Genomic DNA, 72,089 nt, shown 5'->3' on the forward strand with positions numbered 1-72,089 from the left:
TCCGCAAGGAATGGTAATTAAAGATTTAATATTCTCTTAATAGTGATTGAGGTGATAAGGGGAAAGAAAAATAAAATGAGAGGTCGATTTACAAAGAAAATATAATGCCGGAAGGTGCACAATCCAAATGGTATACCTCTAAATGCAAAAGTGCCTACAAACAAGTGAAGGTAGTCTTCTCTTGATCATGTTTACGGATGCTAATATGGTTGTAACTGGAATATCCATCTAGAAAGTAATAAAAACTTTGTCCTGGAAATTTCTCTAAAATCTGGTCTATAAAGGGAAGTGTGTAATGGCCTCTCCTGGTAGCTTCATTTAACTTCCTAAAAATTGACACATACCCTCCAACTAGAAGCAATTCTCACTTAAATTTATTTTTCCTCCCCATTTTTAAATGTTACCCCAGGTTTCTTCGGAACTGCAAGACTATGAATAACCCATGTACTATCTGGTATGGGGAATATAGAGTCTGCCTTAAGCCATTTTTGGATATCTTGCGATAAAACCCCATAAAGGTGGTGGTTTGACCTTCTCTGATGTATCACACAGGAGTAAAATTTTCATTGATGTCATCTATTGTCCATGCTATTGCTTTCTTATATTCTGTAAAGACCTTTAGTAATTTTTACTCTTCTTCTGAATTCAATGATGATTTAATGATAACAGTCAAACACGAGTTTCACCCTAAGAACACATTTGAAAGAGGATGAGAAGGGTTTAAGGTCAATTTCCCTTAATACAACATTTTTTATACAAGGCTTGAATGTAGGATCCTTGAATTTTCTATCATCATCTTGATTTGGCATACTCTCTTGAATATTAAATAAGTCAGAAATTCTAAGTCTAGAATTCATACTATCATCTTCATCCACTGAACATGAATTCACATCTCTATGGGTGCCCAATGGAGATTTCATTACATGCGAGATAGGTAATTCCACTTCTTCATTTCCCAATCCCAACCTGATTTTCTCTTCCCACCAATCGGCAATCGCCCTAGCTGTGGCTAGAAATGAGTACCCTAGCAAAAGGATTACATGATTGGGGCATGACTTATATAAAATTTTTACATCTGCTACAATAAAATTGACAGCAAAAGGATAATTCTTTACCTTCATAATCACATCCACTAACTCTCCATGAGGTTTCTTTATAGATCTATCTGCTGATTGGAGCTCCATATTCACTGGTTTTAATTCCCCAACATAAATGCACCATACAAAAATTTTGGAATAATATTTACATTAGCCCCTGAATCTAATAAGGCTCTACTTAAAATCCTCCCTATGATTTCACATTTAATTAAGGGGCCCCATGGATCTCTTTTACTCTTTGGAATTTCATTCCTAAGCATTGAACTGATAATCTCTAGATGCTGGACCCTTTTAACTTTCCTAGAGGGGGAGTACACACACTCTTCACATATTTTGAACAATCAGGGATGTGTTGTATAGTCTGTAAAACTGAAAATTTGATGGTTGCTTCCTTAAGATATTCTATTAGTGGGGTCTCCTTTTTTATGCACCTTTTTACTTGAGAGGTCACTAGGAAATGGTACAGGCAGTTTGCATGTATTTGGACCTGTTTCATCATCATTCTCGTTGTTGTTGTCCCGGTGAAAACAAATGATCTTGAACACTGAGTTAAATGAATTTGATAGATGTGAGACATTACAATGTCTCTGCATAGTGAACATTGATGTTGACATGGATTGCATAGTAGACATTGATGGGTTGTCTTGAATAAGGTGTAGAACTTGATGGTATTTAGTGTACAACTTAAATATGTAATTTTTTTGGCATTGGCTATATGTAGTGTGGATGGTTATCTAATTATTCATAAATTCTTCATGATTTTAGTAAACTACTGTTAGTATAACTTGTAGGTAGTTTCTAAATGGGGTTATATTATGAATTATAATGTCAAACTTTATAAATTCATTGAGTAGAATTTTTCACTTATCTTATAATACCCGATTCGTTCCAATTTTTCCCATAAGCATTAGACATAATTAGAAAAGTTTCAAAAAGGAAATTAAGGAAAGGAAAAAAAGATACGTCAGTCTAATTGTGAGAACAGTGCAACACAAACATGGTGTTCTAGTTGTGTCTTTAAAGTTAGGGAAATTAAACAAGGGTGGGGGGGGTTCCAGTTTAATTTCAACATTTTATTTCTTTGACTTTACTGGAATACTCTGAGAAGTGTAAAAAACTTGAGATAGAAATTTCCAATAACTTCCATATATCATGCATGATATCAATATCGTTTGACATGTAGTTTCATGATATAAACGGTGGAGATAGGCCATAGTTATTTGTAAAATCTTGGGCTCTTCCGTATATTTGTAGTAACATAAATAACCATCTTGTGCTCCAAAACCGAAAGTTTTTTTTTGATGGGGGACATAATCACTCAAATAAGCATGGTTTGCTTGTTGGTCCAAGACAACCACTAAATTAACAATTTATCAGACATCAATTAACAATTTATCAGACAGCAAGGTTCAGTCCTTGTGATGTCTGCAACTTAGGGTGTCGGGCCTCAGTAAAACTAGACAAAACTATTCATAGTACTTTGGCAAAACTTAATAATATTGGTCATGGTTAGTATTCCTATATGGGGGTGTAAGAGTCAATATTGCACCGGCCCAATTACTGTTGTCTAATGTTTTTTCCTACCCTTTAATTGCAATAATGGCTAAATTCTTGAATATTATGTACTGGTGGCATATTCATCTAATTTACCATACCATGGTGTCCTACACCGCATTAACATTTTATTCAGGGTAACAAAATAGAGGATGTACTTCCTTGGTTTACAAAAGTAAATATACTGTATTTACTTAATTCATAATTTTAAAATTGTAAAAACTCATACAGTCCTTATTGTTAAACAAAGTTTTAAAGTCATGATTTTTTATCAAGACGAAGTTTGTAAAGTAGAAACATGTTCAAAAGTTGACTAGTCAGAGGTCAATGACAAATGAATAAATTAAAATGAAATTTTTGTGATAATATAATTTGAAAGAATTTTCCTGAAATGGAAATCATCAGTTTATGTTCTGAAAGCATCTTACAACTTTTAAGACTTCTTTATGTGTATATATATATATATATACATAAACTCCACATGAACTACCAATCACGGCCACAACCCTTTTCATTGATATAGGAATCCCTCAACAATGGCCAAGACCATCTGTAATTTGCATACATGCCACAATTTATACATCCATGCACAATATAGGGACCTTCACCAAAGCTTCCATACTTACCTCCATGAGAGAAATCCAGAATTATCACTCTGGAGATCACCATAGGTTTTTTCATTGACATAATATTAAGTTCAATCTTATCTTCTTACACTCAGGACACCTGAAGTTATGTTCACGAGATACCGCAATAATACTATATTACCTTAACATAAGTTATTGTGGGTAATAAATCATAATTTTTTACATTTATTCTATTTTCAGAAATAAAATTTATCCCTCCTTAAAATTTTAAGTCTTAGAAAATTGAATCTTTTGAGGAAAGATACACCAGTAAAATCAATAAACAAAATTTGCAATATTTCTAGAGGATAGTTTTATATCATAATACCTTATAAATTTGTAGTATTTCTTTTTAAATTTTCTGAAAAATGATACTATGATTAAGTCAAATGACTCATATAGGTAGTTATAATCTAAACTTACCCTTTGTAGTTTCACATCAAGGGAAAACCGTAGGGGAGGAGGGGTAAATTAAATGGTTTAAAATTTGGATGAATACTAGTTAATCATTGTTGTGTATTCATTCAAATGGAAAAGTATTCTTTGATATGTGTATTTAGTTAAATAATTAAAAATTTATTGACCAAATGAATATTGGAGATATGAATGAAAAAGATGATTTAAAAAGGTTGTAGGTAATCTTTAACATTTTCTTGAGTATATAGTTTACTCATGGAATTATATGTGGCCAATATGCATAGTACACATTTCACGTCTCATAGAGTGTTCACTAATACATACATATTGTTATGCAAGTGTGATGCTTACAATAAAGTGAAGGATATGTGTAATCATAATTGACTTTAGATGAGATCACAGAATGATATTGCTTATCATTTAACATGTACCTTGGAGATCACACTAATCATATGATGTCAAAGAATGACATCAAAATATTCACAAGGAAAAACACTATCTACTCGAGCATTATCCATATGTTGATCTCGTAACTATTTGTGTGGAGACACCAAGGATAAATGGTGGTTGTATTTTAGTTAAAGAAATCATGGAATAGATTCATATGAATCCCTTTTTGGTATTATACCTAGCTTTCAACTAGGTAGATGTTGGGTTCTAGAGGCCTAGATCTGGATGAACAGAACAAAACGATGCGCAGTGGAAGACTTTTGCGCATCGAACGGCGTCGACAAAAAACATTGAAACAATGTACCTTTGCACGAATCTTATTTGTGATTTCTTCAATCTTGGAGCGAGACGAGTCGAGCTGCTCAAGTGAGCAGCCTCTAGACGTATCCACGCTGTCCTTGGCGCGTCGAATCTCCTCCTTCTCGTTGATGAGCCCCGTTCTTTCTCCGTCAATGTCGTTACGTCGTCCCGATCACATCAGGGATGGAGAGGGGGTGTGGGAAGAGTGGAGAAGAAGGAGAAAGGCCCCTGAACAATTCTGGCCTGTGTGAATTTCGTTCAGGGCCTTCCCCTATTTATACTAAGTGGGTATTTTTCATAAAACCCCCCAAAACTTAAGTATATCTTCCAACGTCCAAAAGACCATTTGCGGGTGACCCTCTAGGCCCCTGTATCAGTCTAGTTAATGAATCCAACGGCCCAATAACCTTTATTGGCCTTCCAAATTAATTAACTATATAATACTATCGATTAATAAACGTCAGATTGATTTAACCCAATCGATAGGTTGAGACTCCCACACATGGGGTGCCAAGCTACACCTCGTGTCCTAGAAGATACAAAGGAGTGTATATCGACTCACTCATGAAACCTGTTCATCATCGGTTATCGTGTATGTATAATCCCTCATCCACTTGACGCTCCTTGGACGACTTAGGGTATGGTCAACTTTCAAACCCTAATCAATCATCCCAGTTAGTACTGATGCATTTAGAAATCATTGGAGAACTCTTCTCCGATATTTCACTGCCTTGGCCAAGGACTTCATCGCATCATCTTCCTTGAGCTGTCACCTCTTATACTAAGGGTGGACAATCCCATCTTGACCACTCAATTGCCTTCGTGTACTTCTTGATGCACTCAAACTAAGACCGCTTAGAATCCCATGATTAGAAACTCGTTGGCCATAGCCAAAGTACAACCGTCGGTCCACAAGACGTCTTTGGTGTCTCAGGTCTAAGGACCACTTACACAACCCTGATGTGAATCAACCTGATTGACAGTTCGGTATAATACCATTCAGGGATTTGTACGGATCAATTCAGTGAACTCTTTCCACTAAAGAGCACCCACTATCTATCCTTAGTGTCGCCACACTAATGGCTACGGACTGGCCATACTCATCATATGAGTGAGGCTAGATAGTGCTATTCTATCCAGATACTTCGATGTCCTTCTTGTGTATCATTTGAATAGGAATATTTAGAACACATGCTTAAAGACTAGTGATCTCCGTATTATGATCTCATCATAATTCACTAAGTCTGATCATGTATTCATGGACTTCATTATACATCACATGTGCACTATAATGAATATGTTCTTATAATGAACATGGAACGAGATGTGGAATGTGTGATTGGCTTGCCGGCCACATTTATTTTCATCAGTAGATTCATGCTACAGTTGTGTAAGTAGCTCTTAGACCTGAGACACCAAGGATATGTTGTGGACAGAGTTTTGTGTTTTGACTATGATATATGAGTCCTTAATCATGGGGCTCTAAATGATCAAGATGGAATAATGCACCCTACATGTAAGAGAAGTCAACTCAAGGAAGAGAAAGAGTTCTCCAATGATTTTTCAATGCGTCAACCCTAGCTAGGATGATTTGTTAGGGTTTGGTAATTGATGATACCCATAGTTGTTTTTAAAGTGCCACACAAACGAGAGAGTATTCCATCGTAAATGCTAATATAAAGATTCCCTAAAAAGGTTGATGAATGCGTTGTACCTTTTAGAGCACGTGGTGTAGATTTGCATCTCATGTATTGGTGATTCAACTATCTATTATTTTAAACACATAAAATTAATCAATCTATATAGCAGTAATGTTTCATTAATTTGGCTAAAAGATAAAGTGCTATGGGTTTATGGAGTTTTAAGTAGACTAGTACAGAGGCCTAGAGGGTCACACAAGGTTTATTCAGTGTCAAAAAATTACAGTAAGTATAGGGGATTTAATAAAAATATCCCATAAAATATAACTAGAAGGAGTGTTCAAACAAAATATGCCACTGCTAGTCTTTCTAAGGGCTCTTATCATTCTCCAACTCTCCCTGAGTGCCCTCCCCTGTTCTTTAGCTAGAATGGGGAGACGCTCATCAGAGAAGAGTAGGTTACCCCTATCGAGTGGAGGAAGAGGATATTTTACAATCTGAGGACTTTGTGAATATTTTACAATCTGAAAAATTGTGGATTATGATGACCTATTGGAGGAGCTAAAATAACAATAAAGTTGATTCTGTGCAAGGTGATTCTACAATTATGTTTTGGAGTGAGTTGTAAAGGTCTAGTAAGATTTGTTTTAATTTCCATTGCAAAAATTGTTTTTCGATTATAGATCATGGCCATGACTCAATAAATATGGGCTACAGATCCCCAATCATGACATTTCAAACAAGCTCACTCAGATGATGTAGAAAGTAGACGAATGTGGTTGTGTAATCAAAATTGGATTTTCTTGCCTTGGTATATGAGGACAGCTCAAGGAAGACAATTCAATAAATGAAGGAAGAAAATGTGATGAAGTCATTGAACAAATGAGGGATGATATGTGCATGATAACTGCTGAAATATATGCTTCATGAAAGGGTGATAAAATTATTTTATCTTGTAGACCACACACTTCAGGTTGGCACCACACATCTTGGCCTCTTGACCTATTGATTTGGTTATTTAAATCCGTGATTAATTAATACAAATGTTGAATATAACTGATTAAATAGGTAACTAAGTTAAGAGTTATTGGGATGACTAACTCAATAAGAAGATTAGTATATGGGTCTAGAGTGTCACACACGTAAGATTAATAGAAAGTTGGAGAATACTTGAAGCCATGGATTAATGGGAAAAAATGTATAAAAGACAGTCCCAAGTGATAATCTTCAATGCAACTTTTGTCCTTAGGAGCCCTTTCTTCTCCCTTATCCTTGTGCAGTATCCCTACCAATGTGATTTAAGATTATGGAAATATCCTGCCATATCTCTGGGAGCATTGATGGAGTACAATACAAGGAGATGTGATGTGCTGATGACCACATGTATACATCAAAGGCCAACTACATGAGCATCATTGAAGGATACACTCAAACACACATGTATACATATTTATTCATGAAATTAAAATAATGAATACACATGATGTATCATTTATTTTTTGATATTATGAGAAATTACCAAGTCCTAATATGCATGGTTCTCATTATTTTGGATACTATGAGACTAGACCCACAAATTCCATGAAGTGAAGAGGTAAATCTCTCACATTTTATTGAAGTTTAATTGAATATCTGGATCTAGGTAGATTTAATAAGAAATGTCAAATCAATGGGAGGAAGGAAACTGATTAACTCAAAATGAGGGTTTTATTTTAGATTTTAAGTAAACATGTACTCACTTAAGTAAACTGAGCTAGTGATGCATAAGGATTGTCTCCGCAAGGAATGGTAATTAAAGATTTAATATTCTCTTAATAGTGATTGAGGTGATAAGGGGAAAGAAAAATAAAATGAGAGGTCGATTTACAAAGAAAATATAATGCCGGAAGGTGCACAATCCAAATGGTATACCTCTAAATGCAAAAGTGCCTACAAACAAGTGAAGGTAGTCTTCTCTTGATCATGTTTACGGATGCTAATATGGTTGTAACTGGAATATCCATCTAGAAAGTAATAAAAACTTTGTCCTGGAAATTTCTCTAAAATCTGGTCTATAAAGGGAAGTGTGTAATGGCCTCTCCTGGTAGCTTCATTTAACTTCCTAAAAATTGACACATACCCTCCAACTAGAAGCAATTCTCACTTAAATTTATTTTTCCTCCCCATTTTTAAATGTTACCCCAGGTTTCTTCGGAACTGCAAGACTATGAATAACCCATGTACTATCTGGTATGGGGAATATAGAGTCTGCCTTAAGCCATTTTTGGATATCTTGCGATAAAACCCCATAAAGGTGGTGGTTTGACCTTCTCTGATGTATCACACAGGAGTAAAATTTTCATTGATGTCATCTATTGTCCATGCTATTGCTTTCTTATATTCTGTAAAGACCTTTAGTAATTTTTACTCTTCTTCTGAATTCAATGATGATTTAATGATAACAGTCAAACACGAGTTTCACCCTAAGAACACATTTGAAAGAGGATGAGAAGGGTTTAAGGTCAATTTCCCTTAATACAGCATTTTTTATACAAGGCTTGAATGTAGGATCCTTGAATTTTCTATCATCATCTTGATTTGGCATACTCTCTTGAATATTAAATAAGTCAGAAATTCTAAGTCTAGAATTCATACTATCATCTTCATCCACTGAACATGAATTCACATCTCTATGGGTGCCCAATGGAGATTTCATTACATGCGAGATAGGTAATTCCACTTCTTCATTTCCCAATCCCAACCTGATTTTCTCTTCCCACCAATCGGCAATCGCCCTAGCTGTGGCTAGAAATGAGTACCCTAGCAAAAGGATTACATGATTGGGGCATGACTTATATAAAATTTTTACATCTGCTACAATAAAATTGACAGCAAAAGGATAATTCTTTACCTTCATAATCACATCCACTAACTCTCCATGAGGTTTCTTTATAGATCTATCTGCTGATTGGAGCTCCATATTCACTGGTTTTAATTCCCCAACATAAATGCACCATACAAAAATTTTGGAATAATATTTACATTAGCCCCTGAATCTAATAAGGCTCTACTTAAAATCCTCCCTATGATTTCACATTTAATTAAGGGGCCCCATGGATCTCTTTTACTCTTTGGAATTTCATTCCTAAGCATTGAACTGATAATCTCTAGATGCTGGACCCTTTTAACTTTCCTAGAGGGGGAGTACACACACTCTTCACATATTTTGAACAATCAGGGATGTGTTGTATAGTCTGTAAAACTGAAAATTTGATGGTTGCTTCCTTAAGATATTCTATTAGTGGGGTCTCCTTTTTTATGCACCTTTTTACTTGAGAGGTCACTAGGAAATGGTACAGGCAGTTTGCATGTATTTGGACCTGGTTGCCCCCTAATAGGTTATTTTTCAACTGATTTCCTTTCTCCCTCATTTGAATCATCTCCTAAATTTTCTCCTTCTTCATGTGTGTTTCCTTGAGGATCATGTAAAACCCAACTATTACTAAGATGGGAAATTGCATGCATGCTTTCATTATTACTATAAGAAGTAGGTAAAGAATTACTTTGATTAGAAGACAACATAGCTTTCATGTTTTTCACCATGCTTTATCATGTGGTTCCTTATCATTGTCATCAAAAAAATTAATTTCCACATTAAACATATTTCTTGGATTTATTTGTGCTTTAGTTGGAAATGGGCCTTGCTTTTGGTACAATGGATTTGCAGCTGGAGTTGTACCTCTTTGTCAATTTGATGGGTATTGGTAGTTTAGTCCTTCCATTATTATTTCAATCTCCTTTTTATGCATTTCTGCTTGATCCTCCATCAACTCCTTTGTCCTCTTTTTATCTTCATTCATGCTCTGGATCACCAGCATTAGCATGGAATTAGATTGATCAGTAGTATCCTTATAATACTGAAAATTTAGTTGAGGAGGTTGAGCTTCATTTATCTACTGAGATTGTTGGTAGAGTGGTAGTCCTACTTGATTTCGGTTTTGGTTCATTGAGCTGCTCCCTTGATTCCAATATTGTTTCCCAAAGTTCGTCATCTGATTCCACATCCCATGGCCTCCTCCTAGCTTCTCTACAACATTTTCCTTCATATCAAAAGGGAAGGCCTCTTCTATTTTGTTCACATTAGCATCCCTAGTCCCATGATCATGACATCACATGATTTCATGTTGATAGGGATTAGATGGAGGTTTCAAATTGGAACAAAGCAGTGAATTTATGGTTCATTTGCTCCATTGCCTTCCTCATTTCCCCCATCTATATCTCCAATCTATCAAATTTAAATTCTGGTTCTACTGCCTTTATGTCTCTTAGTCCACCTTTTCTTGGTGCTACCCTTTGAGAATCTTCTACCTCTTTTAGGTATGCAAACTTCTCAGCTTGTTTCTGCAGCAAATATAATGCCTCTTCCTCATATATATCTACAAAGGACTATCCACTAAGTAAATATATTCCCTTTTTGTTTACTTCATTTAGACCATCATTAAAAAATTGAGCCAAGTCCCATTAAGATATGTGATAACATCAAATTCTTTTTTACCACATATTTTTAAACTTCCCCTAGCATTATTCACCATATATTTATAAAATGAGAAATTTATAATTTATTTTCCTAAGCTCTATTTTTATATAATGTATTGATTTTTAAGACCAACCCACGTGTGTCCTTGGAGTCAACTAGATTTCTCACATCTTCTTGGAGTTTTATTTGAAAAGCAGGAATTACGTAAATACAGTTGTGAATTTGAGATACATGTGGGAGGAAAGTAAAAACCTAAGCCATCTAATAGATAATAAGAAAAGGCCCGATACAAAAGAAGCCCAGTCTAGAAGCCCATTCAAACCTCCTTAAGGACCCCGGTCAACTAAAGGCAATAATTTTGGATCTAAACCACAATTTGAATTTGAAAGGCCGGTTCACAAATCTGGGGATGGAACGTGGGTCCAGGCTGGAAATCAAGTAATCTTAGCCCTCCAAACCCTTGGAATTAGGGCACTTCTCTTTATTCACTTCTCCTCTCTCTTTGAATCTCATCTTGTATTACTGGCCCAACTTGTTGTTGGTACCGTAGTGCATCAATTTTTTTTCATCCATTATTGCTCTTCAAGAATGTAGGAGAGAAATTTCAAGTGTGATAAAGATTCTTGGAGAAAGAGTACCACTTGGCCCTTGGGGGATGTGATAACAACGTTCGTATGATCTCTAGAGTGCTTGATTTGAATTTTCTCCACTTTTTATACAGGTAAACATTATACTCGACAGCCAAGACTTCAAGCTTTCCAATGTATCAAAAAATATTGAAAAGTCCCTTTGGTAGCAAAAATTTTCAACAAAAACTTGACTCGAAAGACTTGACTCCTTGGAGTCAACTGGATTTCTCAGTCCACTACCCGTTGGTGCCCCATTCTCACATGCGACGAAGCGCCGCTGCCCACAAATTGCAGCTTAAGGTTCTCTTTACCCTTAAATTTTATTTCTTTCCCTAAAAATTTGCAAAAAAAAAATTCATCAAAATCATATTAAAATATAAAAACTTAAATAAAATAAATAAAATGAATATTTATTTTATTTATTAAAAATAGTTTTGACTAGTTTTCATTTATTTCATTTATTTTCATCTTTAGAAAATACTTAAAAATTTAGTAAAGTATAAAATCACCTAAAAAAGTTATTTTAAAATATATTTGAATTGAAGTTTACTCACTCATTACCTGCTCCTTGTGGATTCGACCCGTATTTTATGCTAAGTAAGAAAATTTATAAGAATTGTAGCATAAATCAGAGCCTTAAACGACTTATTTAACCCAAATTATGGTTTATCAATATTCTATGGTGGGGTATTTTCTAAGCATTCCCATGAATCGCTCCTATGGCTTGGTGTATGTATCATTCCCTTGGGCAAAAGATCTAATTTTTCTCCTAAAGAATTTGTTCAAGACACATAATAATATTTTCGTTAAAATATTTTCTTCATTCCAAAAGCTGAAATTCATTCATAAGGTTCTAATCTTTTGCCATATCTTTGATGTCAAGGGGAAGAATTTCACTCTCATGCTTCTATTGTTACTCTAGGGAAATTGCTACCATCACATGCCTCATGAAATCTCTCCAAAAAATATATGTCTATTCATTAACCTTTCTCATAAAATGAGGTAAGATCAAGAATTATTGTGAATCCATCTTAAACCAAACATCATATGGAATTGGTGCAGAAATAGTTGTGGGAGAGGTTGGTTATGTGGGAATGGAATAATCCGTCAACCTTCTTCTCCCTTCCCTCGGAGGAATTTTAGGACGTCCAGTGTTGTTTCCTTGAGGATCCATAGGATTACCTGCTTTAGGTATTTCTTCAGAACTATCTAAATTGAGGATTTCAACTATAGGTTGTTTTTGTTTTTGGGATGTCAAACTCATCAATCAATTCAACACAATTAAGAAATCAATAAACTGTTAGGCAGATATATGTAAGAATTTCCAATTTGAGAGTAAAAATTGGTTTTAAGTTTGACTATTTAATTCTCTTCTTTAAAAGAATATGAAGTTTTTAAAACTAAATTTTCACTAAGTAGATAAAATTAAACTCCTTAGTTTTGCCTCCCAGAAATGGTTCCAATTGATAAGGTGAATTGATCTGTAATTAACCATATTAATTACTCAATTTGTTTGTAATCAACTTATACAATAATCTTTTTAATGAAATCTCTATCTTAAGATATACATGATGAGTAGAGGGGTCGTCCACAGGGAATCAGAGTTCAAGGATATAATTCAAGAAATTTTGAATGGATTTTTCATAACTTTAATGTTGATTAGATATGATCTTTAGGGAATATCAGATGTCGAATATTAAATAAGGATGATCGCTATTGATTTCCTTTTAAATGAAATGGTATATACTTAGAGATCATAAGGGAAACAATTTTAGTAGAGGAAGGTAAGAGAGATGAGAGAATATGAAGAGAATATAGGTCCTCACTTCATTCAAATGATCCTCAAAAGAAGATCCAGAATCAGAAGTGTCATGACATAAGGAGAATACTTAATATAGGACTTTTCAACATTAATATTGGTGAGGAATATAGAGATTAAAAGGAAGGTAAGGAATAGGTTATCCATCTAATCATAGGGAATTTTTATATCTGATAATAGAATATGATCATTAGCTAAAATTCTTCTGGATTACAAGAGCTAACACATTTTTCCTTAGCCAAGGCAATTTAGGATAACAAAATGAAAGATCAATGAACAAAGAAACTGAAAATAAAATAAACTAACAAGATCAAATTTGATCGAAGGCCAGCTCCCCTCTGAGTGTAGCCTGTGGTAGACCACCCTATAATGAAAAAGAGAGAGCAAACAAGGAATTCATACCTAGGGTAGAGGGCTGAGAAAATTTCATTTTTTCCATAGGTTTTTCTTAATTTTATTTACTTCTAGGATGCTATTGGTTGATCCATTCATACAAACAGAAAGAGGAAACAATGAAGACCTCAAAATTTGAGCTCAATCTGATGGTTGGATCTTCAGATAACAAGGTCTGAGTCTTGGTAAATCTAAGGCATTTGATCCTTTGGCCTCTATTTCTCCACGAAATTTGCAAAAAGTCCCCTTCACTTTTGTGCAATTTTATTTTGATGTCAGTATTAGAAATATTTGGATATATGCCCTCCGCTTATTAATCACCTTCATTATGTCTCCTATTTTCATCTGAATTTTTTTTGAAAAGCCCTCTATTCTTCCACAACAAGTTAAAATACCAAAAACTTTAAAGAAGTTTAAGAATTATGATTGAAAAAACTGCAAAGAGCAGTTTACAAAATGCTTTATTTCATGTTCTCCACTCAATTATTTCAAAACAATTCCAAAAAATCTGTAACAATGAGTGAAATTGAGGAGAACATACTGAAGACACGTTGATTTCATTTTTACATTGGTGGGGGCTTCAAAAACTCCTTGCATATACATTAAAACACCAGCATATGTGCATAATCCTTGTAAATTGGCCCTCTCGATGAAAATATATGTGACTGACAAGCACTGACTTATTCCATACTTCATTCCATGATCATTAATACAATGTATACATTACATTGCAGGTGTGATGGTTATAAGTAAGTCCACGGATACATGAAGAGACTTAGTAAATTCTGAAATTATTGTAATAAAAAAATGAATAGTATTTAAGCATGTGTTCAAAATATTCCCATTCAATTGATGCTTGATAAGGACATCGAAGTATCTAATAGAATAGCACTATCTAGCCTTAGTCATATGCTAAATATGGCTGGTCCCGTGGCCATTATTGTGGAGACACTAAGATTGATAATGGGTGCTCTTTAGCAAAAAGAGTTCACTTAATTGATCCTTACACATCCCTGAATGGTATTATACAAAATTGTGAATTAGGTTGATTCATGTCATGATTGTGTAAGTGGTCCTTAGACTTGAGATATCAAAGATGTTTTATGGATGTAGGATTGTACTTTTACTATGAGGAATGAGTGGTCAAGATGGGGTCATCAACCCTGGGGATAAGAGGAGACATCTTTAGGAAGACAATGCAATGTTGTCTTTTCCCAAGGTAGTAGAATATCACAAAGCAAATTAATACTAATTTGGATGACCAATTAGGGCTCGATAGTTGAGACATTATACATACATGGTAACCAATGACATACATGTTCCATGAATGAATTGAGACACACTCCTTTGTATCTTCTAGAGCACGAGGTGTAGCTTGGCACATATGGGGTGGAGACTTGACTTGTTAACTGAGTTACATTGATCCAACATGAATTAATATGTATGATGATATAGTTAATTAATTTGCAAGATCAATAAAGGTTTTTAAGCCATTTGAATCGTAAGTAGACTGGTAAATTTTCCTAGAGGGTCAACCATCAATGATATTTTGGACATTAAAAGATAAACTTAACATTTGTGGGTTTTGATGGCGCAGCTCCAGCCGCAGCCCCGGACACGTCTTCGGAGACGTCACCGTGGTCATCGACAACACCAGTCGCACGTGTTCAGCCTGCTCGGCAAGCCAAGGTGACGGTACGCACGCCCGGATTCAAATATCCCGGGTAATGGACGCCTTATCGTCATCTTTATGCTTTCGTTTTGTTTGCCATTTTAGTTTTGGTTTACGTCAATCGTCATTTTCCTACCCGTCATGATTGTGTGTAAGGGGGGAGGTTCGACCTTGTAAGGATCTCCCCTCCCCCCTCCATGTTTTCGTCTTGGTTTTCCACTCCGTTCTGATGTCCTTAGGTCAAAGGTTTATTTGAGTCATTTTCAGGGTTGTTTTGGTCTAAGGGCCCCCATACCCCCCCTATATAAGGGAAGGATGGGTGCCCTAAACTTGGTACCCTTCGTTGAATTTTAGAAGAAAACAGATTCCCGTTGAGTTAGGGTTACGACCCAGGAAGAAGAGAGGAGGAAGGAGGAAGAGGAAGGGGAGAAGGGAAGGACGGAAAAGGGAGAGTCCCGGGTAACTCCCGCCGTCTCTGCTCGCGTCTGGTACACCAGAGTCGTCGCTGCCGCCCACTCCGGCCAGCGGTCAGGCCTCCACCGACCGTTGCACCGACAGTTATTCGCATGGGGGAAGTCGTTGCACCACCGAGACACCGTCGTCGGCTGCACCGCGACCGCGTCGGGAACAACCCTCGCCGTCCGCGCGTTCTGCTGTAACGCCGCCGCCGACCTCTCAGACCCCACCGCCGGAATCCCGAGTCGCGCCCCTCCTGCAACCGACGCCAAGCGTCTTCCGCCGCACGTGGCCATCCCGCCGAGCTTCCCGCTCTGGGTGGATCCCACACCACGGAAGACCGTCTCGGTCGTCGCCTCCAAGCGCCCGAGCCACGAGCTGAGTGCCCTCCCGCGACGACCCTCGTCGTCGCGCCACCACCCATACGGTGCAAGCGCTCCCGACTACCGCTGCGACTACGCCCTGCGTAGTTGCCCCCGTCGTCCCTGTGCTACACCTTGCCGCCGGGACATGCTCCGCGCCGTTCAGGAGCTTTTTGCGCCGCGCCCCGTGCCGCGTTTCCGTGTTTTCCTGCCGTGCCGCGATCACCCGCCGCCAGCTGTTGCATCTGCCGCGCTGAACGGCCGGCCTCTTCCACTCCGGCATCTACGAGCATCGGTCTGTTGTTGCCTCCATGGTTTCCCCCGACGCCATTGTCGCGCAGCCGCACCACCTGCACGAGACAGACGATTCCTGCCGGGACGACGACAAGGGACGCTGTCCTGCCCCATCCATTATTTCTTGTAGTGCATTCTCGGTTGCTTCCACCGTGCTCGGGATAGACATAGGTGAGCGTGTAAGTTTGAGCGAAGAACAATCAAATTTGAGCGTCTTACCTGTTTGGTACGAGTCGAGTTCGCCCGCCTCGTGCGAGCACCACCCGGCGGGAGTTATCCCGTTCGGCGTCGTAGCAACCTCGTCCGTCCGGACGAGGGTCAGGAGGTCTATTCCCCCATCTCTGGGCAACCCCGTCGACACCTGGAGGTCGACATTCGTTTGCTTGTCGGCGACTGCACGTACGACATCCCTACCCGGTGCATTTCATCGTAGGTCTTCCCCGTAGGGAACCTGTACCAGACGACTACCCCGAGTAGACGTCGGGTACCGACGACCACGACACCGAGTCTCATTCCTCGACGTTGGCAGGCACTCGTCCACGGCGCTGTCCTGCATCAGGTTTTAATGAAAAAGATCAACTTATAATAAATTTGGGTATACCTTGAATGAAATTCACCCAAGTCAGAATTATTCACACCTCGTCTCCTTCTTCCTTTGCATTCTTGATCCTCTACATTCTTGATGCGATAGTTTTGAGAGCAACAGGTCTCACACGAGCATCCGAGAAATCACATATGTGATCCGTGCCCATGTGATTTGATTCATTGTGATAGTAATGTTGTTTCAATTTCTTTTTAAGTCTTCCACTTTAGGAACTAATCTTATTTCATCCAGATCAAGGCCGTAGAACCAAACAACACAATGGTGCAGGTATGGTCGCATGGAGAATGTGATGCATTATTGTGCTCGTTGAGAGACCACACTAAATTTCACTACACAATATACAATTTATTGGTGTGTCCTTACCCTTAATAGGGGATGCACCTGCTATCTCAGGAACTCCAGCAATGAAGAATAAAATGAAGCTAAATCTTAATTAATAAATATATTCCCCCATATCTTGATAAATCTAAAGATACTTGATGCTTAAATGCATGACCAATGATTCAGTCATTTAATTTTTCATCTGAAGGTTATTATGCATTTATTTCCAGTTAAAATCTACAGATTATCCAAAGTATATTTAAGTATTTAAATATAAGGTTAGTGATTGTATAAGTTATATGGATGATATTAATTTAATGAGCCAAATATTGTGGAGATGGAAAATGTTAGATTTACCTTTATTATTCTACGGAAAGAGGAAAATATAGTTATGCTTTTGAAAACTATGAAAAACCAAATGTGAAAGTGATGCTATTAATCATTTCTTACTTTTTCTATAGTAAATATGGACTAGACACTATTTTTGATAAAGTAGATATATCGAGGATGTTTATTCATATGATCTATAAATTAATTTTATGATTTAGTGCTTTTATAATCTCACTGAAAAGGGGGTTGTATGATAGTACTTATTTTCTTATTTGATTTTAAAATTAATCAATTAAGTTTGTTTATTTTGAGTTAGGTTATGTCCATCCATTCAATATTGAAAATGGAAACAATATGCTAAGTGATTTTCATAAGTTCGTATATTCTATAAATATTATTATGAATTTGGAATATGTATATTTCAGATTTATACAGAAAGAAATTTTAATAAAAAGTAAACTACTTAAACTAATACAAAAACACTTCATATAATGCTGCTTTTTAAATTGAGTCTACCTATGAAAACACATAAATGGTGTATGTTTTCATTATCTGATATGGGTAACCATCATTATTATTCATATCTAATTATCAACCATTAATGGTTCCATGATGGATATTCACAATGGATGGAGATGACATAGTACACAAATCCATAAGTTGATATCCATATACTGATATGGCTCTTTGGGATGACAGATTACGTTTCAATTTTATATTCTAACCTTGAGCAATAATACTTATATATCAGGTTGATGTTGTCAAACTAGGATAAATATTTCTGGACAAAAATAATTTGTAATTTTGATGACAAATTATACGTGAGTTTTTAGGAATCATACATAAAATATATGCTCACATAAAATCCATACGGATGATTAAATATTACTTTAATTTCTTCTTAAAGAAGGTCAGATGTTGAGGTCTATGTCATCTTATTTAATTGATCTTTATTCAATTTTCCAGGGCTCTGATTGGCCTTGACAAATGACATGGATAGCGGACCCCCGGCAGGAAAATCAGAAGAGAGGAAGGCACTTACGGGGCTGACAGGGCACTGACCAATGCGCTGACTTTGTGGGTGCACCGATTAAATCAGGGTCCGCGTCAGCGATTAAATCGCGGCTGTCAGATCCAGATAAAGAGGATCAGACGGCTAGGGGCAGCTCGGTCCAACCCCCTCCCTAGCCATCGACGCTGCTGCTGAAGGCTGTTTTTGGCCGGTGAGGGGGGCTCCCCAGGCCATCCAACGGTCTGGAGGACCTCCAGGGCCATCCCCCTCCATGGGATGGCCTGGGAGATCCCTCCCAAGCTGTTAAAGGGGTCTCGAGGCCCCCAATCCAAGCATCTTTCAACTGAGAGTCCAGCAACGGTAGGCGACGAGGGGGGTCATGACAACCTCCTGTCTGCTCACGAAGTTCCGGAAGGCGCCAATAGAAGTCAGAGCATCCTAGGTTTGCACCCGGATGGAGGAGAAGAGCCACGGAATGCAAAAACCGAAGCTAGGCGGTGGCAACCGGCGCCATCACTCTAGCTCTTTGAACAAGGGCGATTGAGGTATGTTTATGACCCTCTTAGGTTGACTTTGATGTTTTCATTTCATCTGAATGCTTTATTTTTAGTTAAACGTAGATAACTGCGGATTCTTGTGGAATTTCATTGAACATCACATGGGTTTGATGAATATTTTCAATTTGTATAAGTTACCACTTGACGGGCATTCTATCGAACACCCAAGGGGCTTTCGGCAACGGCGACAGCCCTATAGGGGCGACACCAGGCCTGCCAGCCTATCTGGTATTCCATTGCTATTGCTCCACTGCCCCCCCTCCGCCACCTCTGTTGCCGTTCCCGCAGCCTCCGCCGCTGCCACCACCACTCTGCTGCCCGCCGTTGCCACCGTCGCTCCGCCGCTGCCACCGTCGCTCCGCCGCTGCCACCGTCGCTCTGCCGCTGCCACCGTCGCTCTGCTGTTGCAACCCTCGCTCCGCCGTTGCCACCTCCGCTCCGCCGCCACCATCGACGATCGCTGGAGTAGGCAAATTTTCTAGTTTTTAGCATTTAACCATTATAAAAAATCAGAAAAAATTATTAAAAATAAATTAAAAAACATTATTTTATGCATTTAAAATTCCAAAAAGATCAGGAAAAATCCCTAAAATTAATATAATCAATTTCTAGTGATTTTAACATCTAAAATGAACCTAAAAAATCTCTAACTCTCATTTTTAATATTTCTAGTTTTTTTGGTGTAAATTAATTTTCAAAAAATTATAATTTTTTTATTTTTTATTTCTGGTGTTAATTAAAATTAGGAAAACGAGTGCAGAATAGTTTTGTGTTTTCCTATGTATTTTTGCTTATATTTAAATCATAGGAAAATATATAAATTAATTTGAAAACCTTAAATATCTCAGAAATAACACTTCTCACTTTTAAACTCATATCCCTCATTCCAAGCTTGAGAAATTTTTTTAAATAAACTTTCTGTCTCTCTGTGGATAGACCCTTGACTTCCCTCTATTAATTATAGTATTTAAGTGGAAATTTTCATAAATATTGTTGGTTAAGTCTGAATGAAAACAACATCATTTAAACCCTAATTTGGACTTATCAATAACAAAGACATGAGTCCACATGGCATCTTGATGGAATTCACTGCTTCTGGTAAACACACAAGCGCAATGTTCTATAAGAGTTCATATGGTTTGATATACATTAATAATATCAACCGCGTCAAGCAAGAATTGTCTACTAAGATTCAAGGTATTCTAATATTTTGGGAAGACAACACATCAACCAATGGGCCCATCAACTGCTTACAGCAATGATGTTGTTTCAATCCATGGTGTCTTTGATGGGAGACCATCTCGGCATCGACATGGAAAGACGTCAGCAACCTCATTGAGTAGCACGAGCCAATGCCCGTGACCCGTCGCTTAAGTATTTTTCTTAATGACATATCAACGAGCATCTTTTATTTTCTCATTTATTTTGAATAATTTATTTTTAAATTAAATAAATAAAGGCCGACATAAAGGCCGACATGCCCAAGGGGACACTTTGGAGTTGAATTTGAATTTGAAAGGTTTCTTTATTTTTGGCTCCCACCTTTCCTCCCTTTGGGAGATTTTATCGCTTTCCTAGAGTAGATCATGGAGTATGTCCGCTGCATGTCCAAGCCACATCTAATCTCAGTGGAGGAACCGTCGCCGATGCCTCTTAGACGTTCTTGAAGCCGTTCTCCAAGAAACCCATTCTTGGGTTGTTTTGGGTTCAATAAAAATCCAAGAATCCTCTTCTTGGAGTCATTCCTGTGACTCAAGCATCACCGCGGTCGCGGCCGCCACTACCGCTGCTGCCATTGCCACCGTTGCCGCTGCCACCACTTTCTTGAAGCCGATCTTCAAGAAACCCTCTTCTTGGGTTGTTTGAGTTCAAGAACGTGCCAAGAAAGCAACTTCTTGGCAGATCTTGTGAGTTCCCTTGTTGCTGCCACCACTACCGCCGCCGCAATTGCCGCCAAACTCTCCGAACGATGGGCTTCACCCTCAGGTTCTACCTCTTCCCCTACATTCGCAGTTTGTTTACTTTCTACAGTATTGTTGAATTGTTTTACCGTTGCCTCTAAGAGTATTTTTGTTGATTAGAAGATAGCCATCATTTGTGAGAGATAGTTGCTTCTTGGTAAGTCACTAGTCAATTACTGCGAAGGATTGGACGCTGTTGGGTAATTAATTTTACCCCTCATTTTTCAGGCGAATAATTGGTCCAAAGGGACGTTGAGAAGTTTGATTGTGATCTAATCAAACTTCGTCAACTTAATTGATTGTACAAATTGAACAGTCTTTTCTCGTACTTGTAATTGAATTTAAAATATTGCACCACATTATTCTCACTTCATTGTGCACTCCCATTCACTCCTGTGTTGTAGCATGAGCCATCTGATCCCGGCGCTCATCGTGTTACATCAGTCATACATCGCTTACATCAATGTTGTAGTCTTGGTGGAGGATGTCCTCGTACTTGATGCTAATGATTTTAGAGACTGGTAGAAAACCATACTAAACATAATTTCACTGGCATATTTCATTACTAAAGAGAAAACTAATGACTCTGATCCATCCATTGATATATATATAATCCATTCATTAATTGATTTGTTGCATTATGCTTGATCCATCAATCCATCCATTAATCCATCTAATATCCATCCACCATCCATCCCTTAGTCCATGAGTCATTTTATGCTCAATCTATACATCTATCCATCTATCCATCTATCCATCTATGATCAATTTAGACATGAATCCACACATGATCCATCTAACATGGATCAATTACTTTATGGTTGATCCATTCATCTATACATTTTTTTGTCTTTGATACACCTATCTTCCATCCATCATCTGTTCATTCATTATTTGAGCGATGATCCATCCATACATTCATCGACCATTTGCCCACCATCCATACAATCAAGGCCATTGATATCATCCATCAAGATGAATCAGTCAGTACAACAGCCACAAACTGTGAGATTATCAATCAATGGCCAAAATATGGTACATACTAATAAAGTTTGTCAATGACAGATGGGCCAAATAATCATAATGACGCTTGTTAGTGATGTTTAATTATTGATGCGCCTCATAATCAGATGCACCATTGTGGGCCTCTATCTAGGGTGTAATATTCACAAGGGAGATAGGATGAGGAAGACTCTTTATGGTGCTATAAGTCATACGACTACATCCTAGTGAGATTTCTTTTCAAGAAGAGGATGATTTTGAGGTGCTACTAATGAAGCAAATTGATTGATTACCTTTAAAGTATGCATACAAATGAAAATATTAGAAAGATTTACATGCAAAAATGTTAGAAAATATTAGAAAAAAACTAATGATCTTTCTATGAATTGAACAGACCATTTATCAGAGATGGACAAAACTTTTAGGTAAATCAAGATTTTCAGTAGTCACCTGGCATGACTATTGAACAAGACTAATGATATAAATCACCCGTGCCAAATGTTTAGAAGCTATAGAGTTTAAGCCTGAGTTCTGGATTACATATTTCATAGAAAATTAGTCAGAAGGAAAACAAAATCTGATTCTAGGAGTGATAAAAAGCTCATTGAATTATAAACATAGAGAAGAATAACTAGCAGGATCCCCTGGAGCTAAAGCTTGTGAAGTCATTTGAAGGATTGAAAGATAAGTTGTATGGATCATCCCAAAAACTGAATATATTTTTCCTCAGAAAACAAATAATCAAAGGTCTTGAAATGCTCAAAACACATCAGAGAGGAAAATAAGGATTGTAGATCATGGAAATGAAAAATTACAATAAAGAGTTGAAAACAGTGTTGCCATATTATTTCCGCATCTCAGCTAATCATTCATAAAAGCCAAGATTTTTTCAGACATGGAAGAATCTCAACATCTAAAAGAAGAAACATATGTGAAAAACTACTAATATCTTACAACAACTTGCCAAAAAAAAAGTAAAGTCATATTCGAAGTGTACACATTGTTGAATTCAGTTACCAAACCAAGTCTCATGAGTTGGTGGAAATATATCCTGCTTCGAGTCCTCTTTCCATTAATATATAATAGCAATTCATTTGAGAATTGACCCCCCAAATATTTGCTTGCCCTCCACATCCTTATGCGAGTCCTGATTTTTGGGCATTGAATTGCAAGATCCATATCTCATACACGCGGGATTGGAATATTTTTATATTGTTGGAATTATCTATTCATCAGATTTATTAACATAACTTGTTCAGCCAATTCTGACATCAATTGCTTGGTCAACTGCTTCATTTTGATTGGAGGTCACTAATTGGTTATTTTCAAATCATTGACTATGAAAAATTGATATTAATATTATACCACCTAGATAAATTCCCCAAATATATGATTAATATCCTCTATCTCTCTGGTTTATGAAAAAAACCTATTACACATTTTATCCTCAATTTACCTGAACTCCATAGGTTAATCAATGTCAATGCTTTGAACTGCCCACTGATTTTATTCTTATTTTCTATTTATAGAAATTAGAAAATAATAGTTTTGATAATCATTAAAGTATGCTGAAAATATAAAATGCAAAAATGCCTTCCTTAAAAATGAATGAGTTGACTAAGTCCATGCACTCACATGAGTTGACTTGATAATTGACGTTAAATCAGATTTTTACTTGGGTTTTGATATGTTTTGAATTAATTGTATTAGAATACTTGTGAAATTTAATTAGATAAGTATTATGATAATTCATGAGTCGTTTCAATTTAAATCTGATAAAACTTTATAAGCAGAAATAATATGAATTTATGATATTTTTCAAGAAAATAAACAAGTAAAATTAGAAGGGATTGATGTAATGTTTGAAATAAAAATAGACCACTTTCACTTATGCAATAATGTGATGTAAGTGAAAATATCACAAAATTCTTATTTATGGATTGTTTTGCTACCTTTGTGCCACAGTATTTTTGTACAGTGTGAGGTGTTTTAGAAGGATGACAGATTATAGGGGGGCATCCCTCAAGAGTAAAACACACTAATTATTAGTCTATTGTCATAGACCAAAAATGAAAACACTGTTTCTTTTCAAACTAGGTAATATACAAAGGGACTTCATATTTGAACCAATCTAGTAGACATAAGTTGGTGGACCTCTTAAAGCCATAAGTCAAAATTACTACCATATCCTACTTAATGTTGACTGTTTTACACCCAGATGATCACTAAATTTTTCTAATCCTCCTCAAGCCAAAACCTAGGAGAATCCATCTGCTACTTGATCAAGATATGAACAATGTTGCATATTTATTGCTCCAGCATTGACCTGTTCTCCGATATTTTGGTGCTTGATCTCTATGTCCTTGGTTCTTTTATGGCCATAGAATTTGTTGACATAATATCAGATAACAAAATGAAAGCTCCTTCTTCGTCCCCAACAAGAGCCTAAAAAATCCTTTTGAGCCATTGATTACATGCATTTTTAGTACTTTAATATGATCATATTTACATATTTATTTGCGTTAAATCACATATATTTGCACGTTATCAAGCTTAAAATGATCAAATCTATTTTTAGAATGATTTAATGAATTTTTTGCATTTTTGGAGATTTTTTCTAACAATAGATTATAAAAGAATATTATTTTTGAGATGGAATATGATTTTTCTGGAATTATTTGACATTAAATTTGTAAAGACATGAATTTTCTAAGCCAAAATATACATTTATTTGTATTTTTGGGCTTTCATTTGATTTAATATGAAATTTAGAAGATTTTATAGCCTTTATTTTATATTGCGCCGCCACGTGTTGCCATTCAATTCATCGAATGGCGATGAATCATAGCTATCACTAATGGTTGACGACAACCAATCATTTTTCCAGGCAATCATGACTTTGCGATTCGCGAAGCAATGATTGCCATTATGACTGATACATGACTTTTGGATTTTTCTGACGTAGGGGCGATGTGGACCAATAAAAAAAGGTAACTATTTTTGCAATAAATGCACGTGGACTGAGGTAGAAAATGACAAACTTTTACTTTTTCCTCTTTTTCCTTTGAATTAGTGGCGGCGATGTGGCCGCGTGAAACATTGCCACGTGTACACATGGGCCGCGCAGGTAAACATGGCGTGCATGTGTCTGCTGCTGAGTGGATGAAAAGAAAAAAAAAGTGGATGTGGCGCCCGCTGAAGCACCGCCATGTGAGCCTCGAGAAAGAATACAAAGTACATTTATGTTTTATGTTTTTTTGTCTTTTTATCTAATTCAAAGACAGGTACACGTGGCACGGATGATGAGAAGTTTGAGCACGGAAAATGAGATATCCGAGTGTGGAAGACGAGGAGATGCGGAAACTTGAAATGACAACTGTTTAACCGAAAATGGAAAACAAGGAAGTGGATGACGAGGAGAGAGAAAAAATCAAGGGCTAGGATTGTTCCAACTTCAAACGGCCATATCTTTTGATCTACCACTCTGATTGAGCTGAAATTTATAGCACTGCTTCATCTTCCCCTCCTCTTCCATCTATATAAATAGTGGCCCTGGATGACTTTGAAATTCATCTTGAACTCACTTCCTACTTCTGTGGGCTGATTGGAAGATAGTGAGTTTTGAGATCCATCAAGTGTGTTCTTGGTGTCTTGGGTGTGTGGGAAGAAACATTAGGGAAGATGGGGAGCTTACCGGCACTCGCAAATCACCATGATCCTGCCGAAACGTAAGGATCTAAGGTAAGTGTCCTCGCCTTACGTTGTTTCTCTCATGACATCATCATTATCATAATTTTAGTTTGTTATCATCTTTTTATTTATCATTTCACTTACTTAAGCCCCCATTATCTCATCTCTATCTTTACCATCATACCGTTTGTGCATTCGATCGCTATCGTATCCGTCACATCCTCTACCTCATTCTCGTAATTCTACTTATATTTCCTCAATATCACTATCTCACCTATTATATTCTCTTATTTATCTCTTCTCGCACTGATAATCACTATAGTAAGAGAATAAAATCCTTAATCATTGTTCCCTGTGGAGACAATCCGTACTCATCACTAATTAAATATTCTTAAGTAAGTATGATTATATATATATATTTTTGAATAATCTCAATTACCATAGACAAATTAAATTCCCTAAATTTGAGATTATCAGCCATATTTCATGTTGACTTGGACTTGCTGCAGCCACACACTCAACTTCTAATTCAGATAATGCAACAGCTCTTTGAGCTCTATGAATGAGCTCTTAAGCCAACAAAAATAACATATCCCTTGTGCTCTTTATTTCATCCATGTCTCCTGCCCAATCACAATCCGCATATCATGTAAACTGAATATTAGATGATCTGTCATATAACAATCCATTCTCTTTAGTTCCACATATACATCTCATGACTATTTTTGGTGCTCCAAAGTGATGAGTAGAAGGATAACTCAAAAATCATGACATCATACTAAAAAATAGCATAATACTCCAATAATTATTTTTTCAAAGGCTTGAATTGTTTTAAAATATATTAATATCCTAACACGTTTATATGGAATTCCTCATTCACCAAACTCTTATTATCATTCAAAGTCAATATTTTAGTTGAATTCATAGGAGTAGTGCATAGCTTGCGTGGTATCATATTATTATTTTTTAACATTTATGCCGCATACCTCTCTCGATAAATAAATACTCCTTTTTTATCTTGAACTATTTGAATACCAAGAAAATGCTGAAGTATACAGAGATCGGTCATCTCAAATTCAGACATCACCAAGTCATTCAACTATTTAACAAGAGAATAAGAAGATCACCTACAAATCATATCCGCAACATAATACTCACAATCAGAACATCACCTTTTCTCCTCTTGATGTATAAGATATGTTCATTTTCACTTCTCTGAAAACCATACTATATCAAAAAAATGAATGTAATATTTGATACCATGCTCTTGGTGCTTGTTTTAAACCATCTAAAGATCTCTTCAATTTGTAGACTTTATCCTCCGTCTCTTGATGACAAATCTTTCGGGTTGCATAACATAAACTTCATTCAAGATACGGTCAATAAAGCAGATTTAACATCAAAATGGTATACCTTATATGGTTTTTCAGTTGCAATTTCTATCAAAATTCTCATTATTTCAATTCTTGGAACAGGTGAAAATGTTTCAAAATATAGAATTCCATGATTTTGCGCATAACCTTTGGCTACTAAACTTGCCTTATACCTTTGTACACTCTGATTGAAGATGGTATTTCCAAAAGCATAAGCAATGCATCCAAATACTCTTAAATGATTAACAGTTCGTTTCTTCTCATACCATGATTCATAAGATGTCATATAACTTACTGCTTTTGTAGGAGAAATATTCTGAATCTAAGTTGCAACAACTTCTGCTTCGGCCCAAAATTGAGTGGGCAGATTCTTTTCATGTGCCATGCCCCTAGCAGGTATGATAATTTTCCCATTCTTCCACTCAGCCACTCCATTTCCTTGACATATTCCTCTGCTTGAACCTCTCCTATAAAGCTCCTTCCACATCCTCCTCCAAATCCTTTTGCATAAAGGAAATAGTCTCCTTTCTGGTTGCCATGCCTGGGTCCTCTTGTTGATCTTTCTCTACCTCTTCCTTTGTAGAATTGACTTGAGCGTGACATCATTTCTTGATCTTGTCCATTAGAAAAAAACAATATTTTCCTTAAATGCTTCTCCAATTGATTTCTCCCTTTATCTGTTCATTCTGTCTTCATGAGTAATCAAAGAACTCATAAGACGATCATGAGCATATCTATCCAATATTTTTGATTCTTTAATTGTGGTAACAACATGCTTAAACTTTGCAGGCAAGACTAGCACGATCTTGTCCACAATTTTTCTCTCTAAAAGATCTTCTCCATATCTGTCCTTTTTATTCACAATCAAGAAAAATCTGTTAAAAAAGTGTTGGACAGATTCTTCAACCTTCATAGAGAAAGATTCAAACTCTCTTCTCAATGTTTGTCAGTTTACCATTGCCACTTTATCACCGCCATGAAAATCTTTCTTCAAAATACACCAAGCTTCATGTGCCGGAGTTGTGTCTGAAATACTTGTAAATACATTTTAAGTAGCCGATTATTGAATAATAAAGAATGATTTTGCATCTTTTCTACTCAAATTTCTGAGCTCATTTTTTTTCATCAGGTACAAAACCATTTTCATTAATTTCCCATAATCTTGACTTGTGATTAACGACTTCATGCATAAAATAGTTTTCTGCATTTAAAAGAGTTCTAATTTTAAAGATTTATGGTTATTTCCCAACAATTTTAAAAAAGCTAATCAAAACTTTTGCTTATCAGTAGGTTGAAATTTCTTGATCTTTTACATGTCAAACGAAACGTCCTGCCCTTGCTTCTTTTTATGGACCTCTATAGAAACTTGAAGCTTGCTTTTGTGCTCCATACACTCTTAAATTGTGTTTCATAAACTCTCAAAATGTTTCTTTACTCTAATTACAAAAGCTTTATTTTCCTCAGGCAGTCAACAACTTTCTTTTATGTTATCTTCTTCTTTTTTTTCCTCTCTCTCTCCTATCGGAACCTTTGCTTTGAATTCTCCCTTTCACAACTCTCACAAAATACCAGCTCTGATGCCACATTTTTGGGGCTTGGAAACATCTCTCATGATCTCACCAACACATGCATCATATGATACTTAAAAAAAAAACAATATTATTCACACTATGTGCATACACATAGGGACTTCGTATTCAAACATATATGGGGTTGACCCATTTCTGTCATAAATATTACTAAAAAAAATTGGCCTTCTTTTTTGGTCAAAATGCAGAATGCATCGGCGTAGCATTAACAAGTGACTTTGCAATCTGACACATTGAATGCCAAACAAGTTTAGAAAGATTGATAAAGAATGACCATAAAACCAGATTGAGAATCACTGAAAAGGACCAATAAACTAGATCCAATCATAAAAAATAGTATCTGAAAAATTGAAGGATAATAAAAACTAGGATCATTGTGGTGGTGGTGATGCTGTCAAGGAGAGAGATGAACATAAAAAATCACTAGATCATATTGTGAAGAAGCCTAATGATTCGTTGATGAGGAAATTTTGATATGCTAAAGAATTGTGGAATGCTTTATATTTCTTGCATTAATGTCTCAACAACCACTGGCCGATAACGGGATATTAATCCTAGAAAGATCCTCTTTAAATGTAATTGCAAAATTATTAGGCCATGGTGTCTTCAAAGCAAATTCAATGACCATCCAGGTGTATTGGTCCTTTTGGTTGACTGACGGGAGGCATCAAATAAGAGGAGGAACATCCCTGGAGCTTAAATTCAAGAGGCCCTAACTGAATCCAAGTATCGAAGGTTTACTTTATTCCCTTACATTACTATCTTGATTATCATCACTTTCGAGATTCATTTCGACCATTTCTTTCAGCAAATGACATTCCACAATAGTCCCCCTTAAAACCTTAATTATGTCCTTTCTTTGCCATCCTACCATCCAAATTTCACATCATATTTTATATTTATTTATGCATAGCTGTCAATATCTCTCGATCCCCCTTATTATCCCTTCATGATTCAAACTATATGTTCTTCCCCTTTTTAATTTTCCTTCCCTCTCCCGTGGTATACAACATTCTCTCTTCTACATCTCCAATTAATGTCCACAGTTTCTATTAAACTTAAGTATGACCTTTTTAGCTTACCACTTCTATCTTTTTTGTAGCTCTCACCTTAGAAGTATCACATCTTACTTTACAAGTATCATGCCTTATGCTTTCCACGGAGATGACCCATCATATCAATTAAGAGCCATATTTAGTTGGGTAAAGGTTAATAAATAATAATGAACTCATCATATTTGAGTTTATCAACAAGTACTGGTTAATATTGTTTCCCAATTTCTTCATTTTCGAAAAAAGTCTCTGACAATTACTCTGAACTTGTTCCTTTTGAGTTCCCAAACATATATCAATTCACAAAAGAATAAGGAAATCAGTAGAAATTAAGGTCATTACAAGATCCTGGGCTAGATAGTCTCTGTGTATTCCAAAAATAAAATTTATTGAGCCACTAAGTATCTGTTAATTATACACCAACCAGGCCATCAAACGTACTTGCTGAAGACAAGTACGCCAGTGGGATATGAAACTAAGAATTAATATTCTGGTAATTATATTTGACATTACTTGAGTTGTGGGTGAAATAGGCAGGGTACGTGATGTAATGGTGTGTCATCTAGGAAGTCCCATGTCTTGGGTTCCAAAACTTCCAATTGGCTTGCCATCTTTGGGGTCCAAAGTGTTTCTTGGTTTTTGTTTCATAAAATCAAGATTAAATTGGGTTGCCTAATCCTAGTTTATGACCTCCATTTGTATTCTTAATTGGTGAAAATATGTAGATGTTAGATACAATAATGGGTGGGGTTGGAGTTGTGTGACTGCCAAATATTGCTGAGGATCATTTAACCAATCCGGTTTGGTATTATTCATTTTTTAGTATACATTTAGTGAAAGTTAGAACATGATGAAAAAAGTATGTAGATAGTGTAAGAGATAAGTTTAATCGGACACTTGGAACTGTACTTAGGATATAACCTTACATTAATAGATCTAAAATAATGTATCATCACTATTATGGGTTGGATTCTTTGAAATGGGCGAAAAGATACTAAATAAAATAATACACTTACACTGTGGAGATGGAAATTGTTACTATTTCTTAATATTTATATAGTCCATGCATTCAATGTTATAAACGCAACTGAATTGAGTTCACGTTTCAAGACCTAGTGCGTGAATCAAACGCCTAGTAAAACTTTCTTTTGTGTGAGAACCCGTATGAAATATAAGGACACTCTTTCTATGACGTTTTATTGTTTTAAAAGCAGCAAATGGAATTGCGTACGTAATGAATTATATAAAAAAATATTCTCAAACCTAGAAGTGGGAACTTACAAACACAATTTTTGTTGAACATAAAATCAATTAAAAGAGATTACAATATTCATTCTAGAAACTTAATCTTGCATCACAAAATAAATTTTACCCAAGTTTTATATCCAACGTAAAATGATCGAGTCTGGAAAGCTCCTACTTGATGATAATCATGCCAGGGGGATTTTGGTATATGTTGTTTCGTTAAATGTTCATACTTTTTGCCACCATTCTGTATTCGTAAACCTAGTCATATGCTGGACGGGATATAACTAATCAGTTGTGGCGACCAATTTAAAGAGTACAAGATCAATTTAATATTTTTGGTTGAGATATTACTTAACTTTATCCATTTTTCTTTATACGGGTGGAATAATTTATTGCACCCAGATTACCAACTTGCATATGAAAAAAGAGTTGGCCAAAGCCAACAGCTGGGAAATGAACGTAGCATCCTTAATATGTGATTGATCAGGGCAAACAAACGTTTATTTGAAATCAGAGTCGCCAAGATCGTTAAAACTAGATTCTGCTTGATATCAGTCCAAATGAAATAAATATTTCAGAGATTTTTTGAGTTCATAAAAAAGTGCTTAAATAGTTAATAAGAGGTGCTCCAATCCGTCCATCTTGGAATTTCTCTTCGCGATCCCTTCCGAAGTGACAGTAATTTGTGCTGATAAGGTCAACGATTCTATCTACGCCGGGGAAGAGAGCCAAGCCAAGAGAGAGGCTTGTCAAAAATGAAGGTCAAAGTCGATGAAGCCTTCAAAGCAGGTAGGAAAAGTATGAAAAAATAAATCGAAATAAAAAGTAAATTCAACCATAAAAGGGATCGAATTAAATTTGTGCAGTAATTGCGGTACTATGGAGATTATGGGCGAGTTCAGAATTCAATGACCTGCAAAAAAAAGCAAATTTCGAAGGGGCAGAAAATAAAAAAAGACAAGTTAAGACTCAGGAAAAACTTTATATCGTGTTATACAGTTTGACCACGATACCTGCCGCCGTTAAACTAAAGAAGCCCTGCAGATTGACCTTTTTTTCAAAATTAACATTTCTTTTCCGTTGCGCTTCTGAATTAGAAGGTATCATTCGCCCACTCCAAATGAATATCCTGAGCGCGATTATAGATTTTCGCAGATTTTGCAGATCAATTTTAAGCAGAGTTACCGGGGAGACAATCGCAAACAGAGTGATCTGGAAAGGAGCCATCAAAGTTTTGTCCAAATCTAGCGGTGGGTTATAGAACGAGACGTACAGGGTTTCCCCTCGTATATCTTATTCATTTGACGGCTCCGAATAAGAACGATCAGGGTACTATCAAGGGCTTTACACAATCAGCTCGAAATTATCGAGGTTTCTATAGTTTTCCCACGACTTCTCGTACACTCTGGCCAGGTAGAGGCTCTCCACGGTCATGTTGAGGCTAGGGGCGGCCCCGATGACGAGGCGGTAGTTCATTCCGGTCACAACCTGTTGCTGCCCGCCAAGGACGCGGGTGAGTGTTAGCGCTTCTCCCGTCTCCCTTCGCTTCGCCCTGATGGCGTACAAAGCCAGGCCCTGGATGTGGGGCTCCTTTGGGTCTGTTATCGGCCCGAACCCCCCAGGCCTAACGCGCGGAGGCGATAAAGCCTCGCTCGCAGAGGCCAAAGATATCAGCGCGACAGCGACCATCAGAGGCACAAAGAACACACGGCGAGGGCGCCCAGCCATTGTGCTTTTACTTCGCGAATGTTTTTCGTTCCTCAGCGTTCGCGGAAGGGTATGGTTGTGAGAGATGAGAAGACATGGGTAGGTTTATATAGATGGGAAGACTTGTCTTTGGACGACAAAGTCTGTGTCTGGGTGTACCCCGAAACCATCTGGACTCCAGATTCTGGAGGACCCATATTTTCCCCAGGTTTCTTCCTTCGCAGCAGCGGTGTGTGCTTTGGCTGTTGGAGAATAATCATTTCGTTTGCGTGGGTGTTTTGAGGGTCGATATTCAGGAGAAAGGGTTTTGACTTTTTTTGGCGGTCTAGGTGACCGAAAATCGGGACACGGAAAGGGATATCCTCCCTCTACTACCGGCAACGTTTCTCATAGAGACATTTAAATAATGAGAGTGAGATGACCGACCGGACTACAAAAAAGAAGCGAATGGACTAGGATACCGTGTATTGAATTAAAAAAACAGCCCACCTCATTGTTTCACGCTCGGAGGGATGTCATTTCAGTCAAATAAGGATAGTTAAATGCTTTAACATAAGGAATCCCGTAGGAAGGGTATTGTAGGTAGGGAAGGGCACGGTCAAGTCTTGGTTTTACCTAAAACCTAAACTAGACCTGAAGTTCGGTCCGGAGTGGCCTCAGTCCGGTCTTAGGTCAGTCATGTTGACTGGTCAATGTCATCTCACTGCATCTAATGTCAACTCTGGTGCTGGAACAGTGTTGAATAAGGAGAGTGAGAGGGGGATAGTGAAAGAGTGTGAGAATGAGAGAGGGAGAGAGTGACACTGAGATAGTGCAAAGGCAGAGAGACTACCATAGGAAGAGAGCTTTCGTGAGAGATAGATAGATAGATAGATAGAGAGAGAGAGAGAGAGAGAGAGAGAGAGAGAGAGAGAGAGAGCAGGTAAGAAGGAGAGTACAAGAGAGAAAGAGGAAGAGAGTGAGAGATGGAGAGAGTGGGGAACGAGAGGGGGAGAGCCTGCGAGGGAAGTGAGGAAGAGAGAGGGAGAGGGAGGGAGTTCAATAGAGAGAGAGTGTGAGAGAGAATGAATGAGGAACAGCAAAAGAGAGGGCGATAGAGAGAGGCAAAGAGTATGAGCAGGAGAGAGGGTGACAGGGAGAGGGAGAGAGAGGGGGTGACAGAGAGCGGGGAGAGAACGAGTGGGCTTGAGAGAGAGGGAGAGGGGAGGAGAGGGAGAGCATGAGATAGTTTGAGAGAGGGGGAGAGAGGGCGAGAGAGAGAGGAGGAGAGGGAGAGCAGGAGAGAGGTTGAGAGAGAGAGAGGGAGAGAGGAAGAGAGGGCAAGAGAGAGATGGCCTTGAGAGAGAGGGAGAGAGGAGGAGAGGGAGAGCAGGGTGAGAGAGTGAGAGAGAGAGATGGAGAGCGGGAGAGAGGGTGAGAGAGAGAGGGAGAGAACGAGATAAAGAGAGGAGGAGAGGGAGAGAAGGCGAGAGAGAGGGGGAGAGAACGAGATAGAGAGAGGGATAGAGGGAAAGAAAATGAGTGGAAAAGAATGAGAACGGGAGCACTGGAAAGAGAGAGCGAGGGATGGAGAGCGAACGAGAGAAGAGAGTAAGACCGGAAGAGAGAGGGAGAGAGAGAGGAAGAGCGGGTGAAAGAGTTAGGAAGAGAGGACGGAGAACGGGAGAGAGGGCGAGAGAAAGAGAGAGAGAGAATGAGGTAGGGAAACGGATAGAGGGAAAGAAGACGCGAGGGAGAGAGTGAGAATGGAACGGAGGGCGAAAGGGAGGGAGAGCGAACGAGAGGGAGAGTGAGTCCGTAACATAGGGAAGGAAAGAGAGGGAGAGAGAACGAACTGGAGAGAGTGAGAGAGAACTAGCGGGAGAGAGGGAGAGACAATGAGAGAACGAGAGAGAGAGAGAACGGAAGGGAGAGAGGGAGAGAGAACAGGAAAGAGAACAGAGGGAGAGAGGTGGAGAGGGAGAGGGAGCAGGTGAGAGAGAGAGAGTAACGGTCTTCGATCCGGTTTGATGTGCGAACTGGACCCGGACCAGAAGGTTCCAGTTAGAGAGTAAGAAAGGGAGGGAGAGAGAACGCAGTTTGGGTAACACCGCGTGATGTACCATATTAGGAAGTAAAAACATCCATCGGTACGTGGGGGGTGTTGACTAAGCCCCGCCGCGGAGATGCGGCATTGTTCCCTCCACGCATCTTGGGTGGGTACCAACCTATCCGAGATCACAACGAGCCCCAGATCAGGGGGTTCATGTAGTTTGCGGTAGCGTAGTAGAACACGCGGTCCGTGACGGGGCTGACTCTCACTTGCGTCCTTGCGTCCTTGCGGCCAGCGACAGATGATGATGGGGATCGACTACCATCTGGTCACCGGCGCAAGAGATCGCACGGGCATTGAGAAGCTGTACGGGACCGCTATTTATGACGGGCTCTCTCCAAGTGTTAGGCCCCTAACTAGGTGGCATTCCTTGCCAAGAGGCCTGCGTGCTTATTGGGAAGGTTTGTCCGTGTAATTCGACTCACGAAGTCTTGATTACTAAGTCAAATGGGTAGTGATGCCCAATACCTGATCTATTTGGCCATTGCCACTGTCGGTGGTGATTCCTGGCAGAGTGATCACATGCCTGTCCACGCCCAAGGCGGGGCAGATCAGGTCCAGTCCGCGCGTGCTGGGCGTGCGGGCTGAACAGCACCGGCGCGCGCGCGCAAGCGCTGCGCGCCAACGCCGAGCGCCACGCGCGGGCGCCAACGCTACCCGCCAGCGCCGAGTGCTGCGCGCGGGCGCGGGACGCGCAGGTCGAATGCGGCGCCAGGAGCGTAGACTGTGCGCCAGAGTGTAGACACGGGTGCTGGTGGCGTGTGTGATCGCCACGCTCGCGGGCGCGCGGCGCCCGGCCCGGCGCACAGATGGGCGGTAGAGCGGGCGCGCGCGCACGGAGCGGCAGCCTTGGGACGGTGCGAAGACATTACCTCGGCGCAAGGCGCCTCGTCTCGTTCCTTGTAACACAACTCGTCTTCCCCCATGTAATCTACAATGTATTCTTCATGATATCAATGCAATGACCCTATTCACTGACGGCTAGCACCAACCACTCCTCTAAACCCTTCTATGCGATCTTAAGCAATCCCAAGAGCTTCCGCTGCAAGAGATCAAGGCTGCTCAGTGTTCTGCCCAAGCACTAAGGCCGGCACATGTCAATTCCGAGCAAAGAGTCCTAGCTCGAGATTTGACCGTGTGACACCAAGCGAGAGCAAACTCTCCAGCTTTGGACCCATTTTCTGGGCACCTCGAGGCGCCGCTTTTGTTGTCTTACTCTCGACGATGATCGATTCGGTTGCAACCTCGTTTTCTTCGTTCCTTCTCTTTGAACCGATATAAGAACATTCCATATTATTCTCCCGACGACCCCATGAACCATTTAAAAGCTAGAGAGATATAGCTGCGTGAAGCATTCAAAAGCTAGCGAGATCTAGTTTCGCTGTCATTAATATCAAGACAATAGACGGCAGGGGCCGCGCGCCTTGGGGTGCACGGGTGAAGACGTAATCTCGTTGTCGATTGATCTCGTTTTTTACGCCAAAGGATTTCGTTAGAAGATCAAAATAAAATGGCGAGATCATGGTATTATATTTGTAATCAAATTGGTGTATTTAGCTCCCGCTAATCCAGATCGTCTCTATTGACTTTATTCTCCGTAGGTATTGCACGTAAGAAAGTGCCTATCCTAGTTCAGACGTGTAGCTGACGTGTGAAACGAGACAAGTACCGACGGGATTACATCATGACAATAATTTGCGTTGAACGACACCTCTCTTTCAGAATTCAACATACGAAATGTAGTCGATTTTAACTGCAAAACGATAAGAAAACATCGCTAAATGAGAGTATTTAAACACAAAACGATAACCGCGTCGTACGTCTTTGGGAACGCGCCACTGGAAAGTGAAAACATGGACCGGTACGTGGGTTTTGACTACGGTGGGGTCTGCAGGGCCAGGATGAACTCTTCCGCTATAAATCAGAGGCACTCGATTTTCCAGGGGCATCACTCGACAGTTTTCCATACAGCCCACGTAACAACACAAAAAAAGGAGAAGAACCCGACAAAAGCAGTCCATGGAGAGCCGGAGCAAGCCTCTTCATCTCCTACCTTTTCTTGTCGCACTGGTACTTGTGGCGCTGCCCAACTGCGGGGATGCGACCTTGTTTCCGCTCCGCATCATGAGAGGATGCCAACCGATCAGGGATCTTGCCACGTCGGAGATCAAGACGCTCGCCAGGATTGACTTGGCGCAGTATACCGAGCTGTCCGCTGCGTCGTTAAACTTGATGACGGGACATTATCTTGGCGAAGATGGAAGTAGATGGAGAATTCAGCTTCTCGCTATCTTGCGACTTTTTGCTGATTTCTGAGAATCGTTCGCGACGTATCGCTGATCTTCAACCGCGTTTTTGGCGCCAAGCAACAGGTGGTGATAGTAATGAACTACAACCTGTTCATCGGATAAGACCTTGCAAGGCATTGAGAAGGTCTTGGGGTTGGCTGTTTACCACGGGCTTCCTCCAACTGAGTGCGACCTCTCCTGCTTTAAACTTAAATTCAAGGCATGTCAAAGCACAGCCTTTGTTCGTACTCTGGTTCAAGAAAAAAACACTTTTCCTTGTAAAGAAACTCGATAATCGCGGATAATTTTTGTTATTTATCTTTTACTACGAATACGAAGACAGATGTAGGGTATGTTGAGACGACCTCCTTCTACAGTGGATTGTGATAAATCAAGATGGACGGTGAGTCTGAGAGGGCTGGAGACACTGGAGTACCGAAGAACAAAGTGGATAAAGAATGAAATGAAAGACTTAAGAAGAAAGGATGAAAACTCCAGTGATATTCGATGTACATGTTTGCCTTATTTATAGGCAATTGGTAGGCCGTTAACCAAGCTTAGTACACCTGGTTTGGCTGACCTTGCATCGGAACTCTGCCCTGTCTTGGAAGCTGGCGAGATCTTCAGTGGCAGTGGCGAAAGCCGATGCGGTGTCTTCTTCTCATCATGATGGATCTGAGAGGGCTGCGGTAGAGCATGGCATGGCGTCCGTGAGTCATCATCAGGTTTGGCTTTAACATTCCCCTGCAATGAACCCTAGGTGGGTGTATATGCAGGCCCCGACTCGAGGGGGTTCGTCGAGCTCCGAGCTTCGACGTGGGTGACTGGTGACGGGATGGTGACCTTTTGACCCTCGTCGGAGCGACGATGGTGACTACGACATCTAATGGATAATTCCATTGATGCTCGCAGGTAATGGATGGGCTCGCCCCGTACCTAAGAATTCACAAATGTCATAGTTTTCTTGATATAGACTCTCACGTAATTCTAACCCGAGCATGGTGGAGTGCAGCCAAAAATATACTGAATGACGTAACGTAGCTGACAAGCAAGGGCAGCAATCCAGCGGCGCTCCTTTTCTTTCCCTCCCATATTCTCTTCCCCTCCTCTCTTCTCCTTTTCCCTCTTCCTCTTCCCCCTTCTTCTCTTCTTCTTTCTTCTTCCTCTGGTGTGACCAAAATTGAACGAAACTTCAAAACTATAACGTCTTGTCTGAGTTCCTAGGGCACCATCGTACCCCCTTATACAGAGTCACAATGGCCCTTACGAAGGACGGGGCCCTTAGTAAGAGCAAAAGTGCCCTTACTAAGGGGGGGGGGGGGTTACACATAGGACCCCCCCTCTCTAACACAAAATACAAACTGGTTTGACGCGTAGTCGACGACAAAAGTCGAGACAACATGTGACGATAGGAAGATGAACATGACACAAAGGATACCGACATGACAAAACAAAAATACAAACACAGAAAAACGACAAATAAAATGAGCACGAGTCGGTGGAACTCAAATTCAATGATGCAGTCGTGCTTTCACCCCGGGTATTAAACCCCCGTGTCGTTCACTGTCGCCTTGGCGCACCAGTCAAACTGGACGCGAACCGGTGGGCTGTCAACTACGATGATGGTGGTTCTGATTAGACATGGTAGTTCTGTTCGGATGGTGCGAATTGGAGCAAATTGTGCGAATTGTACTGATTTTCGAACAGAAAACTGATGAAAACGAACATAACATCACACAGACGGCTGTGCGGTTCGCATGTTCGATTTGTGCGAATTTTTTTAAGGGCTTTTTTAAGAAAAAAATATATGCTCGGCGCTCTGTCGGAAGTCAGAACGGAACCTTCTTCTTCTTCGCGAAGAAGGCTTCTCTGGGGCTCAGCGCCATCTCGCCAGCCTCCAAAAAGGCTCTCTTGATCCCCTCGTCTTCCTTGGTCGCGACTGCGGCGTCTCCCGCGGCGAGCGAGAGGCGCACCACCGCGCCAACGAGCCTGTCCATATTCAGCGGGTGAGTCTCTGATCTGGTCTTCCTCTATGTCTAGTACGCTCTCCCCTTTTGTATTTCTTCAACTGTCCATCTCTAACTCTCTATTTTCCTCCCCCTCTAGTCCCCCAATTCGATCTCTAATTCTCCCTCAGTCATTCTCTCCTCTGCTCACCGTAGTTATTCTCTCTCGGTCATTCTCCATTTTTCTCCCTCTCTATTTCTAACATTCTATCATTTTTCTCCTTCTCTGTGTCTAATTCTGTCTTCCTCTCGCGCTCTCACTGTTTCAATATCTCTAAAACCTCCTGTCATCTTTTGTTTTCACTACATCTCTACTTCTCTGATTTAGTCTTCCTCTCAAGTACACCATTTCTAACATTCTCTGTTTTCTCCTTCTCTATTTCTAACATTCTCTGCTTTTTCTCCTTCTCTGTGTCTAATTCTGTCTTCCTCTCGACCTCTCACTGTTTCAATATCTCTAAAACCTCCTGTCATCTTTTGTTTTCACTACATCTCTAATTCTTTGGCGTACTCTTCCTCTCGAATCCTCCATTTCTAACAATCTTTGATTTCCTCCTTCTCTATTTCTAACATTGTCTGATTTTTATCCTTCTCTGTGTCTAATTCTGTCTTCCTCTCGCCCTCTCACTCTTTCAATATCTCTAAAACCTCGTGACATTTATTTTTCTCACTAAATCTCTAATTCTCTGACGTAGTCTTCCTCTCAAGTCCTCCATTTATAATATTCTCTGTTTTTCTCCTTCTCTATTTTTAACATTCTCTGATTTTCCTCCTTCTCACTGTCTAATTCTGTCTTCCTCTCACCCTCTCACCATTTCAATAGCTCTAAAACCTCCTGTCATCTTTCGTTATCACTACATCTCTAACTCTCTGATTTACTCTTCCTCTCAAATCCTCCATTTCTAACATACTCTGTTTTTTTCCTTTTCTATTTCTAACACTCTCTGATTTTTTTCCTTCTCTGTAACTAATTCTTACTTCCTCTCGCCCTCTCACTGTTTCAATATCTCTAAAACCATCTGTCATCTATTTTTCTCACTAAATCTCTCATTCTCTAACGTACTCTTTCTCTCAAATTCTTCATTTCTAATATTCTCTGTTTTTCGCCTTCTCTATTTGTAACATCCTCTGATTTTTCTCCTTCTCTGCGTCTAATTCTGTCTTCCTCTCGACCTCTCACTGTTTCAATATCTCTAGAACCTCTGGTCATCTATTTTTTTTCTCACTATATCTCTAATTCTTTGATTTACTCTTCCTCTCAAGTCCTCCATTTCTAACATTGTCTGTTTTTCTCCTTCTCTATTTCTAACATTCTCTGATTTTTCTCCTTCTTTGTGTCTAATTCTCTCTTCCTCTTGCCCTCTCACTGTTTCAATATCTCTAAAACCTCCTGTCATCTTTTGTTTTCACTACATCTCTAATTCTTTGGCGTACTCTTCCTCTCGAATCCTCCATTTCTAACATTCTTTGTTTTCCTCCTTCTCTATTTCTAACATTGTCTGATTTTTTCTCCTTCTCTGTGTCTAATTCTGTCTTCCTCTCGCCCTCTCACTCTTTCAATATCTCTATAACCTCCTGTCATCTAATTTTCTCACTACATCTCTAATTCTTTGACGTACTCTTCATCTCAAATTGTCCACTTCTAACATTCTCTTTTTTTCGCCTTCTCTATTTCTAACATTCTCTGATTTTTCTTCATCTCTGTGTCTAATTCTGTCTTCCTCTCGCCCTCTCACTCAATATCTCTAGAACCTCTGGTCATCTATTATTCTCACTAGATCTCTAATCTTTTGATTTACTCCTCCTCTCAAGTGCTCCACTTCTAACATTCTCTGTTTTTCTCCTTCTCTATTTCTAATATTCTCTCATTTTTCTCCTTCTCTGTGTCTAAATCTATCTTCCTCTCGACCTCTTACTGTTTCAATATCCCTAAAACCTCCTGTCATCTATTGTTCTCACTACATCTCTAATTCTCTGATTTACTCTTCCTCTCATATCCTCCATTTCTAACATTCTCTGTTTTTCTCCTTCTCTATTTCTAACATTGTCTGATTTTTTCTCCTTCTCTATGTCTAATTCTATCATCCTCTTGCCCTCTCACTATTTCATTATCTCTAAAACCTCTTGTAATCTATTTGTCGCACTAGATTTCTTATTCTCTGATTTACTATTCCTCTCAAATCTGGACTTCTAACATTCTGTTTTTTTCTGCCTCTCTATTTCTAACATTCTCTCATTTTTCTCCTTCTCTTTGTCTAATTCTGTCTTCCTCTCAACCTCTCAATGTTTCAATATCCCTAAAACCTCCTCTCATCTATTGTTCTCACTACATCTCTAATTCTCTGATTTACTCTTCTGCTCAAATCTTCCATTTCTAACATTCTCCGTTTTTCTCCTTCTCTATTTCTAACATTGTTTGATTTTTTTCCTTCTCTATGTCTAATTCCATCTTCCTCTCGCCCTTTCACTATTTCAATATCTCTAAAACCTCTTCTCATCTATTTTTCCCCCTAGATTTCTTATTCTCTGATTTACTCTTCCTCTCAAATCCTCCATTTCTAACATTCTCTGTTTTTCTCCCTTTCTATTTTTAACATTCTCTGATTTTTCTCCTACTCTGTGTTTGATTCTTACTTCCTCTCGCCCTCTCACAGGTTTAATATTTCTAAAACCATCTGTCATCTATTTTTCTCACTACATCTCTAACTCACTGACGTACTCTCCTTTCAAATTCTTCATTTCTAACATTCTCTGTTTTTTTCCTTCTCTATTTTTAACATTTTCTGGTTTTTCTTCTACTCTGTTTCTAATTCTGTCTTCCTCTCGCCCTCTCAATGTTTCAATATCTCAAACACCTCCTGTCATCTATTTTTCTCACTACATCTCTAATTCTCTGATTTACTCTCCCTCTCAAGTCCTCCATTTCTAACATTCTCTGTTTTTCTCCTTCTCTATTTCCAATATGCTCTGATTGTGCTCCTTCTCTGTGTCTAATTCTGTCTTCCTCTCGCCCTCTCACTGTTTCAATATCTCTAAAACCTCCTGTCATCTTTTGTTTTCACTACATCTCTAATTCTCTGATTTACTCTCTCTCTCAAGTCCATTTCTAACATTCTCTGTTTTTATCCTTCTCTATTTCCAACATTCTCTTATTTTTCTCCCTCTCTGTGTCTAATTGTGTCTTCCTCTCGCCCTCTCAATGTTTCAATATCTCTAAAACCTCCTGTCATCTTTTGTTTTCACTACATCTCGAATTCTCTGATTTACGGTTCATCTCAAGTCCTCCACTTCTAACATTCTGTGTTTTTCGCCTTCTCTATTTCTAACATTCTCTGATTTTTCTTCATCTCTGTGTCTAATTCTGTCTTCCTCTCGCCCTCTCACTATTTCAATATCTCTAAAACCTCTTTCCATCTATTTTTCTCACTACATCTCTAATTCTCTGATTTACTCTTTCTCTCAAATTCTTCATTTCTGTAATTCTCATATTTCATGGCTATCTACATTGGTCGTTTTGTTGATTTGTATCTTATTTCAGCAGGAAGTCATCTATTGTTATCTGAACATTTCTTTGCCTCTCGATACGAAGGTACACAAGGCGTTCTGTTTACTCTCCATTTCGTTCGGAGCATTTATCTGCCTTTTGAACCATTCCTGAATTTGCCTTGGTGGCAATTAAAAAGGTGCGTACTTATGCGACGAATGGTACACGGATTGGAGAATTTTTAATTTACATTAATTGCCTTAGTATTTCAATTTACATTTATGTTCGCTTTAGTTTTTACCCGTGTAATGTAGGAATCTACTTTTCACCTTTTTAGTTGGCATAAAATTATTACTTTCGTATCTATGAAACTGTTTGAACATGTGTGCTTCATGAGTGCACATCGAGCAATGACCAAATTCAGATTAGGATTGGATGACATTTTTAAGTAACACAAAATTTCAATTGTTATTTAGGATGCCTAGGGAACCTCTATCTTATGCCTCTGGTTCACATGGAACCTCTATGCGACCTGTAATCAGGGTCGTGCAGTGACTATAGAGCAAAACAAGTAAAGTTAGAGTACGATTCTTTGGTGTCATTTGAAAATGTGCATCATAAAGAGTATAACGAGCTGAAGAGTCAAGATTGCAACTCTTCCAACCAACCATCGATGGCCAACATCTTTGATTGACTAGGTACCGAAAAAATGTACTTCATTGGTCGGTTGCCGAAGATGACAAAAGAAGAGCTTGTACGTTTCATCTGTCAATCAACCTAACCGTGGAACATCGTGTGTAAGAAATATTTCATCCGACTGCTTCGATACATCGCACAAGAGGAGATCTCCATTCCATTGACAAGGGCTGTTAAGGAAAAGGCTTTCAAGTTGTATATTGAGTTGAAGAGCGGTATTCGTGACCGTCTAGAGAGTGTTGATAGAGTGGCCATCACTCTGGATTTGGACTTCGGCGAATTGAATATCATTTATACGACTCACAGTTCATTGGGTAGACACAGGATGGAAAATGTGTGAATGTGTCCTTGCTATACGCTAGTTGGAGGGATCCCACACTGGGGAGTGCTTGAGCGAGATTGTGCTGGAAATTCTGTCAGAAGTTAAGTTGACTGAGAAGCTGTGTGCTATTACTACGGACAATGCTTCAAATAACGCAACAATGATGGCAATATTGGAACGAGAGTTGCGGCCGGAAGTTCTTGTATTCTTGCTTATCAATAAGGAGAGCATGTATCAGCATACATTGGCGATATCACAACAATGATGGCGATAACGCAACAATAAGGAGAGCACGTATCAGCATACATTGGTCACTTTTTCACCCGATGGTGCGAGGGCACTGCTAAGTGACCGGAAATGCGAGATATATTCTTCAAGACCCAGACTGCCTTTAGTTTGAGTATGCAGCTTGTCAAGAAGTTCTTGTATTCTTGCTTCTATCAAAGAGGCGAACTCTTCACCATTGTATCCCACGCCTCCTCAGCTGTTTGAGCTTCAATGACGGGTTCTGTCATGGATGACTGTAAGAATGCCAATGCGTGTTTATCATTGTACCACCATTTATTCTCCGTATTACTTACCGCAAGTGGAGGTTCCGTGACTATATGAGACATTAGTCTATGGGATTTAAGTGTGGGGAGTACACGTGTTTTCCAAATGACGTAGTTCTCCTTTCTCAGTTTGTTCAACGGCACCATGGTGTCCCGGGTTCTCTCAAGAGCTTTTACAAGGACCACTCTCTTCCTTTCTCTGGGGGAGTCTTCTTGAGATGACCCATCGGAGGGCTCTTCGCTTTGAAAAAACTGTTTTGCTACACCTCTGATTTTGGCTCCGATACCATGTCAAGATGACCTCCTTCTACGGTGGATTGAGAGGAAATGAGATGGACGGTGAGTCTTCTAGAGACATTGAAGGACAGAAGACCAAAGTAGATAAAAAATGAAATGAAAGAGTTAAGAAGGATAAAAAACTCTATTGATGTTCGATGTACATGTTTGCCTTATAGGCAATTGGTAGGCCGTTAACCAGGGTTAGTTAACCCTGGTTTGGCTGACCTTGCCTCGAAATGCTCCCATGTCTTGGAACTTGGTGAGATCATTGGTGGCGGTGGCGAAGGCCGATGCGGTGCCTTTTTGTCATAATGACTGATCTGAGATGGTGGCGATAGAGCACGACGTGGCGTCCCTGAGTCATCATCAGGTTTGGCTTGAACATGATATTGATTGGTGCAACAACAATCATTTCTAATATGTTTTCCACCGCCTCATTTTCTTGTTTTTTAACGCTCCATCTCTCTTCATCTCCTGTACACCTCGTTCATGATTTATTCATGGTATCAGAGCAAATTTCAGCAAATATTTAAAGAAAATATTCAGATAGAGATTTCATAGTGCTCCAATGTCATATGTAAATATGTTTCTTTTACCTTTTAATCCCCATTTGAAATAGTACAGATATCCACCTCCTTTCCTAGATACGCAAAAAAATCAACTATACCCAAATATAAATGCGTGTAGATAACTGCCTCAATCAGCAAAATATAGACACTAATCCACTAATAACATCGATAAGCGGCAGAGAGGTGACAATACTCGAATTCATAGTTCCATATCCGACTCTAGTATGGCAAGTTGGGGTAAGATGTTACAATTTGGTTTTATTATGGAGCGCTACCTTCTGTAGTAGGGTATTTGGTTATCCATACTGACAGAATGATATTGTGTTAGAGGTTGGATGCGGAGTATACAATATATGCCATGACGAAATATATGAATTCACAAAACACCTGTATGCATCACAAAATATATTACTTTAGAGAAAGTATTGGAAGTAGTTCCTGTTAAAAATAAGGTGACACTGTTGCCGAGGAATAGCTTATTCGCTCTAATCTCTCCTCAATTTTGTCACTAAGAGATGTCTGGACGATCAGTATATTAAGAATGAATTGATGTAAAAACACAAAAAAGGAAATATATTTCCTCCATCACGAGGTTCTATGGCGTTCTAAGCGTGGCCATCGTATGAGATATGTTTTAACAACGACATTTTTTATTAAAAAATATTTTATAAAATATATATACCTTTTTGGTGCTTTAGTTGTGATAAAAAAAGGTGTTTACAACCCTGTAAACAATGCGGCGAAACATGCTAGTCATCCTACCAGAAGCATGACCAGTCCTCAATTAATGGTTTGAATAAGTCCCAATTATTTCTCAGATAGTTCTGGAAAAGTATGTCACAAAATAATTTTGGCGTCCACACCTCTGGTAGACGACTACAAGTACTTGTTTCTTGAACATGCCGCCACAAATACTTATGTTGATATTTCATATCAAATGGTACTCATAAGGTATCTGCTGCTTAGGTGAGGGAACAAGTATTGCATTGATGATTTAGTTATTGCAGTAGTTTTTAATTTAACTCTTTTAGTTTTGAGCGTAACATATATGCTACAATAATTATCGCAATAACCATCCAATTGCACATCAGCTTGGATGAAATAGTTATGTTGATATTTCAAATCAGACGGTGCTCATAAGGTATCCGGTGTTTAGGCAAGGGGACAAGTATCGTATTGGTGATTTAGTTGTTGCAGGAATCTTTAATTTAAATCTTCTTAAAACTTAAGCATAACATAGATACCGTAATAAGCATCGCAATAATATAATCATTTCATCCAAGCTGATCTGACGGTGGAATGGTTTTAGCTACAATATATGCGAGGGGTTGGCTAGGAGTAGATCTGGGCACAAAGCGTAGTGACTAACTCTTCAATGGATGCAAATTGAAATGCCAAAATGCCTGGACTCATGGCCTCATGCCATTACCCCAAAAGAAGAAAGGACTACAACGTCGCTGCGTTCGTACAATAGTTCATTAGATGCATGTATGTGCAAGTAGCCTCTTATAAGGAGACTGCTAGAGTCAACACATTTGGAGAATGATCCATCCTAATAGTTTGACGATAATTGGTAGATTCTTTGAATGCCATGCAGATCTGACAGGTGGATTGAAAATGGAGAGAGCAATGTGAAAAACCTCGGAATAAAAAAACTTTAACAAGTGGTAAATGGAAGTCCAAAGGTTTATGTTACGAAAAGAACACGAGAGTTGCGATGAAGGTAGACGGAAGCGAATTCGAACAGAGACAAAGAGGATCTTCACAAACACAAAATTACTTCCACTAATCTCAAAAGAAGTTGATACAAAGATAGAGAAGACACACAAGATGATAGAGAAAGAAGGAAATGACTTCAATATGTAAAGGGCCTCCTTGTCCGTGATTTATAGGCCTCCAAAAATGAGGAAATCGTAACCTCCATCATCCGTAACTGCCCCGTTTGTTAGGGACAGCTGTATGAACGTGGACAGATCGTAACTGCCTGCTTTAGAAGCTTTTCACGTTTGAAAAGGGTAACTGCTTTCTTGAAAGAATAGAAAGTAACCGTTTGGGAAGTAACCGCTCTAATGTAGGGGTCAAAATATTCAACATATCTCCCCCTTGACCAAAACATTGGAGCGACTCAGCGTCGAACATGAGAGAGCCTGATCAGTTGCTGACAGAGAAGAAATTTGTCTTGAGGCAGAGGCTTGGTCATCATGTCAGCTGAGTTCTCATGAGTGCTAATCTTCTTAATACATAAAACTCCCCCGATCAATATATCACGAACAAAATGATAACGCACATCAATATGGTTGGTGCGTTCATGGAACATTTGATCCTTGGAGAGATAGATAGCACTCTGACTATCACAAAATAGACTGATTGGCTGCATGCCAATAGTCAACTCACTGAAGAAACCCTTCAGCCAAATACCTTCTTTAACTGCTTCGGTAATTGCCATGTACTCAGCTTCAGTAGTCGATAGAGCTGTTGTCGGTTGAAGCGATGCTTTCCATGATATGGCTGTGCCACCATGGGTAAACAGATAACCAGTGAGAGACCTCCTTCTATCAAGGTCTCCAGCAAAATCTGAATCAACATAACCAATAATTTCACCGGTTGATTTCCCAAAATGAAGACATGTATCGGCGGTTCCTTGCAGAAAATGAAATATCCACTGGACGCCCTTCCAGTGTTCTTTTCCAGGATTAGCCATGTAACGACTCACCAAACTCACAGCTTGCGAAATATCAGGTCGAGTGCAAATCATGGCATACATGAGAGAACCCACTGCAGATGAATATGGGATTTTAGACATATACTTAATATCCTCCTCGGAGTTTGGAGAGAGCGAGGCAGAAAGCTTGAAATGACTAGCAAGAGGCGTTTTCACTGGTTTTGCTTTCTCCATGTTGAACCGAGAGAGAATCTTTCTGATATACCCTTCTTGACTCAAGGATATAGTTCCTGCAGATCGGTCTCTTCTAATTTCTATTCCCAGAATTTTAGTTGCTGCTCCCAAATCTTTCATTTCAAATTCTTCATTCAATTGGTGCTTAATAGCTTGAATATCTCGAATGTCTTTTGCTGCCATCAAAATGTCATCGACGTATAAAAGAAGATAAATGAAAGATTCACCAGATTTCTTGAAATATACGCAGCAATCATATTGGCTTCGATTAAAGCCCAAAGTGGAGATAAAAGAATTAAACCTCTTATACCACTGTCGAGGAGATTGTTTAAGGCCGTAGAGAGGTCTCTTCAACTTGCATACCAAACTCTCTTGCTCCATATCAACAAAACCTTCCGGTTGGAGCATATAAATCTCCTCTTCAAGTTCCCCGTGAAGAAAGGCTGTTTTAACATCCATCTGTTCCAGCTCATAATTCTTATGAGCAGTCAGCCCAAGAATAGCACGAATGGAAGAGTGCTTAACAACGGGAGAAAATATATCGGTATAGTCAACTCCTGGAATTTGACTAAAACCTTTTGCAACTAAACGGGCTTTATACCTGGGTTCTTCGATGCCGGGAATGCCTTCTTTATGCTTGTAGACCCATTTGCACCGAATTGGCTTCTTGTTCTTTGGAAGCTCAACTAAATCCCAAGTACAATTCTTCCGTAGTGATTCCATTTCCTCTTGCATAGCGGATACCCATCGATCCGCAAAATTGGACTTTATGGCTTCTTCATAAGAGGATGGATCATCAGAATTATCAACTTCTTCAGCAACAGCCAGTGCATATGCAACACAATCAGCATGTGCATATCTCAATGGAGGTTGTATCTCCCTCCGAGGTCTATCCCTTGCAATGGTATAGCTTTGCTGGCCTGTTTGAGTAGGAGATAAAACATTAGTAGGAGAAACTTGTTCTACCTCAGCAGATGGCATAGATGATGAATTTGGCGATTCAATGTTGACTGTTGAATCCACCAAGGGCGACGGAGTAGCAGCTTCTTGCTTTGGAGAAGACGGCTTCATAATTGCAGATTCATCAAAGACAACATCTCTGCTATAAATTATCTTTCGGTCTTCAGGCTGATATAATTTATATCCTTTAACTCCAGATTTAAAACCAAGAAAGATACATTTGACTGATCGAGGCTCCAGTTTACCCGTATTAACTCGAGCATAGGCAGGGCAACCAAAATTCTAAGAAGAGAATAATCACAAGGAGAACCTGTCCAGACTTCCTGAGCGGTTCTCTTTCCAATGGCAAGAGATGGCGATCTATTAATCAAATAGACAGCCATATTCGCAGCTTCGGCCCAAAACTGCTTTGGTAGAGACGCATTAGATAACAGACAACGAACTTTCTCCAGAATTGTTCGATTCATTCGCTCTGCTACACCATTCTGCTGTGGTGTATGTCGGACTGTGAGATGTCGTAGAATGCCCTCGGATTTGCAGAAATCCTGAAATAACTTTGAGCAGAATTCCATCCCATTATCAGTTCGAAGAACTTTAACAGACCGACTAGTTTGCTTCTCCACCATAATTTTCCATTCTTTAAAACACTCAAATGCCTCAGATTTATTCTTCAAGAAATAAGCCCATACCTTTCTAGAATGATCATCAATAAATGTCAACATATATGAAGCTCCTCCATGGGATGGGGTACTTGACGGTCCCCAAATATCTGAATGAACATAATCAAGAGGTCCAGTAGTTTTATGTTGGCCCACTGGAAAACTAAAACGAACATGTTTTCCAAACAAACAATGTTCACAAAATTCTAGGTTGCTAGAATTCATACCGTCAAGTAGTCCTCTTTTACATAATTCTTCCATTCCTTGCTCACTCATATGACCAAGACGCATATGCCATAACTTTGAAATATCCTCAGAGGATTGTGTTGATTTCACAACAACAGCACCACCAATAACTGAATTTCCTTCAAGGAAATACATATTTGCTGCTCCTCGATGGCCCTTTATAATGACTAATGAGCCTTTGCTCACTTTGAGTACACCATTTTCTCCAGCAAATCGGTACCCCTGAGATTCCAGCAAACTAAGAGAGATAAGATTTCTCTTTAGGTCAGGGACATACCTAACATTGCTTAGAGTACGAATTTTGCCGTCAAACATCTTGAATGAAACATTCCCGATTCCTTTAACATTGCAAGGTGAGTCATTTCCCATTAGAACAACTCCGCTGGCCATGGATGAAAAAGAACTAAATTCTTCACGATTATAACAAACATGAAAACTACAAGCAGAATCCAAAATCCATTCTCTCAATGATTTTGATTCAGAATCAACGATAGCAAGAATCTCCCCCGAATCATGATGGTGAGTAACATTTGCTTCGGGTTGATTCGACATAGATGGCTGATCTGAAACAGATGCTTCTCTTTTCATCTTGTTCTGAAGCTTGTAGCATTCGCTCTTGATATGACCAGATTTCTTGCAATAGTTACAAGTCTTGTCAGGATGACGAGACTGAGAACGGCTTCTGGAAGTATTCTTCTTTTTCTTCTCAGCATTACGTCCTCGAACAGCAAGGGCCTCACCTTGAGATGACGTGGCTGCTTCAGAAAATTTGCTCATGCTTTCCTTAGATGAAAGGTCTTCATAGATGGTCTCCAAAGATAAACCCTTAGAACCATAAAATAAAATATCTCGAAAGCCCGAAAAGGATGGTGGCAGCGACATAAGAAGCAACGAGCAAAGATCCTCTTCAACAAGAGTGTTTGCATCAAGCGCATCCAATTCTGCCATAATATCCTTAAAATTGGCTAAATGAGATTCCAGAGAAGTACCTTCCATCATACGCAATCCAAACAATCGTTGTTTGGCGAGATTCCGCCGGGTGACGGTTTTAGCCATGCAAATTTCTTCGAGTCGTGACCATAACTTGTGGGCTTCAGTCTCCTTCTGAACATCCCGCAATATATCATTAGACAGATGCAACTGGATCTGAGTAAGGGCCTTACGATTGATCCGTTTCTTCTTGTCCTCATCCCAAGAATCGGGCATGGGGTCAATCAAAGCATCTTCTAGATCAAGTTGAGTCAAAATACCTCTCATCTTGATTTGCCAAATTGTAAAATTTGTCTTCCTATCAAGCAATGGAAGTTCCACCTTTGTCGACGCCATGAGAACCTTCTGCAACGTGGCTCTGATACCACTTTGTTACGAAAAGAACACGAGAGTTGCGATGAAGGTAGACGGAAGCGAATTCGAACAGAGACAAAGAGGATCTTCACAAACACAAAATAACTTCCACTAATCTCAAAAGAAGTTGATACAAAGATAGAGAAGACACACAAGATGATAGAGAAAGAAGGAAATGACTTCAATATGTAAAGGGCCTCCTTGTCCGTGATTTATAGGCCTCCAAAAATGAGGAAATCGTAACCTCCATCATCCGTAACTGCCCCGTTTGTTAGGGACAGCTGTATGAACGTGGACAGATCGTAACTGCCCCGTTTGTTAGGGACAGCTGTATGAACGTGGACAGATCGTAACTGCCTGCTTTAGAAGCTTTTCACGTTTGAAAAGGGTAACTGCTTTCTTGAAAGAATAGAAAGTAACCGTTTGGGAAGTAACCGCTCTAATGTAGGGGTCAAAATATTCAACAGTTTAAACCCATCTTAGTGTATATCTCTGCTACTCAGTTGTACACTCCTTGCTCGTGATTCAACAAGAGTCGACAGAAGATTTATATTGCAGTTGCTGCTGGGTGCGTTTGTCCGAATGGAGGAGAGTGAATTTTTAAGCTTCCTGAATGTCACCCAGCTCACAAGCACCAGTATTATAATACATTGCATCTGGTCGATATTTGGACTTTCAAAACCAGTATTCACACTCTGAAAAAACATACTGCAACCCTATAAGTGCAGAATATGTTAAGATTTCCTTGTATACATGTATACAAAAAACAATCACAACACTTTTGGTGTATACAGTCAGGTAATTTAAGTGATAAAACCAAAATATTAGTATAGCTGGATACTCCTTTTATTTTCATGCCGTGCTATTTTTTTGTATGATCAGTGCATCCTGCCTATCACCTTCTATGGGCATAAAAGCCCCAATGGATGCCATGAGACGCGTGGTAGTACTGATGTCATTCATTGTAGATCATTACCTGCATTTAAATGATTATGTGTATCTGCCATAATTTACAATTGATATATTGTTAATGATTAAATTTCAGGTTCTGGCGTAGTATGGCATTTCTTAAAGGATACGTCAAAGAAAAAAGTTTTTATATGAGACTATATATGCGTGTTTTTAATTTCTGCCTTTTGGAATTTATTTTTGATGCAAAAATTTTAATCCACCCAAAGGAAAGATTTAGTTGTTCACTTTTCCCCGATTTCTCTACAGATCCAAGAGCGGTTGGCCGCACAGGGTCTTGTCTTGTTGGCCACAATGCAAGATCGCTTGTAGTACCATGCCAGTCTTGTTGGGGATTTGTCAGCCCCCCCACCGCGGTAATGCGGGAGAAGGGGGGCTTGACTTGTCTACCCCCTTTGGGAGAGGGGGCATGGGAATCGAGGCCCCCCTTTCCCTCTTGTCCTTTGTGAGGAAATGGCCCACTTGGGGGCTCATTTCTCTCTTATTTAAAGGGGTGTTCATCCCCCTTGAACCCTAATCCGTTTTAGCAGCCGTCAAGTACTTTTTGTTCATTCTTCTTGTCTCTTCCTCTCTTCTCCTCTCCATCTCCATTGTTTTGTCTTCATCCCTCCTTGGTGGCTACTCCCTAGACTTGGGAGTTGAAGGAGTTGCTCTACTGCACCACACGAGAAGCCATTGCCCTGCACCGAGAGCCTTGCACGTTGACGTCACGCTGGTGACGTAACGAGTTATCTGTCTCTATACGTCGACATTTATCTCGTCCGGGTTGATTCCACATTTCTACCGTAGCGTCTTGGGTCGTTGTTTTCTTCAACGACTTTCAACAAGTCTTGAATAGCGCGTGCATAAATGTCATCGGCTCTTTGGCCAAACAATAATGATGCTTTATCAACCTTCCCTTAGGCAATCAGCCCACTTCCCTGATCCATAGAGGGGGGTGCAGGCTGTAACAATCGCCTTCAACAGCGTCTCACCTTTATACGCCTTGAAGCCTAGAGAGTGATTTTTGGCTGATCGCGCATCAGAAGAGAAACACAACTTGGTCTGCAAATTGTCGAGGTCGACAGCGAAAAAAAGTGAAAAATATTTAGTTAACTGCCGTCAATTGTTCTCTTCTTCATCCTCACCCTATGTCTCAGGTTGAACTATTTCTTCCATCAAGTCCCATTCTAGAATAGTCCTCTTTCTTAGAACCTTTTATATAATCTTTCCTATTCATCCCACTTTCTAATGTTTAGAAACATATTTTACATGCACTTGCAAATACCTACCAATGTCTCTGCATGGCCCGTCTCATCTGTTCATCATTTGAAGTCTCTTTTTCCCAGCATCATTTCTGGTTGTCCGCGTTCATGCTCAAACTTGGATATTTCATGTCTTAATTTATTCTACCTTGTTCACATTAAAGTTGGTTTGACAATTTTCAGCTCCCCGTTTACATGTTCTCTCTATCTCCGAGATTATAGGTATCACCTCTTATCACCTACTCCCTGTTGCTTACACTCTTTGAGGAGATGATGACAATAACTTTTTGTTTCTCAACCCGCAATGGTTGATCTATACATCCATTTTGATGATTTCCAATAAATGTGTACGAGTATTTTAGCAATCACCATTGAATTTCACTATGCTTTTGGGAGAATAAAGAATTGCGCAATACATACCTAGAAGAACACTGTACATTTCAATTGTCTTGCCACGCTTGGGCTCCCAAGTGTGGAGCTACTCTTGTTTTTCCACGATGAAATTTTTTTGGTTTATCCTACTTTATAGAGTAGATTATTATTCTTAATTGGTGAGTATATTCGGATGTACTCAGTAGGTCAATATGACTAGATATCATAAGGAGGGGGTACCGCGGAGCAATTTGCGACTGTCCAAAGTTGGTCACGATCATCTATCCGATACAGTCCTGTCGGTGTCTTGTTAGTTTACATAAAGTGATAATAGATCATGAATTCCATGTTTTATCGACTGTGTAACAGCCGCAGTAAGGATCTTTTAATATCGCTGTACAGGTTTATGTCCATTTAGATGAGCTGAACCGATATAAAAATATTCAGCATTACTCTCCCCACGGCCCCACGAAGCACTTAAACCTGGCGAGATCTAGTTTCACAACCCCGCCTCGGGCTTAGTTTACTATCAGGAGACTGGACGGCGGGCCCCGCACGCCTCGAGGTGCACGGGCGAAGACGTCATCCTGCATTCTGTTGATTTGGTTTTTTTACGCCAAACGATTTTCTTGGAAAGATGGAGTAAACTTTAGGGGTCATCCCGTTATATTCGGATTAAAATGGGTGTATTTAGCTCCCGCTAATCCGGATGAGTATATTCAGCCCGGCTGAGATGCTCCTCCCGTGGCCGGTGGGCGGCTTGATTAAGCTCGCACCCTCCCGAATAGCTGTCGGACTCGGTTTTTCCCTTTCCTTTTCTTGTTCTCCGCAAGAAATCTCGTAGAATCTGCTTTGGTTTACTCGACGCTCCTACGTCTGTTCTACGTATCAGAGTCTATTGAATTTGGAAAGGCAGAAGAAGCTGAGGTTGTCGTTCTTCCGATCTAGGTGTCCTTGTCCCCATCGACATGTTGATTCCGGTAGAAAGGGAAAACAACATATGAGCGGTGGGTGATGGATTTTACGTGCGTATATATTTGGTTAGACCTTAAGGATATACGCTTGGTTTGACTACGTAACCTTTAGCTCCTTTATATTTTCTGTGAGATTATCGGGAAATCTATGAGGCATTAGAGTAGAAATAGAAATGGTTTTCTATCGACTTGAAAATGGACGTTGGAATCGCCGTCGTACTAATCCTAGAGCGATGCGTTTTCCACACTGCCTCTTTTATGCCCGCTTCTCTTCTTCAGTCATTTCGCTCGGTAAAATATAAATAGCATCCTTACGGACGGCGATTATTTCAAATCATTATCTATCCTGATTTCGTATTTTTTCACGTAATAATCATTATGCACTCCTTAAACGAGCGAAACCGTCGGGATGGCAGTAGTAATCTGAATATACACGTGATACTCTTCATAAACATCATCCTTGTGACTCTCACCCGGGTAGGTAATGACCTCAAAATCCTCATATTATGGATAGCCGATTGGGTTCCCACTAACATCCACGTGTAAGAGAGAAGGGCATTCAGTTTGGCGATGCCCAAATTTTTGCTCTTGAATCATTGAACTTGTTCTCAGGCCGCAGTGACGGTAGTCGGTGTTGAGGTAGTGCTCCTAGGAGTTGTGGGAACTCCTTTAGTCCATCCGATGGTCAGGGGATGCACTGGTGATTGTTATCAAAGTGGTGGTAGCGGCCCCGGGTGGTGGGTCTGGGTGTGTGAGTCACATACTCAAAGGAGAACTCATTGCTCTCCACAGTGATGTAGGCCTGATCCACTTTGCTGGATTATGTTCAACCACTTTAGCACCCTATTCCGATCTGAATCCTATACAAAGAGTGCAATCTGGATTTGTGAGCTCTCAACAAAACGCCAGTGGATGTAGAATTCTGGATACTAGATCGCATCTCAGCAGCCATGTCTAGTTCCTCAGGGAATCCTAGATGCGTTTTCGAAACAACAAAACGATGATGCAGGATGTTGTCGGTGACGTTGTCCCAAGGGCATCAAGAGGATACTTGGATATCTATGTGATGCTGAACTTCATCAAGTCGGGTATCGATCTTCAGAGATACGACTACATAATGCGAAGACTCCTAGGCGGATGTACGTGCAAGCCTTGACTCGTGGGGTTTGCCAAGCTCCATCCTTCAAGGCGGGCGATCGATGACGGTAACATTGACCTTCTGACCCTCATCCGAGTAACGATGGTGTCTACGATGCCGAACAGACTGAGTTTGTGGGTGCTCTCACACAATGGACATGCTCGGCCTGTACCTATGGAAAATGGCTCATAGGTTATCTCGTGTTCATTTATTCTCTCACCTATTCTAGCACGAGCGCGGTGGAGTGATATACCTAAAAATGATGTGTAAATATGTCGTTGATTGGGCTTTTAGACTTATGCAAAAAAATTTATAAATACCCTTAATCACTAAAGCAAGCAAGAAGTCAAACCAGAAGGAGGCAACAAGCAAGAATTTTTATCCAATTTTTAATAAATTAATTCAACAATGAATTAATTTTGCAATTAATAAACCTTAATTATACTTAATTATGTTTTAATTTAATGAAAATTAAGTAAACATTTAATTTTGATTTTTAATATTTTCCGTCAAAACACTCAAGATAGGATAATCTTAATTATAAGATCAGATTAATTCGAATTACTAATTTCCCAATTATTATAAAATTTTAAGACAACTTTTATGAATTAAATTGGGAATTAATAATTGAGAAAGCAGTTTTCCAATTGGGCTTCAATATGGACGAGTTTTTGGATGAAATTTCATACTTAGATTTTTATATATTGGATTAAATTTTCAAAAAATAAACTTTGATATCTAGAGAGAGAAAATAGACAAATTACCAGACTTTAGCGGCCTCACCACCACCTACAGCGCTTGTACCATATGCGTCCCTCATGCTGGGTACACCTTTCGAACAATATGTTCTACCGGCACCACATGTGACTCAGGCAGCTCATACGCCCCCGTCCGCATACTAGCCTTCTCACATTGCTTTAGAGTGTGACACTCAGTATGATGAGACCTTACAAAACTATGAGGACTACTTTGGTCCTGAATATAATGATTCTTATACGCGAGTGTCCGACGAAAAGTATTACGATGATGCTGTAGAGCCTCCTTGTAGACCTCTTCATGCTATGACCACTAGGAGGACTAGGAGAAGTTCTCATAACACACTAGATGTACGTACAGTCAACACTTCCACTGAGTCTACATCAGTTAACCGTGTCGTATTCCTCCTTGAGCCAGATATGCTCAAGACTGCCCATAGTGTTACTTTCCCTGTAGACCCACCGAAAGGGCCTCCGTCATTGTCGAGGCTACAATTTACTTTTATTACTGAGCCAGACGTAGATGTGCACAATGTTACGATTTCCCCGAAGACCATTAGGAAGAGTTTCCTCTATTCGTAAAACTTCAGTTTACCTCTCCCGATATCCTCGAGCTAGCTAAAGTAGTGGATAAGTCTAGTGATGGATTCTTCGGCGAGCAGCAAGAAGAGTCCTTGCCACTACAAATGATACATTATACTTCACATAGTTCTCGAGTTAGTTGAACCATTGGTTACCTTTAGTTATCGATTCCCAATAGGGCCTCCAAAAGAACCTTCACCCTTGGCAATATTGCTACTTGGATTTAGTACCAATCTAGACTTAGACCCACTTTTAGCCATACTTCCCGTTTATATCCCGAGAGAGCTTATGGAGGATTCACGATCACTACAGAAATTTCTGCACTATTGACCCCATGGCTGAGATGGTGATAGCCGTGCTTTTCAGACTAGGACATATACATCACGTCCCCACAGACACGAACCACATTCAAGAGAGGAGGTCTCATGTACCTTCGTATTTCCTTTCTAATCATGATATTCTATTTGTGAGGTACTTTTGGAAGCTGATGTGGCTTCTCCGAGATACACAAGTTGGTCATCTTATGACTTAATCCTCTGTCATGGATAGATGGACTGAGGCAAACTTCTCTCTGGTATATTAGTTAGTATGTTCTTGTGGTACGAGAGATGTCATGATGTGGGAATGGATTATTCCCTAGGCAGAGTTGATTGTGTTCAATACCATGTAGGGCCAGATACCACGCAAGCCACCTAACCTCACCATCTTAGTCATGCATCTTCGGCTCGCAGATTATAGAGTTGCCTTTGCGCTTCATGTGAGAGAGTAACGTCATAATATTCATGCATGCATTACATTCCACGCTCGTAGTGTCATTCCTTTCTCGATAGTCTGGATGGTTGGGAAGATTGGATGCACTATGAGTATGTCCCTTAATTGGGTAATATGGCCCATCGTCAACGTGTCCAACCTTGATTCGTACCAACCCATGCCTGGGTAACCTACTTTAGTCCCTAGTAGGTGAGCACCATAGGACATGGGACTTGATTATTCCCTGCATTGAGTTTGCTTACAATCCCTTGGTGAATCGAACCACCGGGTCGAATCCTTTTGAGATTGCTTATGGTCTGGCTCCTCGCCTTGACCTAGCAACCGTAGATCCTCATGTGAGAGTTTGTGAGGACAGTCTTGCATTCACCTATCATGTTTCTTTGTTGCATAAGAATATTCATTATAGAATCACCAGTTAAAATGCATTGTACAAGCAGGCTGCCAACTTGCTTCACCAACCATGAGTGTTCGATGTGGGAGACAATGTGATGGTGAGACTATGATCTGACAGATATTCTCCAAGACGATGACTAAGCTACAAGCTTGTAGCGCCGCCCATTCTTGATCCTCTGAAGAGTGGCGGTAACACCTACGTCATCAAAATCCCTCCTACATGGGGGATCAGCTCCACGTTTAACGCGACGGACCTGGCTCCGTACCATGCCCATATCATAATATAATTTTTATTATCAAAGTAAAGTGGTCTTACTAAACAACGTAAGTAAGCTTACTAATCCATTCCAAGTTACATGGGTTTTCACTATTCCTTTCAATAAAAGGTTGCTCATCCGTGGATTAATTGTTTATGGGGTAGTGCAATGCACTTGAATCTTTCCAAAGGTTCTTTTATTCTTCTTTTCTGCATTTCTTGCCGCTTCCTCGCTTCTTTGCTCCTAAAGTTGCGCCTTCTTTCTGATTAAATAAATAAAATGAAATGTTCTTTCATTCTTCATTTCGTCCACGATTGTATACTCGTGCCCTACCTCCATTCCAATTGATTCGCTGCGCGCCTTCCTTCATCTTCATCTTCTTCGCTCTTAAAGTTGCGCCTTCGGGCAAGCGTGTTTTCCATACCTTGTTTCATGATCCTCCCCTTCAATCGGCTCAGATAACTAAGATCCGATGCTGATTTCCAATTGAAAACTCCAGATTTTGAGCAGCCCATATGCTTAGTTCAGTGATCTGAGCCCCTTCTCATCCCACTAACCCAGCCTTTCTAGACTCCGTTAGTGTGACTGAGTTTGCCGCAACCATTTCCCGGATCATTTCACCCAATTGGCATGAGTTAGTAGATTGTATACTACATGAGGTAATTAACTATGTAGGGCCTGAGATTTTTGGTGTGTTGGCAATGACACACTAATATGGATGACTTGTGGATCATGGAGGAAAATTTACGACTTTGCCATTCGCCACCACCAACTCGTCGGAGCCACGTTCTTCCAACCCTAGGAGGGTTGATGGAGTGCCCCAATTGACATCGACAGAACATCATCGCAATCATCCTCGCCGCCAACAACATCATGGCTGATACCTGCCAAAGCATACTTGAAGATGCCCGGATTTCAATATCTGGGGTGGAGCACGTACGCGCATGTGTTCACAATTTAATTATCTGTTTTCATTCATTTAACTTTATGTTTGGTGTTCATTGTGCCGAGTGCACCCTACTCATTGTGACACGTCCGTATCATTGCTGCCCCTGATTTCGCTCGCATCCCAAGCCACGTCGTTACCTTAATTGTGCCACAATTGACAATCGCCGCTTGGGTTCCCGCGTGTTTCCGCTCCTGATGTTTATTTGTTAGTTGAATTGTGGCACTAACTGGGTTGCTGCATCGCTCTGCCAAACCATACGAAACTCATCGCACGCACTACTAAAGTGCCTACCATCCACATCGACTAGTTGCGCTGTCCTACACGACTCGCGCTAATGAACTGTGCACTTTATCTCCGCATAACGACGCCTGTACTTGACACTCCGGACGTGCTTGTCACCGGCTCTGCATGAGACAGTCACCACCGTCCTACCCCCGTGAGATGTTGACCCACTTTTGACTGGGCTAACGGGTCGCATGCGCTGGCCCACGCGACGCCCGCCACCCTTGTTGCCGTTACCGCACAGGATGCGTACTTCACCTTCCTACAACAGTGTGTGGGGAGTGCACGCGTCATGTGAGTCAGCACTATCCACGAGACTGTGCACCTCAACCGAGATGCCAGGACACCAGCAAACAACTGTGGGAAACACGACCCGCTTGCAGGGACTGTTTAATAGCGTTCTAGGTGCCCCAAGAGCACGATTTGACACCTGCACTGTGACCACACCATTGCTTTGCCAGCCTTGTTGCTGGCCCAACAACATAATCACCATCAACTTGCTAGTCGGAATATTGGCCGCGCCTCCTGTCAACGTCCCCTTGATGCCGTTTGGTTGCGGTTGTTGCACCGAGAAGTGCTCCGCTCAACCCTTTAAGCCACATCTACCGCCACTGCCTCCACCATCACCATTATGTGGCATGTGACTATAATAGTTTGCCACCCTACCCATCGTCTAAATTGTGAGTTTCTACCCACGCTGGCGACGTTTGCTGCCACCATTTCTCCCAAGCCTGGTCGATCGCTCGAGCCACAAGATGCCGCACACCTCTTGCAACTTTGCCTCTACTCCGACTATCACTCCAGTGTTGTGCCGCAACTTATCAAGATATCTATGCTCATCTCCGGTGCCCCGTTGCCGAGCAACCCATATTGCTTTGCGCCTGATAAGGACGCCGACGATGAATGCCACCACCAACGAGGTACGTTGTTTCCTTTCTCATGCATTACATTACTGTCTACAGTATATTTACGACCACACTTTATCGTGCTCGGGTCAGTTTAGGTGAGAGAAACTACTTAGAAAATTACATTATGTGTTATTCCCTAGGAATGGGTCGAGCCCTTCCGTTAATGCGAGGCCCTACAGAATTATTCTGCTCGGCACCGTAGTTGGCGTTGTCACTCCGAGAGTTGTCAGAAGGTCACCGTTACCGTCACTAGTATGGGCATGCACATACACCCACGTACGATCCACGTCATCATGTAGTTACATTTCTCTTAGTGAATTACCATCAGATGATGCCATCGACGACGTCCGACATCAGCTAGATACTCTTAAAAATGAAAATACATTTTCAGTTTTTTTTGGAGTGGAGACATACTTCAAAGAAAGTAATTAAGCTGCTCCAGTCCGTCCTCTATTGGCCTTCCTAATACATATATCTGCACAGATGATTGGAATTGGTGCTCTGCGCTTTGCATAGATGATGGGACATGACACAACTGATGGCATCTGCCAGCGGAGGGGGACGTGAAGTGAAGTTTGTAACCACATCCATCGTCATATCATTGTCATATCGCCACCGTCACGTGGACAAAAATATATGAATAATCATATAGAGATGCTCGAGAAAGAGGGTGAGGATGAGCAGGAATGATCATTTTGGGGAGGTTCAGAGGAAAAGTTGCAAAGATGGTGTTGGGGATGATGATACTCCTCGTGGGAGGCAGCGAAGTGCTAGAGGAAAATGAAGGGCTTGGCCGGATATGTAGAGAGATTTTTTTTTTTTGAGGTTTGGGGTTGCTTCTGCTTGGTGGTGGCGAGATGTCGGGAGTTGCCGGTGGCATCAAGGCTAACGTTGCCGCCTCAGAAGGGAAGGAGGAATGACATAAAATTTTTGGGCTTTAATTTTAATACTTTAAAATCTTTCATACTTACCGAATTTCATGGGTAAATATGCCACTGTCACTGCTATGGGACAAAAAAAATGATCTGTGACTGTCATGTCATCCTTCATGGGTCGGTCACTGCGATGAATGACGCGACAGATGACGTTTGTTGTTCCCTCGCTGAGACAGTCAACATTAAAGAGAAAATTCAAGAGAGAGGATAGCCAAAACAAAAGAGGGCTGAACTTGGTGAAGTATTAATACTCGGTAGAGAAACTATGAAAAAAATAATTAGACGAAAAAATGGAATTTAACATAAAACAGACTATGGGCGATCCCAGTATAAAGGAAAAAGTAAAGTCTCTCTTTACATGCAAAAAATAAAAAGCAATATAAAAGAAAAGTGGCAAAAAATAAAATGGAAAAGTAAAGTCTCCAGAACATTTTTCTATGGTAGTATACTTTCCGACAATGATGCCGGTAGAAACCATTGAGGTGTGGTTATTAGGCTAAAGAATGCTGGCACTACGATTCGTGTCCTCTCGGGTTAACAGTTACTCTCAGTTGCTTTGGTGAATCAAGAGGTGTCATTTGATGTTTGCCAAGACAATATATTTACTCCTCACCTTGAACGATCACCTACTGCGTGTAAAAACCATTAGTGAGATAGAGTCAAATTTAACTTATTACGAGCATTAACTTAAAACAGAGGTATACCGGGATGAGGCGAAATGATGCACGATGGACAGTAGAGCTGGAGGATGAGAACGAATGACAATACCGAACGGACAGAACAGAACAGAACGGACGTCTGTCCCGTTATCCGGCCGACGAATTTTTTTTTGTCATTTTCGTCATTCCTCACTGTTTAGTCATCTTGAAGATTCAGTCATTCGTCCACTCCGTCAATCGTCCATTGAAGTAAATGGAACGGAACGGACATCCCGCTGACGGAACGGAAAACGCCGATCACGCTACTGTTGGCGAGAGAAGGTGCAGAGCGAGCGCGGCGAGCGCAGGAGTGTGGGAAGCGGGAGGGCGGCGGGGGCTAGTTTGGAATGGGAGTTGGGCGGCGGCGGCGAGTGCGGAAGGAGGGGGCGTATCTGATTTTCTTCTCAAAAACTTATTATCTTCCTGCGGGCGTCGCGGAAACGCTATTTATGGCCTCCCAATGGCATGCCTTTAAAAGAAAATTACATACGGGAAATACAATAAAAAAAATTGGTAACACATAAAAGAAGAGCCCCTTCCCCGTCGCCGAAACAGAGTAATCGAGAAGAGACGTCGACAAAGAATTTAGCCGAATCTTGATCACAAGACGAGAACAGCTAACGGAAGCTAGTATTTTGTTAAACAGACTTGTACAAGATTTGCCTCGTTTATTTCTGTGTGTTTTACATCTCCGAGTGGGACTAAGCCGAGTAGAATCACATTACGCAATTAGCTTAAAGATGTTCAGTCGTCTATAGTTGTCCCACGACCTCTCGTACACGCTGTCCAGGTAGAGGTTCTCCACAGCTCTGTTGCGGTAGGGGGCGGCCCCGATGACGAGGCGGGGTAGTTCATTCCGGTCACAACCTGTTGCTGCCCGCCCAAAACACGGGTCAGCGTCAGCGCTTCTCCTGTTTCCTTTCGGTGCTCCCTGATGGCGTACCAGGCCAGGTCCTGTATGTGGGGCTCCGATGGATCCGTTATCGGGCCGAACCCCCCAGGAGTGCCGCGAGGAGGCGACAAAGCCTCACACGAAGAGGCCAGAACTATCAATGCAACAGCGACCGCTAAAGGCACGAAGAAGGCACGGTGAGGGTGCGCAGCCATTGTGCTTTTCCTTTGCGAATGTTTTTCCTTAATGGTATGGTTGTGAGACATCGAAAGACGTGGGTAGTTTATATATATGGAAAAGCCTATCCTCAAACCCCGAATACCATCTGACGGACCCAGATTTTCCTGGGGTTTCTTGGTTCGCAGCGATTTGTGCTCTGACTTTTGGCAAATAAACACCGGGGGCACGCCCCTGTAGGCCGTAGGCGGGGATAAAGGGTTTTGACTTCATGTGGAGGTGGAGGTGGCCGGAAATCGGGACGGGGAAAGGGTTACCCTCCTTCCACTACCGCCGTCGTTTCTCATAGAGACATTTAAATAATGAATGCCAGACTGTCAACTGCGATAAGAAAAAACCCAAACGGATTGCGATACAAAGTAAGGATTTAAAAAAACAGCCCACCTCGTTGTTTCACGCTCGGAAAGCGGTCCTTTTCAGTCACTTAGGGATAGTTGAAAAGGTATGTGATAGGGAAGGTCGATGACACCGCGTCCCCAAAGTCAGCCATGTCGTATGCATTTCAGAACGCAGTTTGGGTGACACCGCGCACTGTACCCGGTTAGAGAGTCAAAACATCCATCGACACGTGTGAGGTGTTGACTTCACCGCGAACGGACGCGGTCGGGCGATGTCTTACCGTGTAAATTAAAGCCTCTCGACTTCTCTGGACTCATCCATCCAGTACCCTTGCATTCATCGCGCGTTCCATCAAAAAGAAAGAAACACAAAAATGAGGGAAATAAGAGGCGACATAGATAACCCATCGAACCGCCGCGAGCTCGTTCATCTCGTACCCCTTCTGCTGGGATTGGTGGTACTGCCATCGCCCAGAGGCGAAGATGCGGCCTTGTTCCCTCCGCGCATCCTGGGTGGGAACCAACCGATCTGTGATCCCAACGCGCCCAACATCCATAATTTGTATCGCAATCCGCTAGGGTTTGTAGAAACGAGAGAATTCTCATAGGTTCTTGATGTGATGTTTCCATACAACCCTTATATAGGGCACGTGAGAGAAAGAATGGTAGATGAGCTAATATATGCCCAATAGGAGAAAGAGTGATATAGATAATGAGAGAGAGATAATCGCTCATAGAGGCCCTTATTTGGCTAGATTATAAAAACCCAAGAAGGGCTTCATATAAGACGATGTAGTTTTAGATCCGTAGGAGACCTGCATCGATTCTAAAGGATAATGAAGATCGTACATGAATGTAAATTAATGTAAAACATACCTCGATCCATCGCGTCTTCTCTAGTTGAATCAAACAAGCTTGAGGGGAGGCCTTTTGGATCAATACTAGATGACTTCCTGAAGTCTCTCTGAGAAATGGGATGCTCAGGAGAAAAGTCAATTGCCTTATGACCCAAGGACCTGGCCCCTATTTATAGGAAGGGGAGATACTTAAGCCTCTTTAGCTTATCTTAATTAATCCCATCATTATAATTAAGATAGGCTTAGCCTGTACACAATTTATAACCATACTTATTGTTATAAGTGTCTTAATCCCATCATTAAGTGAATCACATATAAATTGGGATTTGTAACTGATAGCTTAAAAATATGCATATATATACATACATATATATAATTGTCCATAGATTGAGAAATTAATCTAACATGTAGGCCTGTATGGCCTACATGGGTAGGCCTTTATCGGGCCTACATAGTATACTTTATCAAGGTTGGCTCTCACCCGCGTCCTCGGCGGCCAGAAACAGGAGGTGATGGGATGAACTGCCACCTAGTCATCAGCGCAGGAGATCGCACGGGCATTGAGACGTAGTACGAGACCGCTGTTTACGATGGGCTTTCGCTAAGAGAACGCGAACTCTATAGCTTTAAACCTATTTTCTAGAGACGTCGAAGGCTCCCGCTAATACATATTATCTTTTGTGGATATTAGCTCCATCCACGGTGACGAGGCAGGTGCATCATTGTATATTCGTATCGGCTGAGATGCTCCTTTCGTGGCCGAGGCTTTATAAAGGGCGAACCCTCCCGAATACGAGTCAGTCTCAGTTTTTTTCTTCTCCTTTTTCCTGTTTTCTGCAAGAAATCTCGTAGCATCTGCTTTGGTCAACCGGACGCTCCTGGTTTTTGCAACATATCAGTGTGTTTTGAATTTGGAAAGGGTATTAAAACTAACATATCAGCGTGTTTCGAATTTGCAACATATCAGTGTGTTTCTAATAACGTTTCCTTACCAGTCTACAATTAAAACTAATGAAAAGGGTATTCTTGGAGGATATCCAATTGCTTGTTCTAACTCTAACAAACTTGATGAAAGAGTTGCCTTTTGAAAATCCGATTACAGAATATGAAGCTTAAGATTCTTCAGAAACCTCGGATATTTAACAATGTAGTATCTCTCCTATCACTCCATCCACTAGTACTCATGAGTCTGAAACGTTATTAGAAACTTTACTGAAATTATTTCCATTTAATTATGTATACCAGTAAAATATCTTGATTATATGTATAACATTTTATAATCAAGATAATCCCTAACTTATTAATGCATTTTCAATTCGTCACCCTCTTCCAAAATGATTTTTATTAAATATGACTGAACTTATCAAACCTGTTTCTTTTATTGCTGCATCCAAGAGTATGAACCGGATGAAAGCTATGGAAGTGAAATACAAAGCTCTAATAAATAAGAATCATTGGACGCTAATACCTCAAAACAATAGATTTCATGTTATTGGGTGTAAATGTGTGTATTGATGAAAATATTAACCCACTGGAAAAGTAGAAAAAATATAAAGACAGGTTAGTTGGAAAAGGATACAACCAGCAGGAGGGCTTTGATTTTCATGTAACTTTCAGTCCAGTAGTCAAGCATACCACTATTTGACTGTTGATTTCTTTGGCCACTAGTAAAAATTGGAATATTCACCAATTAGATGTGTCAAATGCATTTTTACATTGTCTCTTGTTTGAAACAATACATTTGGAACAACATCCCCTACTCAAGAGAAAACTTTATCCCAATCATATTTGTTGTCTGCATATATCATTATACAGCCTTAAAACATTTCCCAAAGAATGGTTTACAAAATTGGCTAACCGTGTATCAGCCATTGAATTTCTTGCTTCCAAAACAGATACTTCGTTGTTTTTACAATTACGACCAAAACCTATTTTTATTTTCATCTATGCTAATGATATTTTAATCATATATAGCGACACCTCTGAAAAATTTAAACTAGAATATCATCTATAATCTGAAATTGGCATCAAGGACTTAGGACCTGCTCATTTCGCTATGGGGATTGAGTGAATTAAACATGGAAGTGGTTCTGTATTATCTCAATCCAAATACATGGCACAAAATAAATCGCTCTCAACCCTGTGTCTCATTTATTTTCTTCAAAAAATGTTATATCACAAAACTATACTGTTTTGTACCAACAATATTTTGGAGCTCTCCAATACTTGACACTTACCAGACCTGATATCGCTTTTGTGGTCATAAAAGCTTGCCAAAAATGCATTGACCATTATAGAGTGCTTGGCAATCTTTGAAGCATCTTCTCATGTATCGGAATGTAAGTATTCTTTGTGGTTTATTAGATCCTCGTCATTCAGACTTTACGGTCAAAGAACTTAGTGATCCAGAGTGGGCAGGTGAGAAAGCTGACAGACTATCTAATGGCACTTTTCTCATCTACATTGGAAAAAATTTCGTGTCATGGAGTTCCAAGAAACAGCGGACGGTTGCTCGATCAATTACAGAGGCTTAGTACAAAGCTTTTGTGAATTGCGATTCAGAATTTATTTGGATACAATCCATTCTCAAAGCGATTCATCCAACATATCCAAATAGTCCAATCATATGGTGTGACAAGAATGGAGCTACACATCTTGCCGCCAACCCAGCCTTCCACGCGAGAACCAAACAAATTGAGATCAATTTCCACTTTGTATGGGAGCAAGTCGCGAGCAAGTCATCTGCATGTAAGGTTTGTGGGAAGTAATGGTCAACTTGTCGATGCTCCAACAAAGAGTCTACTTAAAAGCCGCTTCCCAATGCTTAGAAGCAAGCTCAACATTCTCGACACTTCAACGTTGAGCTTGACAGGCGGGAATAACGGAGCTTCCAATTCTGTTCTTGTTCTCAACTCCGTTCACCATAAGGCTAAGTATTCAGATGAAGAGGTATGGACAAATAGGGTTGAACATAAAGACCAGAGCAGTAAAATGAAGCCACGTACCTTATACTTGGTAGAGAAATAGTGGCTAAGATTAAATGTCAGTTTAAATATAGATAGATTAGAGTAAATATAGCTGGGATTAAATATAGAAGTTAGGATTCAACGTAGTTAGGAAAAGATCCAACGATCAGGATTGGTTCTAATATATCAGTTACATTCTGTTATAACGGCTATGACTAAAACATAGAAACAGAATATACAACTACTGTTATCTTATAGTATAAATAGAAAACCCATTGTTAAAGACATAACTTGACGGATTAAAATCAATATTTTCAACTACTCTTTGTATCGCCTCTTCTCCTTTTCTTCTACCCATGTTCTTGCTGCTGTGCGAGAGTTCAATTCTAATGGTCGTCAAATTTCAGATGACCCAAATTTAAGACATAACTCAATGGATTAAGATCAAGATTTTAAACTACTCTTTGTCTCACCTCTTCTCCTTATCTTCTACCCCTGTTCTTGCTGCTGCACGATAGAAATCCCGTGGGCTGACTCTCACCCTCGTCCTCGGTGGCCAGCGGCAAATGGTGAAGGGGATCAACTCCCCCTGGTCATCAGCACAAGACATCCGCGGGCATTGAGAAGATGTATGGGACTGCTATTTACGATGGGCTCCCCTGAAGCGAGTGCAAAGTCTCCAGCTTCAGACCCATTTTCTAGGCGCCTCGACCCGCAACACCTATTGGCCTACTCTCAATGATGTATGATGCCGTTGTACCCTCATTTTGTTCTGTCCTTCTATTTGAACCGATATAAAAATTATTCAGCATCACTTTCCCTGTGGCTGAAAGAACACTAAAAACCTACTAATATTTAGTTTTTCAAATCAACTAGCACATATTTTAATATCGGGATATTGGACGGCAGGGCGAGTATGACTTGGGGTGCACCGGTGGAGGCATAATTCAAGACAATAAACCCAAGATGTACCTTTGGTTGTCATTGAAGGAAGTTAATTCTCTTGTTCCGTCTCCTCTTTTTGTATGCTACGTTGGAAAGTAGATATTGCTAACGCCGCTACCGGTTACATCATTCTTATTAAAGGTTAACCTGAACAGTTTACTTTTTCCAATCGACAGCCATTTTTTCATCGTCAACATCCGTTTGAGTGTGTGAAACCTTCAGTTTGTCCCCAACATTTGTCTCTCCCAACGTGGAAATGCTATCCCTACTGCTGCTAGAGGCAAGAGGGATCTCGTCCTGGGTGGAGCTTCAAAGGGAGCCAAGAATGCTAGGCACCTTAGTATGTTCCCTGTCTTCTCAAACACAAATTTATGGGGGACCATCTCGCCCACAACATCCAAGGACACTAGCAGCTACTTCAAGCATCCCGAGCCGATGTCCACGACCGGACATTCAAGTATACGGCCTAACGACAAGTCAAGACTATTTTATTTTCGTTGTATTTTTTATGCCCTGTACTTATATTCCCAATTGTAGATGGGCCTTCATGTTCTCACCTCCTCCCTTATGTATGTTTTTCTTAACGTACGTTAGGGAAGACCGCTCCTCACAAGATGGTTTCTTCCAATTCGGCCCACACTATATAAAAGGCTGTATGAAGGAAAAACATTGGGCTTGAATAAAATTTGAAGTGTTTTCACAAACGGCCTCCGCTCTCCACCTTTTGAAGCTTATCATTTTCTAGTCTAGCATAGATCGCGGTAGTTGCCTGCCACGATATTTTCTTGAAGGTCCGCATGAAGAAGGTTAGTTTCTTGATTCGATCTTGCCCCAAAAGAACCAAGAACCCATTTATTGGATCATTCTTGGATTTGCCCTTAGTTGCCATCGCCACCGTCATCGATATCAACACTGTCGCCATGCTCGTTTATCCAGACAAGCCCTAGTCGTCACCGTTCTGTCTCGTAAGCCACACTTGTTCATGTCAAGAAATGAATCTACATGCATGATCGCCTGTCCGCCAATCTTGTACACGCGATCACCCATGGCCCTTTGCTCACCAACAAGCCACAGGCCTTGTCGCTCGCCAAATATCTGCGTGCACCCACATCCATCACGCTGCGCATGCCCTTTGCATATAGCGTGCCACGTGTGCGGTCTGTCACTAGGGCGCCGCGTGTGACGTTGGTAACCGGTGCATCAAGTACCACCCTGCCACAAGCGCATCCGCGTGCCCTCTTGAATGTGTGGCACCTTTATGTACACGGGATCGCCCACCAGCACTCCCCCCCCCCCCCCCCCCAACTGCAATGCCAGCTCTTTGACCCATTGCACCATGCCGTTAGCATGCATGATCATCTACGAGCAACGTCACCAGCACTAATAGCACTGTCACACATCTGCCAGCGCCCGTAGCTCCTGTCAGCCCTCGCGTGCACTCATTCTGTGTTTGTGTATCTCCACAGTGAAATATGCTCACGCCTCGTCTTGTCGACTCGTGAGGCTCTTCCAGGACTACCAAGGATGTCGGGCTTAGCCCACTCAGGTTTCTAACACTCTCCTTTATCTGCAGTTTAAGTTAACTCATTCGATGTTGTTGATATGTGTTGCAGTCGCCATCGAATTTACTGCTTGTGATAGGATTAGGCACTCGAAATTTAAGAGAGTTAAGTTTACTCATTGTGATATGATTAGACCATATCGGTAGAGGTTTAGACACCACATAGTCTTCACAGTACTCATTTCTTAACAGTATGGTTGGTCGAAAAGGGATGTTGCGGAGTCTGATTTTGATTAATCATACAACACCATTTTAATTGATCATCTGATTCTGTCCATACTGCTGAGTATTAGTTTATTGATTTTACGTGAACATCTAATAGTCATTCTCGCATCTTTGACGGAAATTATCGACTCTCTTGTGTTGTAACATGTATCGATCAATCCCCGCTGTATCAAATTACATCACAATTGTGCATTGCGTTCAATGTTTATGCAGTTGCGTTTGGATGCTAATAATTTATGGGAAGCAATGGATGCAGAAAATGGGGTGAGGAAGAAGGACTGACAAGCTTTGTCCGTCATTATTTGAGCTCTGAGTTAATACATTCAATCTCTGCTCAACATAAAAAAAAAACAAACGCGACATGGGATATTCTAAAAATGCTGAACATTGGTACTGCTTGGCTGAAGAAGTAAAAACTTCAATCTCTTAATCGCGACTTTGAGATGTTGGTCATGGGTGATGAAGGGGAGGTGATGGAATTTCAGGAAAACTGTCATGAATGGTCACGCAAATGAGGAATCTTGAAGAACAAGTTGATGACTAAGTCATTGTGTCAAAGCTTTCTTGTGCTGCTCTAGAGAAGTTTGATTCCATTACTTATAATCTAGAACAATTTGACAATATTGACTGAATGTAACTTGAAAAAATGGTGGGACCTCTGAAGATTTATGAAGAGAAACATTGGGATCCCTAGACGAAGAAGGAGCGTTTCTATCTCATAGCATTGAAAAAACTAAAGGAGATGTGTTTCACAGTAGAGGCCGAGGTCCTGGTCGTGGCCGTGACCGTGGAAGAGGCAGATGTTGTGGAGGAAGGGGAGCTGGAGATGAGATGCCTTGCGACAAATCCAAGGTACCATGCTTTAATTGCGAACGTTTGGGCATTATGCATCGAAATGCTACAGAGAACCAATAGAAGAAAAAGGCAAAAGTTGCCGAACCAAAGGAGGAACCACCAACGATACTCCTCATGATGATTACAAAATAAGAAAGCCAGTTACTACTTGCAAAATAAGCTAACGAAAGAGAGGAAGGGTGTGCTACCTCGACATTGGAGCTACAAACTATATGACTAGGAGACACGAGCTATCTTGTGATATCGCAGCACGTCAAGGAAAAAATAGATTTGGAGACAACTCAAAGCATTGAAATTGGGGGCAAGGGAAGCATGAATGTAAATGACCAACGAGGAAGACTAAAAGTGTGCAATGTCTCTATGCTCCTAAGCTCAAATCAAACATGCGAAGTCTGGTTTAGCTGGGTGATATTGGAGGCAGAATGGTATTGGAATCACTATCGCTTATTATTTATGACAAAGACAAAAGACACTTGGCAATAGGAAAAAAGGGAGTTAGAAGACTATCCCTTCTAAAAACATCCATTGAGGATAAGTGTTTCTTTCATATGGAAATCAAGAAGAAGGGTGGCTCTACCATAGTAGGTATGTTCATTTGAATTTCCAATCTCTTAAAAAACTCATCTCTTTGAGGTTAGTAAGGCAAATCCCATCTCTTGACTTTCCTAATAGTCTCTATCAAGAGTGTGTTGCCGGCAGGCAACATAGGAGTTCATTTTCCCCATTCTTGAAGACTCAGAACAGGCAGAATACTATGGCTCATCATTCGAGATATGTGTGGTCCTATCTCACTTTCCACTTATAGACAAAAACAGATATTTTTCCCTTGTATTTCATGATTACACCGACTCATGTGAATTAATTTAAAGCAAAAGAGGGAGGCATTCCTGTCATTTGTAAAATTGGAGACAATAGCTGAAGAT

General features: G+C 40.1%; 1 protein-coding gene and 1 long non-coding RNA gene across 3 annotated transcripts; one reads left to right on the forward strand and one right to left on the reverse strand.

The window, feature by feature from the left end:
• Positions 1-32,155: 32,155 nt before the first annotated feature.
• LOC144707803 (cysteine proteinase inhibitor 8-like) lies at positions 32,156-32,827 on the reverse strand. The gene has a single exon (XM_078581050.1). It carries the CDS (start codon positions 32,690-32,692, stop codon positions 32,309-32,311), a length of 384 nt encoding a protein of 127 aa, XP_078437176.1. The 5' UTR covers positions 32,693-32,827; the 3' UTR covers positions 32,156-32,308.
• Positions 32,828-38,878: 6,051 nt separating this feature from the next.
• On the forward strand, positions 38,879-52,265 carry LOC144707923 (uncharacterized). 2 transcript variants are annotated; one of them, XR_013582581.1, is made up of 3 exons: positions 38,879-39,057; positions 42,596-42,740; positions 52,109-52,265. It is a non-coding gene; the product is annotated as an uncharacterized LOC144707923 (long non-coding RNA). The 2 variants fall into 2 exon arrangements; XR_013582580.1 differs by lacking the exon at positions 52,109-52,265 and adding an exon at positions 43,018-44,859.
• Positions 52,266-72,089: the final 19,824 nt, after the last annotated feature.

The sequence above is a fragment of the Wolffia australiana genome, chromosome 9 (assembly GCF_029677425.1).
Source record: "Wolffia australiana isolate 7733 chromosome 9, ASM2967742v1".
In the NCBI taxonomy this organism is placed as follows: Eukaryota; Viridiplantae; Streptophyta; class Magnoliopsida; order Alismatales; family Araceae; genus Wolffia; species Wolffia australiana.

Excerpts from the sequence above, each read along its gene's own strand:
- LOC144707803 (XM_078581050.1), bottom strand. The coding sequence starts at position 32,692 with ATGGCTGGGCGCCCTCGCCGTGTGTTCTTTGTGCCTCTGATGGTCGCT.